This window comes from Zingiber officinale, chromosome 7A (assembly GCF_018446385.1).
Source record: "Zingiber officinale cultivar Zhangliang chromosome 7A, Zo_v1.1, whole genome shotgun sequence".
In the NCBI taxonomy this organism is placed as follows: Eukaryota; Viridiplantae; Streptophyta; class Magnoliopsida; order Zingiberales; family Zingiberaceae; genus Zingiber; species Zingiber officinale.
The window spans coordinates 55,309,596-55,381,684 of record NC_055998.1 but is presented as its reverse complement, the minus strand read 5'-3'; the positions used below and the strand labels follow the sequence as shown (position 1 = coordinate 55,381,684).

Here is a 72,089-nt window from a genome sequence, read left to right as displayed (position 1 = left end):
ATGAACTACAAAACAAAGGTGAAAGTTGACAAGTCATGGTAATTAGCAAGGGACTCAACTGAAGCTAAAGAACCTAAAGTACTTAATGTTAGGGCTGATCTTGCCCCATGATTAGAAAAAGAAAGATCTAAGCCGAATCTCTGGGGTGTTCTAAAACCAAAACCTGCTGAAACTAAACTTCTAGGGTTTCATGCATGCTCTGGCAACAAAGAAGGAAACCATTGTAACTAGTAAGGGGTTTGCTACTGGAAAACAAAACAAATACCATTCCTCATACTCAGATTTAACAAAAGAAATTCTGGAATTGGAAACTATACTACACAACCAATGGATCAAACACTGTATGCTTAAAACTAATAACAAAGAAATCTATTCCAGAATCTCTACAAGCTGAAATGCTAAACTACATGCTCATCTGATTAATTTGTTCCTTTTCCAAACCTAAACAAATCTGAACTTGAGATTCACGGCAGCAAACCTCAAGAACAACAATCCTACTGCATACTTCGGCCAAACAAGAAGAAAATAGAATCCAGAAAAAGGAAAGAAACAAGGAATAAAACCTCGGAGCTATCCTACTGCAGGTGAGTAGCAACTCACCTTCGGTTCTTGGACTTCAAACCGAGCAATACAGCTTCTAGGGCTTCGGAGAACTCACGATCTCGGCCTCTTCCTCGCGTCTTCGAGTTCTCCTTGTCGAGAGGATCGAGAGGACGAAGAACTCTCTTGGAATCGAGCCTTGGTCGGCCGTCGGAGACGTGCCCTAGGTTGGCTTCGTTTCGGCCCGAGAGGAGAACAGCGCCGCGCGCGTCGGGAGAGAAAGGGAGAGGGAAAGGATTCGGGAAAAAGAAAAACTTAATTCTTTTCTTATAACTAGGGTTTCAATCATCACATATATATATCTCGCACCCTTACCTTTTCACGAAATACTCACGAAAGAGTTGGTTGGCTGCGGTTTTGACCAAGTCAAAAGCCCCGGGTTCAATTCTCGGCTGCTACCTCTTTTCTTCCTTTTATTTCTATTAACTACTATTGCTTATATATTTTTCGCTTCCCTTCTTATTAATAAAGCCCGCTGGCCCAGTTGGTTGGCTGCATCCGATTAGAACCTGGTTCGGGTCCGGGGTCTTGGGTTCAAAACCCGACTTCAACACTCTCTTTTTTTTAAAAAAACTTCTTTCTCTTGATAAAAATACCAAACGAACTCCAAAAATTCCATAAAAATACTCTAAAAATTTCTAAAAATCTTTGGAATTTTTCTAAAGCATTTCTAGATTTTAATAAGGTCTTTTGGGACTTCAAATAGTGAAATTTTGGGATGTTACAGGAGGGTCCAGAATAACTGGCAACTCCAAAATCTATTTTACCCGACAGGGTAACCAAACTTAATCTACCCAAAATGGGTAAACAAGAGTAGATTACCCGGATGGGTAAATAAGGATAGATTAAAAAGGGTTAAATTTTAACTTGAAGCATAGTACTGGTGAAATTTTTGGATGATAGTACGTTGGGAAAACTTGGGCATCGCATGTCTAGGAAGATATGGCTTCGACCTGGTGCATTTGGCCAAGTGGAACTAACCGAAGCTACCCTTAAATGGATCCTAACTAGTTAGACCAAGGTTTAGTATTAAGCTCAATGGGTAGGACTATTTGGGAAACCTCGAAGGCATGGTTACTTTAATGAGCTCCTTGTGACTCACCATAGCCCAGAAGTTTATCCAAAGAACGCTTACTTGTTGAACCCAAAGCTAAACCCGAATCTAACATAAAGTTAAACAAAATCCTATAAATTGAACTAATTCATCTCACAGAATAATAGGAGCCCCTAATTGAAAACATAGATCGGGTGAGATGACTAAGCAAACTCAATTTTAAATCTTACTTAAGTTAAGTTAAACATTTTTCAAAATTAAATTAACTCAAAAATCTCCAAACTACTTAACTTAAACATTTGTAAAATCAAATTAGATCAAACGTTTTTATTAAACATTTTTAATAAATTTAATCAAATTAAATGTTAAATTAACTTTTAAAAAAAAACACGAACGAAACAAGGTCAAAAACCGGGGGCGGGCGCCCCCGGTATTCGGACTCAGGGTGCCCGCAGAGAACCCGGGCGCCCCGCCTCACACGACCCCGGGCGCCCGGAACAAGTCCGGGCGCCCGGACTCCCTTATATATAGGGGGCAGGAGGCGCCTCCTACCCTTGCACCCAAGTCTTCCTTAAGCTTCTTCTTAGCTTCCCTGCGAAGACTTTCAAAATTAAAATTTTTTTTCCGCGGTTGATACGAAGTCGTGACTCAACCAAGGTCGTCAGTTCTAAAATTTCAAACAATGGCTCCTCGGTAAAATTTCTATCCCCTCCTAAACTTTATTTCTTATAATTTTTTCTTAGTGTAATATTAGTTTGAAATTTAGGAAGCATACTAAATCTGGTGCTAGGCCCTCTACACCTAGCATTGACCCTAGGTTTCCCACCGACGAACTTAGGATTAAGTTTATGTCAACAAATTACATGGCCATTAGAACCAAATGTATAGATAGATCGTTCTTTCTACGCTCTTGTATTCCAGTCTCCGAGGCTATAAACCACTATAGGTTGCGAAACCTTGTTGAGTGCACCAGCCCAGTAAACATAAGTTTATGTGCCGAATTTTACAACAACCTAGTGAAAGTAGACGACTACTCCTATACCACTAGGGCAGCTGGCACGGATATCACATTATCTCCCACTATCATTCGTGAGTTTCTAGGGTTATGAGAGTCATCCTGCACCTTTTTATGCTATCCTCCTAGGGAGCTACCTTTTGGAGATCCCTACTCACATATTACCCTCGATACGATCTATTCGTACTTCTTTGAGGACCAGCGTGATCCCACTGAGACCCAGTTTAGGTCACTTAACCTTAGAATTCAGGACTACGCCCTTTATAGGGTTCTAGTGCTTTGTATTCTACCGCTGACCACTCACGACATTGCGGTGATGCGTCCATTTCACTCCTTTCTTCTCTATGCCCTGTGTCATAGGTTAGACATATACATCAGCCTACACATCTTTTCCACTATTATTTACGTAGCTGGATACGTGACCAGCAGACGAGTACATATGCCTTACTGTCACATTCTGACAGCTTACATGTCCTCATTGCACATTGATGTCACCGGAGGTGACATCCGCCACATGACCGAGTTTGACATCATAGGAGCTAGGAACTTTTCCCTAGCAAATATCCATATAGACGATGAGGGTACCATGTCCTGGCATAGGGGGGCACAGCACCAGCAGGCGGGGGAGGCAGAGCAAGATGAGTTCATGTTGGCACTATTTCCTGAGGAGGCTGCTCCTGCCCCACCACCACCTCGAGCACCACACCCAGCTCCCCGTACTCTAGCTGATCGAGTTTCCGGACTAGAGACTATGTCGAGTCTCCAGCACGAGAGCTCCGAGTTTCATCAGTCCATGCGGCGAGAGGTCTCTGATCTTCGACGAGAGGTCCGACAGGAGGTCTCCGACTTACGACGAGATGTACGGCAGGAGCTCTTTGACCTACGCCGAGATCTACGAGAGGACGATCGGGCTCATCACACTGAGCTCTTGACACTACTCCGGTCGCTGGGTTCCGGACCACCTCCCTCATCATCTCAGTAGCTCCGACTGTAGCTCTATTATGACTCTAGTACAGCATGTAGCAGCTCTATTATGACTCTTTTATCTATGTCGATTGTTTAATCTAATAGACTGTTTTACTTCAGACTTGATTGACTATACCTTAATCTAATAGATCAGTCTTTTAATAACATTTTTAAAATTCTAGGCAAAACTTGATTTTTCAAAATCCCTACTTTACTAGACGTTCAAAAGTTGGATTTAGCCTAGGATTTCCCCTAGAAATCATGTTTCCCCAGGACTCAGCCAGAGCATCTCACAAACACCTAGGTATACCTTGATTGTGTATGTAAAACATAGAACGGTGTGAGATGCATAGGGTATAGCCTGGACTCGAGAATGCTTATTTCTGTGCATCAATATGAGTCTGGGCGTTAAATACGTTAAACAAGTAATCAAATCAAGTCTTCCAGCCTTAGTCAAATCTAACTGGATCTATTGACTTGACTTGACTAACTAAGTGAACACTGTTGCCCTCTAGGCAATCAGCAAGTAGCTAAACGGTTAGACAGTTGGTGAAGGAAATAATAAGTTTAAGCATGTCTGTACTTAAAAGATCTGATACCTGATCAAAACAAATCTTGACTCATGCTTGGACTTTAGGGCTCTGATACCTTACTAAAACAAATGGCAAGCTATTACTACTTTAAATAGAAGCCTTTTTATTTTTTAAGTATTACTTCCTTTAAAACTTTTAAAAACTTTTAAGTTAAAAATTTTTAAAGCAGTATTATTTAAAACTTTGAAATTTTTTAAAATCTTTCCTTAGAAATTTTCTTTAAACACCTGAATATTTTTTTTGAAAATTTTTGAAGTTGAAAATTTTTGTTTGAAAATTTCTGAAGTTGAAGATTTTGGTTGAAAATTTTTGAAGTTAAAATTTTTTTTGTTTAAAAACTTTTCTGTGCAAATTTTGAATGCTCCTCAAAATACACTAAGTTAAAAAAAACTCCTGGTTGCTAATCTCTTCAAACAAAATCAATTGACAAAATTTTGAAAAATATTGCTATTTTAAGGTGTTGCCTTTCACTTGCTCCTTGCCTAAGTTAAAATGGTTTCTGCTAAATTTTGTCTTGAAAAATTAAGTTTTTCAAAACTAGCTCATTTTTTATATATGGCAAAGGGGGAGAGTAGAGAAATTCAAAGAAAGATTCAAAGAAAGAAATAGAAATTCAAATAGAAATTCAAAATAGTTTAAAGGGAGTTTGTATTAAGGGGGAGCTATGTTTATCTTGCTATCACGCTTATCCTGTTTTTTGTGCTTATACATAACTGCATATTTTTACTTAACATTGAATTTCAGTTGCCATTATCAAAAAGGGGGAGATTGTTGGTGCGGGAAGCATCCGACGATCGAACCTTAGTTTTGATAATGGCAAAGGATTTAAAGTTAAGTTAGTCTGTGATCTAACAGGTTTGAATGAGTGTTTCAGGAAAGTCCTAGCTGCGGTTAGGTAGGTAAAAAACCTAAGGGGTGGTAACCTTAGATCCTAGGGAGCGGTAACCCTAGGTGGAGGAAAAACCTAAGGGGCGGTAACCTTAGGTCCTAGGGGGTGGTAACCCTAGGTGGAGAAAAACCCTAGGGGCGGTAACCCTAGGTCCTAGGGGGTGGTAACCCTAGGCGGAAAGTTCAGTCGGTCTGGAGGACTGGACTGGCATCAGGTAATCTCTCCTGAGGGGAGTAGGTGAGGACGCGTTCCCCGTAGAGGGAACAGTAGGCGTCGGGTCGACCTAGGGTTTCCGATTGGGAATCCAAAGTCAGACTCGGACAGTCCGAAGACTGTCGTTTATTCCTTACTGTGCTTTATCAGATTCTAACACTATCTTGCAGGGTATTTTGCTCGGACTAACCTTTGTTTGCAGGTGAGGAACCTGCTGGAAAACGGTGGTCCGGGCGCCCGAAACAGGTCCGGGCGCCCGGGACCAAACTTTATCCCCTGCGCGACTTCACCACGTGGAGAAACCTAGTTGGCTGGCCACGTCACACTCTAGGCGCCCGGAACCTCATATAAAAAGAGGGTCGAGGGTGCAGCCAAAGAACAACGATTTGACAAGCTTTCCTTCTGCTGTGTGCTGCTCAAGAAACGACTCTAAAGTGCTATTACAGTCGCCGACGACCCGAAGCTTCAGTTATTATTTTGTTGTCGGTATTATTTCAATTCCAATTGTACTTATTTCCTTGTACTTATTCACGATATTATAGTTGTTGCCCACCGGAAGCGATCGAGGATCGCGGGCCTTCGAGTAGGAGTCGCCTTAGGCTCCGAACGAAGTAATTCCCTGTGTTGCTGTGTTTGACTGTCTTTATTCCGCTGCTTATTACTCTATTAGTTTCACGTACGATTTACATATTTCGAAAAAAGAAATAGCCACGAGCGCTATTCACCCCCCCCCCCCCTCTAGCGCTTTCGATCCATCATGTCCTTCTCAATGAGTAGTATGTCATCCACGTATAATATGAGGAAGACAATTATATCCCCTACAACCTTCTTGTAGACACACGGCTCATCTTCGTTCTTGATGAAATCAAACTATTTGATTGCATCATCGAATCGAAGATTCCAGCTCCGAGAAGCTTGCTTTAGTCCATAAATGGACCTATGCAGCTTGCATACTCTGCTAGAATGTTGTGGATCTACAAAACCCTCAGGTTGTGTCATGTACACATCCTCAAGCAGGTTTCCATTCAGAAACACGGTTTTGACATCCATCTGTCATATCTTATAGTCATGGTATACTGCAATAACAAGCATGATCTGAATGGACTTAAACATCGCTACTGGAGAAAAGGTTTCATCATAGTCAATACCATGAATCTGCTTGAAACCTTTAGCTACCAAGCGACCCTTATAGATAAGTCCATCCATGTCAGTCTTTCTCTTAAAGACCCACTTACACCCAATGGGTTTTACCCCTTCTGGTGGATCAACCAAAGTCCATACTTGGTTGGTGTACATAGATTCCATTTCAGATCTCATGGCCTCTAACCATTTCTCAGAATCTGGTCTCATCACAGCTTCATGATAGGTGGTAGGCTCATCATCTATGAGCACGACGTCATCATGGTCAGACAAGAGAAATGAGTATCTCTCAGGCTGACGATGTATCCTATCAGACCTGCGAAGAGGTATGTCTACTTGAACTGGTTGTTGTTCCTCAACTCCTTGTGGAACAACATCATCCACAACACTTTGTTGTTCCAGTTCAACTTCCATCGAGGCTTCAGTGCTATCGTTCGCATCTTGAACTTCTTCAAGATCGAACGTGCTCCCACTAGTCTTTCTAGAAACAAAGTCCCTTTCTAGAAAGACCTCAGTCTTTGCCACAACTACCTTGTGCTGACTGGGAATATAGAACTAATATCCCTTAGTTTCCTTGGGATATCCAATAAAGTAGCACTTGTCGAATTTGGGTCCTAATTTGTCTGAGACTTGACATCTAACGTAAGCCTCACAACCCCAAATCCTCATGAAAGACACCTGGGCATCTCTCCCAGTCCATATCCTATATGGTGTCTTTATCATGGCCTTTGATGGAACTCGGTTGAGTATAAAAGCTGCCGTGTCTAGAGCATAACTCCAAAGGTATGTCGAAAGATCTGTGTGACTCATCATAGATCGTACCATATCTAATAGGGTACGATTCCTCCTTTCGGATACACCATTCCACTGTGGTGTTCCAGGAGGAGTGAGTTGGGATAGAATCCCACACTCAGCTAGGTAGTCACGAAACTCATGGCTAAGTTATTCTCCACCTCGATCTGATCAAAGTACCTTAATACTCTTGCCAAGCTGGTCCTATACTTCATTCTTGAATTCTTTAAACTTTTCAAAGGATTCTGACTTATGTGTCATCAAATACACATAACCATATCTACTGAAGTCATCAGTAAATGTGATGAAGTACCTATAACTGCCTCTAGCAGCGACATTGAAAGGGCCACATACATCACTATGTATGAGTCCTAACAAATCAGTCGTTCTTTCGCTGTGCCCACTAAAAGGTCTCTTGGTCATCTTGCCTAGTAGGCATAACTCGCACGTCTCATAAGATTCAAAATCAAATGAGTCCAGCAAACCATCCTTATGGAGGTGGGATAAGCGCTTGTCATTTATATGACCTAAGCGACAGTGCCAAAGATAGGTTTGGTTCAGGTCATTTGACTTGAACCTCTTGGTATTTATGTTATAAATAGGGCTTTCAAGATCTAGAATATAGAGTCCGTTTATTAGAGGTGCACTACAATAGAACATATCATTTAAATAGACGGAACAACATTTATTCTTTATTGTAAACGAGAAACCTTTCTTGTCCAAACAAGAAACTGATATAATGTTCTTAGTTAATGCAGGCACATAACAACAATCATCTAATTCTAGTACAAGCCCAGAGGGCAGAGATAGATGATAAGTTCCTACAGCAACAGCAGCAACCCGTGCTCCATTGCCTACTCGTAAGTCTATCTCACCCTTCGTCAATGCCCTGCTATTTCTCAGCGCTTGTACATTAGTACAAATATGCGAAGCACATCCAGTATCTAATACCCACGATGAAGAAATAGAGAGGTTGACTTCTATAACATGTATACCTGAAGTAGAAATCTTATTTCTCTTCTTAAGATCTTCCAGGTATTCTTTGGAGTTTCTCTTCCAATGCCTTGCTTGTCCTTGATATAGGTGACAAAGATGTTAAACCATATCATAAGCACTCATCAACTCATGTTGCTTCTGAAGCTCAGAGTTCATGGTCACGAGCATAAGATAGGACACATCTAATGCGTCATCTTGATGTTTCTTATAAGCATCTTTGTCAGCTCGCATGGCAGTGGTAGGAGGTGCCTCCGAAATGGGCTACTCCAGAACGTACAGTTTACGTTCCTGAGTGAGAACTATTCTCAGATTCCTGTACCAGTCCAGGAAATTTGCTCCGTTGAGCTTGTCCTTCTTAAGGACAGAACGCAGAGAGAAGATGTTCATGTTTGACGTCATGGCAATTCTACAACAGAAAAATACAGAAAATAAATATCATATTCTTTTTAAATCATTTAATTAGGCCTTTAACTAAATGATGCTCCCACTGAATTCTATAATTCATGTGGGACAAGATTCACATCATACTAACCCTTGAGTTAGCTTTGGCTAATACGCCCAAGTTTTAGTATGGTCGGTAGGTAACGATTTCCAATTACATCTCTATGCAACTTTTGTTTATAGGATCAAGATCCGCATTGATATTAAAACTTGAGTTAGCTTTGGCTAATACACCCGAGAATTAATATAAACGTGATTTTGTTCTACCTTTCCGACCGTTGGAAGAATGCCTATAGTTGTACTCGATCCAACCGAGTAAACTAGGAATACTCAATCTAATTGAGTTTGTACTCGTCCATGCGTTGATAAGCGGGACCAAGATTGTCCCTCCGTACCCTACCAAGATAATATGTGTTGCTCTGCTTTGGCAAATTCAACAACACATGTGATCGAGGTAGTGATAGGTATCACGGCACGGTAGGCATTAGAGTCGACGTGATTTAGATCTAATCTAATCGATGATGCATATCATATACTTGATTTAGATCTAATCTAATCGTGGGGTGCATCATGTGCACGATTTAGATCTAATCTAATCGTTAGGCACTAATTAATTACTTAATTAACTAGCATGCATCACATACACACAAAAGCAATTAATTAAATAATTTTGTGATTATGTCATGGCCCTACTACGATCTTCTCAAGCCAATGAGAAGATCGGATGGTCATTCTAAGGTCAACAGCTTCTCAAGCGCCTTCCTTTTGACCACCTTGTGTTGCTCGCGCCTTCCTCGTAACTCCGCCTTGAGTGGACCTTCCACCGCTTCAAAATTTACATTACATTTCGAAACTCGAGTTATATTCGAGTCTAAATCTAATTTACAACCAGAATATAAATAGGGAGGCACAACGCGCAGGTCGCGTATCAAATACAGCACACACAAACATATGACGGCACGCAGGCCGTATTATAAATTACAACACAAATCCAATCATATTGGGTCTTTTTGGGCCATGACTATCACAAAAATAATATATAATTCTAAATTATATATTTTTCATAATTTTCTGTAATTTTTCATAATTTTTTACAATTTTATGAGTAAATTTTTCCCGGCGGTCCCGATTAGCGATTTCGGGCTCAATCGCGGAGCAAATCCCCTTGCGGGGTTAGGGGCAGTACCCCTACTGTTAGATAGAGCCCTAGAGCCAATCATTTGATGATTGTATTTTGGACTTATTGTATCATATTCTATATAAATAAAGGCATTTGGTTTTTGGTTATTATACTTACTTGTATTGGTGCCAAATAAACTAAGTATAATAACGTCCTTGAGTAGAAGGTTCTTACCTATATCAATCGATTGGTTGAATCGATAGTGAGATGATATAGGGAACACTACTCTAAATCATTCCTAGTCGAGTATTAACATTCAGGGACAATGTTAATACAATAAGACTAGCATGTAGGTCATCTCGATGACTTGATCTCACAAGTCATGGATATAGAGATATCAAGTTGACACATGGGTATACATTAGGGAATGTATACTGAATGACCCGCCATGAGAAAGTATCATGGATCGTTATATGAGTGTCATATACTTTCTCATGTGGCTATTAGTATAACTACTAGTCCTTAGACCTGAAGTCACCATGGATCCCTACATAAGGAGTTATGTACTTTGGTTTCGTCAAACGTCACCCGTAACTGGGTGGACTATAAAGGCGATTACTGGGTATATAACAAATTATGCAGAGGGATGTGAGTGATGTAGATGGGATCTATCCCTCCTATATGACGGGAGAGACATCGGTATTCTTGATAGAGTAAGACCACGAAGTGCATGGCCATGCCCAAATGAGTCAATATAGGATATTGAGCTCATTTGATTTAGTGTGTCTACTTGGAGTTCAAGATTTAGATTGATTAGAGGATGACACGGTCTATGCCTCATATTGATCAATCTAGATGTCTAGGATAGAAAGACACTTGTCATATTTTGTGAGGAGTCGCAATTAGTAGTCACAAGGTGATGTTAGATCTAAACATTTCTTGTAACTTGGGTAGCAATGATGTATTGCTAGATGCCGCTCATTGCTTATGTTTCTAAAGGAGTTTAGAAACATTGCCAACGTTACAAGAACCTATTGGGTCACACACAAAGAACAAGTGGATGGAGATTGGGTTCATATGATGAATCAAATTGGATTAAGAGTAATCCAAATTGGGCTAATTGAGTTGGACTCAAGTTGATTCATGTATTCAATGAGTCTAATTTAGATTATGACTCATTAAATCAACTTAATTTAATGAATTAGATTCATTATATTAAGTTGGCTTGAATCAAATGGTTAGATTAGATCAACCATGGAAGAGATTTGGTCAAGTTTGACTTGACTTGAGAGGAAGAGGAAGAGTCAAGTTTGACTTGACTAATTGTCACATCATTAGTGAGATGGCAAGATGTGGACCAATGATGATGCTCCACATCATCATGATATGCCACATCATGGAGGTTACAAGCCTCCATTCCCATTAATGTGGCCGGCCACATTAAATGAGTGGGAGTTACTCATGTGGCCGGCCACACAAGTGAATGAGGGGGAATGAATTTTCATTCATTAGTCTCATTCATTTCATCTCCTTCCTCTAGCCATTCTCTTCTCCCTCTCCTCTTTCTTGGCCAAGAGTTTCAAGCAAGGTGAAGAGGAATGTGTTGAGTTCCAAGAGAAAGGGTGAAGTGAAGGTCACAAAGGAGGGTACCTAGAGGAGTATGTGAGATTCCTTTTCTTTTCTCTCCTTTCTCCCCTTTTAAATCCTACCCGAGAGCCCTAGAAAGTGCTAGCACACTTGGGTGCTCTCTTCTCCATCCTTGTGTGTTAGAGAACACACCTTGTTCGTGTGGATACTACTAGAGGATTGTCTACGTTGACAATCTTGTGATCTGGCATACCTTGGACTTGCGGGATTACGAAAAGGGCACGCATCGAAGGTATAAAACTTATCTACTGTAGATCTGGAGTGTGAAACTCGTATTCGTAGTTTTAGAAATTTTTCTTTGCACGGATCCGTTGGCTTTGGGGCTTTCGGGGTTTTCGCGGCCCGAAAAATCCAACAGTGGTATCAAAGCCACGTGCAAAGGCGAATACGAGTTTCTTTTGTGTTTTATGAAAACTTTTCAGTTCTGTAATATTCTGTAAATTTAGGTTTTTTATAGTTTTTATGGGTAATTTTCTCGTAGAAGCGAAGTACAAGTGTTTCGGCACTTGTAGGCTTCCGCTACCGGGAAGATTTTTCCAAAACGGCTATGTTTCGCCCCAAAACTTTTTGGGACAGCGGGCTAAGGTGCTGTTAGATCGCAATGGAACCCTCGCGATGGTTAGATCGCGGGTAGGGGCGCTGCCCCTGGCCCCGCAAGGGGATTCGTTCCGCAATTGCGCCCGAAAACCGCTAAACGGAACCGCCGGGAAATTGTACTCGTAAAAATTGTAAAAATTATAGAAAAAATTACAGAAAATTATAGAAATATATAATTTTGAATTATATATTATTTTTGTGATAGTCATGGCCCAAAGACCCAATTTGATTGGATAATTCGTGTTGTAATTCATAATACGGCCTGCGTGCCGTGATGTGATGTGCGTGTTGTATGTTTTTATTTTTTCGCGACCTGCGCGTCGTGCCTTTCTCTTTTATTCTTGTTGTAAATTAGATTTAGACTCGAATGTAACTCGAGTTTCAAAATGTAATGTAAATTTTGAAGCGGTGGAAGGTCCACTCGAGACGGAGTTACGAGGAGGGCGCGAGCAACACAAGGTGGTCAAAGGAAGGAGCTTGAGAAGCTGTTGACCTTAGGTTGACCATCCAATCTTCTCATTGGCTTGAGAAGATCGTAGTAGGGGCCATGACATAATCACAAAATTATTTGATTAATTATTTAATTAATTGTTTTGTGTGTATGTGATGCATGCTAGTTAATTAAGTAATTAATTAGTGCCTTACGATTAGATTAGATCTAAGTCGTGCACATGATGCACCCTTCGATTAGATTAGATCTATCGAGTATATGATACCCATCATCATTTAGATTAGATCTAAAACGCGTCAACTCGTAATGCCTACCATGCAGTGATACCTACCACTACCTAGATCGCATGCTGTTGTTGAATCTGCCAAAGCAGAGCAATACATACTATCTTGGTAGGGTACGGAGGGACAATCTTGGTCCCGCCTATCAACGCATGGGTGAGTATAACTCAATTAGATTGAGTATTCCTAGTAAACTCGGTTGGATCGAGTATAACTATAGGCATTCTTCCAACGGTTGGAATGATAGGTCAAAATCACATTTATATTAACTCTCGGGCGTATTAGCCAAAGCTAACTCGAGTTTTAATATCAATGCGGATCTTGATCCTATAAACAAGAGTTGCATAGAGATGTAATTGGTAATCGTTACCTACCGATCATACTAAGTCTTGGGCGTATTAGCCAAAGCTAACTCAAGGGTTAGTATGATGTGGATCTTGTCCCACATGAATTATAGAATTCAGTGGGAGCATCATTTAGTTAAAGGCCTAATTAAATGATTAAGAATATGATACTTATTTCTACATTTATTTCTGTTGTAGATTACCATGACGTCGAATACGAACATTTTCTCCCTACGATCTGTCCTTAAGAAGGACAAGCTCAACGGAGCAAATTTCCTGGACTGGTACAGGAACCTGAGAATAGTTCTCACCCAAGAACGTAAACTGTACGTTCTGGAGCAGCCCATTCCGGAGGCTCCTCCTGCCACTGCCACGCGAGCAGACCGAGATGCTTACAAGAAGCATCAAGATGACGCATTAGATATGTCCTGTCTTATGCTCGCGACCATGAACTCTGAGCTTCAGAAGTAACATGAGTTGATGGGTGCTTACGATATGGTTGAACATCTTTGTCACCTATATCAAGGACAAGCAAGGCACTGGAGAGGAACTCCAAAGAATATCTGGAAGATCTTAAGAAAAAGAGAAATAAGATTTCTACTTCAGGTATACATGTTATAGAAGTCAACCTCTCTATTTCTTCATCGTGGGTATTAGATACCGGATGTGTTTCGCACATTTGTACTAATGTACAAGTGCTGAGAAATAGCAGGGCATTGATAAAGGGTGAGATAGACCTACGAGTAGGCAATGGAGCACGGGTTGCTGCTATTGCTGTAGGAACTTACCATCTATCTCTGCCCTCTAGGCTTGTACTAGAATTAGATGATTGTTGTTATGTGTCTGCTTTAACTAAGAACATTATATCTATTTCTTGTTTGGACAAGAAAGGTTTTTCGTTTATAATAAAGAACAAATGTTGTTCCGTTTATTTAAACGAAATGTTCTATTGTAGTGCACCTCTGATAAACGGACTCTATATTCTAGACCTTGAGAGCCCTATCTATAACGTAAATACCAAGAGGTTCAAGTCAAATGACATGAACCAAACTTACCTTTGGCACTGTCGCTTAGGTCATATAAATGACAAGCGCTTATCCCAGCTCCATAAGGATGGTTTGTTTGACTCATTTGATTTTGAATCATATGAGATATGCGAGTCACGCCTACGAGGCAAGATGACCAAGACTCCCTTTAGTGGGCACAGCGAAAGAGCGACTGATTTGTTAGGACTCATACATAGTGATGTATGTGGCCCTTTCAATGTCGCTGCTAGAGGCGGTTATAGGTACTTCATCACGTTTACTGATGACTTCAGTAGATATGGTTATGTGTACTTGATGACACATAAGTCAGAATCCTTTGAAAAGTTCAAAGAATTCAAGAATGAAGTACAGAACTAGCTCGGCAAGAGTATTAAGATACTTCGATCCGATCGAGGTGGAGAATACCTTAGCCATGAGTTTCGTGACTACCTAGCTGAGTGTGGGATTCTATCCCAACTCACTCCTCCTGGAACACCACAGTGGAATGGTGTATCCGAAAGGAGGAATCGTACTCTATTAGATATGGTGCGATCTATGATGAGTCACACAGATCTTCCGACATATCTATGGGGATATGCTCTAGACACGGCAGCTTTCATACTCAACCGAGTTCCATCCAAGGCCGTGATAAAGACACCATATAGGATTTGGACTGGGGGAGATGCCCAGGTGTCTTTCATGAGGATTTGGGGTTGTGAGGCTTACGTACGACGTCAAGTCTCAGACAAATTAGGACCCAAATCTGACAAGTGCTATTTCATCGGATATCCCAAGGAAACTAAGGGATATTACTTCTACATTCCCAGTCAGCACTAGGTAGTTGTGGCAAAGACTGGGGTCTTTCTAGAAAGGGACTTTGTTTCTAGAAAGACTAGTGGGAGCGCGTTCGATCTTGAAGAAGTTCAAGATGCGAACAATAGCACTGATGCCTCGATGGAAGTTGAACTGGAACTACAAAGTGTTGTGGATGATGTTGTTCCACAAAGAGTTGAGGAACAACAACCAATTCAAGTAGACATACCTCTTCGCAGGTCTGATAGGGTACGTCGTCAGCCTGAGAGATACTCATTTCTCTTGTCTGACCATAATGACATTGTGCTCATAGAGGATGAGCCTACCACCTATCAGGAAGCTGTGATGAGACCAGATTTTGAGAAATGGCTAGAGGCCATGAGATCCGAAATGGAATCCATGTACACCAACCAAGTATGGACTTTGGTTGATGCACCTGAAGGGGTAAAACCCATTGGGTGCAAGTGGGTCTTTAAGAGAAAGACTGACATGGATGGACTTATCTATAAGGGTCGCTTGGTAGCTAAAGGTTTCAAGCAGATTCATGGTATTGACTATGATGAAACCTTTTCTCCAGTAGCGATGTTTAAGTCCATTCGGATCATGCTTGCTATTGCAGCTTACCACGATTACAAGATCTGGCAGATGAACGTCAAAACCGCGTTTCTGAATGGAAACCTACTCGAGGATGTGTACATGACACAACCTGAAGGTTTTGTAGATCCACAGCATACTAGCAGAGTGTGCAAGCTGCATAGGTCCATTTATGGACTAAAGCATGCTTCTCGGAGCTGAAATCTTCGATTCGATGATGCAATCAAACAGTTTGGTTTCATCAAGAACGAAGATGAACCTTGTGTCTACAAGAAGGTTGTAGGGGACATAGTTGTCTTCCTCATATTGTATGTGGATGACATACTGCTCATTGGGAAGGGCATCCCTATGCTTCAGTCTGTCAAGACCTGGCTAGGGAGTTGCTTCTCAATGAAGGACTTAGGTGAGGCATCCCGCATTCTAGGGATACAGATCTATAGAGATAGATCTAAGAGATTGTTTGGTATAAGTCAGAGTACATACATTGACAAGGTACTCCTTCGGTTTGCCATGCAGAACTCCAAGAAGGGATTTCTGCCGATGTCACATGACGTGAGTCTTTCGAAGACTCAAGGTCCCTCTTCTAGAGAGGAGAGAGACCGCATGGATCAGATCCCTTATGCCTCAGCCATAGGATCGATCATGTACACCATGCTATGTACTCGACCTAATGTCTCGTATGCTTTGAGCATGACGAGCAGATACCAGTCAGATCCAGGTGAAAGTCACTGGATAGCAGTCAAGAATATTCTTAAGTACTTAAGAAGGACTAAAAAATATTTCTTGATATATGGAGGCAATGATGAGCTAGCTGTAAAGGGTTACAGTGATGCTAGCTTCCAGACCGACCAGGAGGACTATAGATCGTAGTCGGGGTTCGTATTTTGCATTAATGGTGGTGCTGTCAGCTGGAAGAGTTCGAAGCAAGATACAGTAGCTGATTCTACATTGCTGCATCAGAGGCAGCAAAGGAGGCAGTTTGGATCCGCAAGTTCATTACTGAACTTGGGGTGGTTCCTAGCATTGCTGACCCTATTGAGCTCTATTGTGACAACAATAGAGCTATAGCACAAGCGAAGAAACCTCGCTCACACCAGCGGACCAAACACATACTACGGCGCTTCCATCTCATTCTAGAGATCATAGAGAGAGGAGATGTGAAGATTTGCAGAGTACCTACAGAGGCTAACATCGCAGATCCCTTGACCAAGGCTTTGGCACAGAGGAAGCATGATGGTCACACTAGGTCATTTGGGCTTAGAGCCTATACTGATTGGCACTAGAGCTAGTGGGAGATTGTTAGCTAGAGCCCTAGAGCCAATCATTTGATGATTGTATTTTGAACTTATTGTATCATATTCTATATAAATAAAGGCATTTGGTTTTTGGTTATTATACTTACTTGTATTGGTGCCAAATAAACTAAGTATAATAACGTCCTTGAGTAGAAGGTTCTTACCTATATCAATTGATTGGTTGAATCGATAGTGAGATGATATAGGGAACGCTACTCTAAATCATTCCTAGTCGAGTATTAACATTCAGGGACAATGTTAATGTAATAAGACTAGCATGTAGGTCAATTCGATGACTTGATCTCACAAGTCATGGATATAGAGATATCAAGTTGACACATGGGTATACATTAGGGAATGTATACTGAATGACCTGCCATGAGAAAGTATCATGGATCGTTATATGAGTGTCATATACTTTCTCATGTGGCTATTAGTATGACTACTAGTCCTTAGACCTGAAGTCACCATGGATCCCTACATAAGGAGTTATGTACTTTGGTTTCGTCAAATGTCACCCGTAACTGGGTGGACTATAAAGGCGATTACTGGGTATATAACAAATTATGCAGAGGGATGTGAGTGATGTAGATGGGATCTATCCCTCCTATATGACGGGAGAGGCATCGGTATTCTTGATAGAGTGAGACCACAAAGTGCATGGCCATGCCCAAATGAGTCAATATAGGATATTGAGCTCATTTGATTTAGTGTGTCTACTTGGAGTTCAAGATTTAGATTGATTAGAGGATGACACGGTCTATGCCTCATATTGATCAATCTAGATGTCTAGGATAGAAGGACACTTGTCATATTTTGTGAGGAGTCACAATTAGTAGTCACAAGGTGATGTTGGATCTCAACATTTCTTGTAACTTGGGTAGCAATGATGTATTGCTAGATGCCGCTCATTGCTTATGTTTCTAAACGAGTTTAGAAACATTGCCAACGTTACAAGAACCTATTGGGTCACACACAAAGAACAAGTGGATGGAGATTGGGTTCATATGATGAACCAATTGGATTAGGTTCATATGATGAACCAAGATGATTAGATTCATTTGATGAATCAAATTGGATTAAGAGTAATCCAAATTGGGCTAATTGAGTTGGACTCAAGTTGATTCATGTATTCAATGAGTATAATTTAGATTATGACTCATTAAATCAACTTAATTTAATAAATTAGATTCATTATATTAAGTTGGCTTGAATCAAATGGTTAGATTAGATCAACCATGGAAGAGATTTGGTCAAGTTTGACTTAACTTGAGAGGAAGAGGAAGAGTCAAGTTTGACTTGACTAATTGCCACATCATTAGTGAGATGGCAAGATGTGGACCAATGATGATGCTCCACATCATCATGATATGCCACATCATGGAAGTTACAAGCCTCCATTCCCATTAATGTGGCCGGCCACATTAAATGAGTGGGAGTTACTCATGTGGCCGGCCACACAAGTGAATGAGGGGGAATGAATTTTCATTCATTAGTCTCATTCATTTCATCTCCTTCCTCTAGCCATTCTCTTCTCTCTCTCCTCTTTCTTGGCCGAGAGTTTCAAGCAAGGTGAAGAGGAATGTGTTGAGTTCCAAAAGAAAGGGTGAAGTGAAGGTTACAAAGGAGGGTACCTAGAGGAGTATGTGAGATTCCTTTTCTTTTCTCTCCTTTCTCCCCTTTTAAATCCTACCCGAGAGCCCTAGAAAGTGCTAGCACACTTGGGTGCTCTCTTCTCCATCCTTGTGTGTTAGAGAACACACCTTGTTCGTGTGGATACTACAAGAGGATTGTCTACGTTGATAATCTTGAGATCCGGCGTACCTTGGACTTGCGGGATTACGAAAAGGGCACGCATCGAAGGTATAACACTTATCTACTGTAGATCTGGAGTGTGAAACTCGTATTCGTAGTTTTAGAAATTTTTCTTTGCACGGATCCGTTGCCTTTGTGGCTTTCGGGGTTTCCGCGACGTGAAAACACGGTTTTCGCGGCCCGAAAAACCCAACACCTACCCGTGATCTAACCATCACGAGTTGCTCCTAAGCGATCCTACAGTGCCTTAGCTCGCAGTCCCAAAAAGATTTGGGTCGAAACATTGCCGTTACGGAAAAATCTTCTCGGTAGTCGAAGCCTACAAGTGTCTAAACACTTGTACTTCGCTTCTACGAGAAAAATACCCTTTAAAACTATAAAAATCATGAAATTACAGAAATTCACAGAAGCTATATTTTTCATAAAAATACAAAATTAAATCGTACATGTCTTCGCACGTGGCTCTGATACCACTGTTGGATTTTTCGGGCCGCGAAAACCGCTTTTTCGCGTCGTGGAAACCCCGAAATCCCCATGCCACCGGATCCGTGCGAAGAGTATAGAACAAAAATTTACATGTATGAGTTTACTAATTAGATCTACACTTAGATCTACATGTTTAGAAAGTTACCCTTGTTGCGTGCCCTTTGCAAATCCCGCTTATCCAAGGTACGCTGGATCTCGAGTGTGTTCAAATGTACACACCTCTAGTAGTATCCACACGAACAAGAAGTGTTCTCTAACACTCAAGGATGGAGAAGAGAACACCACAAGTGTGCTAGCACTTCTTGATGCTCTCAGATAGGATTAGAAGATGAAGAAAGGAAAAGAAGAGAACACACTCCTCTAAAAACTCTATGTGACTTTCACTAACCTTTCTTCTTGGATTAGATTCACTCTCCTTTCTTCTTCCTTGCTTGAAACCCACGACCAAGAGAAAAGAAGGAGCAAAAAGAGAGCTTGAGGAAGAAGATGATGTGAATGTGAGTGAATGAAAAATTCATTCTCATTCAAAACCAAAAAAGTAACCCCCATTCTCATTAAATGTGGCCATTAAAAAGAATAGATTTGTAACCCCCATGAGGTGGCACACTTTGATGATGTGGCACATCATCATTAGTCCTCCTAATGCCAAATCACTAATGATGTGGCAAATAGTCAAGTCAAACTTGACTCTTCCTCTTCCTCTCAAGTCAAGTCAAACTTGACTTAATCTCTCTCATGGTTGATCTAATCCAACCATTTAATTCAAGCCAATTTAATATAATGAATCTAATTCATTTAATTAAATTGATTCAATGAGTCATAATCTAAATTAGACTCATTGAACACATGAATTAACTTGAGTCTAACTCAATTAGCTCAATTAGGATTACTCTTAATCCAATTTGATTCATCACATTAATCTAATCCTCTTGGTTCATCATATGAACCTAATCTCCATCCACTTGTTCTTTGTGTGTGACCCAATAGGTTCTTGTAACGTTGGCAATGCCCCTAAACTCATTTAGGACCATAAGTAATAAGCGGTATCTAGCAATACATCATTACTACCCAAGTTACAAGAATGTTGAGATCCAACATCACCTTGTGACTACTAATTGTGACTCCTCACAATATATGACAAGTGTCCTTCAATCCAAGATATCTAGATTGATCAATGTGAGGTATAGACCGTGTCATCCTCTAATCAATCTAAATCTTGAACTCCAAGTAGACTCACTAAAACAAATGAGCTCAATATCTCATATTGACTCATTTGGGCATGGCCATGCACTTCGTGGTCTCACTCTATCAAGAATACCGATGTCTCTCCCGTTATATAGGAGGGATAGATCCCATCTACATCGCTCTGCATAATTCGTTACATACCCAGTAATCGCCTTTATAGTCCACCTAGTTACGGGTGACGTTTGACGAAACCAAAGTACATAACTCCTTATGTAGGGATCCATGGTGACTTTAGGTCCAAGGACTAGTAGTAATACTAATAGCCACATGAGAAAGTATATGACACTCATATAACGATCCATGATACTTTCTCATGGCGGGTCATTTAATATACATTCTCTAATGCATACCCATGTGTCAACTTGATATCTCTATATCCATGACTTGTGAGATCAAGTCATCAAGTTGACCTACATGCTAGTCTTATTGTATTAACATTGTCCCTGAATGTTAATACTCGACTAGGAATGATTAAGAGTAGTGTTCCCTATATCATCTCACTATCGGTTCAGCTAACCGATTGATATAGGTAAGAACCTTCTACTCAAGGACGTTATTATACTTAGTTTATTTGGCACCAATACAAGTAAGTATAATAACCAAAAACCAAATGCCTTTATTTATATAGAATATGATACAACAAGTCCATAATACAATCATTAAATGATTGGCTCTAGGGCTCTAGCTAACAATGTTGAAACTAAGTTCATCTGCAGGATTTATATGACAATCCTTATGAGCTCCTCAAGGGGGCATCATCATCCTAATAAATAGGGCACAGTTTTCTTCTATAATCAACAACACATCATATAAATATTATTATTTCCCAACTTTCGAGTCTATTGATTTAATGAATAAATCTCGCCCTTTGATAAATTAAAGAAATAAATACTAAGTACATGTACTTGTTATTATATCAGGATTAAGAGTACGCATATCCATAATAACAGAGATTCTGTTCTTTTATACAGTCAGTATAAAAGGAACAACCTCAAATAGTCCTGCTCCATACACACATAGTGTACTAGTGTAATTTTATAGTCAAGATAAACTAATACCAAATTACATTACAACCATTCCAATGGTTTGTCCCAATCCATCTTGGTTGTGAGCTTCTATTTATAATTTATAAGGAACTGATAACATGATCTTCTGTGTAACTCCGCACACCATGTTATCTATAATATAAATTAAATGGACAATTACATTTAACTAAATGCAGACATTTGACCAATGTGATTCTCATTTCAAAATAAATATGTATACAAAAAGCTAGACTTTTAGTATACATTCTAACAGTATACTATAAGCCTAGCTTTTGTATGAACATCTGTCTTGAAATATTTTGAAATGATAATCACTTTGGTCAAATATTTGCATTTTATATTTATATATATGTCAATACAGTTGCCCATTTAATTTATATTGTAGATAACATGGTGTGTGGTGTCACACAGAAGATCATGTTATCGGTTCCTTATAAATTATAAATAGTAGCTCACAACTAAGATGGATTGGGACAAACGATTAGAACGATTGTAGTGTAATTTGGTATTAATCTGTCTTGACTATAAAATTACACTAGTACACTATGTGTGTATTGAGCAGGACCGTTTGAGGTTATTTGATTTGTACTGACTACATAAAAGAACAGAACCTCTGTTATTATGGATGTGCGTTCTCTTAATCTCTATATAATAACAAGCATGTATACTTAGTATTTATTTCTTTAACTTATCAATGGGTGAGATTTATTCGTTAAATCAATATGCCCGATGAGTTGGGAAATAGTACTGTTTATATGGTGTGTTGTTAATTATAGAAGGAATCTATGTCCTAATTATTTAGGCTGATGATTCCCCCTTGAGGAGCTCATAAGAATTATCATGTAAACCCTGCAGGTGGATTTAGTCCGGCATGATAATAAAGTTGAGTGGTACTACTCTTGTAATCATATGTTAATTAATTGAGTTGTCAGTAACTCATTTAATTAACGGGCATACGATATCTTAAACATAAGGAGATTAATGCACTCATGATAAGAAGGAGTACATATTGTAATATGGGATTGGTACGGTAGTTCAATAATAACTCTTTAGTGGTATAGGTTATTATTGATGGACTTGAGTTGGGTGTTCGGGCTGAACACAGGAAGCCCAAGCCCATCAGGAGGCCTAAACCAATTCCTCCTCTAGGTCCCTATTGTAGCCTCTATAAAAAGCCTCGCATCCACCCCAACAGAATTCGGTTATAAAAGGAAGATTTTTTCTAAACAAAGTTTTGTTATTTTTCTTTCTTTGTAACGGACGGCAAGGGTTATAAAAAGGGGAGGTGACGCCCCCTAAACATAAGTTTTCCACAACTCTCTTACTTAGGGTCGATGGCACAAGGTTCTCCTTCTTTCTTGCTTAGGGCCGGCGACACAAGGTTCTCCTTCTCTCTTGCTTAGGGTCAGTGGCACAAGGTTCTCCTTCTCCACCTTAAGGCCAGCAGCACAAGGTTCTCCTTCTCCACCTTAGGGCTGGCGGCACAAATCTCTTCCAACTCCACCTTAGGGTTGGCGGCTTGGAGGAGAGGAAGAAGAGGAGAGGGCGCCCATCCTAGAGCCTCCTTTTGGTGGTCGGCGGTTTAGAAACAAAGAAGAGAAGAAGGGTGGTTTTTGTCTTGGTAGATCGTCACCCACACGACGTCTAAGAAGAAGAGAGGAATACAGCAGAAGATCAAGAGGTCTTTAGCTACAAAGGAAAGGTACAACTAATTCTTTGATTCCGCTGCGTAATTAGTTAAGTTTTCTTTGTATCGATTTTGGATACCAACACAAGAGGCCAGCAACCTTGTACTTCGATCAAGGTGTGCTTTGATCCGTCAAGAATTTGCTTGATTGATCAAACACATGTCTGATCGAACATGCGGGTTGCTAAGAAAAGCTCTGTACTTGTATAATTTTTGTACAAGGAAATTTAAACAGAACGGAATTCCAGCGCCTTCAAGAATGTGTTGTGTGGCTCAGAGATCCTGTCTACCAGTCCCACGTCGCATCCGAGAATGATTTTATGTCTTTCTTTCTTCTGCGTGACTTACATTTTGGTTTATAGATTTGGTGTTATAATAATTTGACTCGGACTTAGTATTTAGTCTCGTGGCTACCTCTTTTGTTTATGATGTTTGTTGTATTTAAGCTGAGCTGTCTCACAGTTCGTTGTTTTGGTTTGGGTGACCTGCCTGTTTGTCTTCTGTTATGTTTTTAGTACAACTATATAGACGGTTTATTATACAACTACGTGGTTATGTTCTTTTTGTTCCAGTCGTGTGGGCTGTTATTTATTACTTGTACAACCCTGTGGCCTTATATCCAGGTTTCAATTGTCACTGGTATAAGAAAGATGTCCGTTTGTCGGGTAAGGACTCCTATGGGGCGTGACATAAATGATGATATAATAGGGGTTAAAATCAAAATACTTAAAAGGATTCATATAGTCGATCTTATTTAGTGGGATAAAACTTTGTGGTAGTAATTGTTATTATTATTGTCCCTTCATGATTTAATGATTTAATAATGTTTATAATATTTAATTATAAAGCTGTAGACAATTTTGAAATTTATGATTTTAATTTTTTGCACATCTTTTATTTTTTTTATACACCATTAAAAATGATGCTACCTTGAGATTTTATTAATCATGTATTATAGTTTTTAAACATAATATACTTGATAATTTTTTTTTGTTTTGTGTTTGATAATCCAAAATGATTCGGCCAATTAATCTGGGAGGTAAGCTCTTGGTTCATCTATCAAATAAATGAGGTTAACTTCTAAAATATTCATCTCTATTGAAATTTAAACTCTTTTATTCCTCGAGACGCTTTACTACTAACACTGCACCCAAGCAATAGACTTAATAATTTAGATGGTACATGTGTTGGTACTTGGTATTCTACCAAAATTTAAGTAGTTATAATTTGTTTTCATAAAAATTTTATATCAAAAAAATATGGAACCGTCACATCAGCGGCCCCTAGAGCCGGTCCCACGGATATGGAGGGAGGTAAATGCAGGTACACAGGTGGAAAGTGCATAACGGAGACGTTAACCCCAGACAGTGACACTCCGGGGATCGACCCCTGGACCTTTTAGCCACAGAACCATGTACTCCCCATCTGTGCTACGGCCTGGGGACTAAAAAAAAAAATTAATATCAAGCTTTAATAATATATTGCTTATAGTTATTTATATTTCAATTTAATTATATAAAAAACCATTATAAATATATTTTCGTCTTTTTAAAGCTATTCCTTAAATATTCTTGCGAATCAAACATAGCAATAGTTATTCTTTATGAATTCGATTCTTGTGAATCAAACAAAAGAATGTAAAAAAATATATATATTTATATCAAGCTTTAATAATATATTGCTTATAGTTATTTATATTTCAATTTAATTATATAAAAAACCATTATAAATATATTTTCGTCTTTTTAAAGCTATTCCTTAAATATTCTTGCGAATCAAACATAGCAATAGTTATTCTTTATGAATTCGATTCTTGTGAATCAAACAAAAGAATGTATATTCCTTAGCTATTTTAGTATATTTATTTTCCTTTTTCCATTATATTTTATAGTATAAATATAGGTTGTTATAGTAGCTAACTCGAAGCGGATGCCTACCCTCAACATGAATCATGTTCGAACTTTCGGTTGAAGCTTTTAGTTGCGTAAAGGACACATGGGGAGGGGGATGACTTCCCAATTAACCAGCAGTCCTCGCGACCAATGAGGTTTGAATCCTGACTTAGTAATGTCTAGGGTCAAGGGAGTTCTCACATCCTACAAGAGGAGGGAGACCACCCTTCTCTGACCTTGTTAGTATCAATTCTTTAATTTTCAGGGGAAAATTATAACAAAAAAATACAGTAAACTGGTGCTTATAAACAATGGTGCTTGTGAACTGGCCCTCATAGAAACAAAACAAATCCAACATTAACATATGTCCATACAACTCTCATATCTCAAAAGGATACCTCTAACTAGAAAACTCCACTGGAGCAGTCGAGCTTTCGTTTGATTTCTACCGATACAACAAGGAATAACATACAAAAGAGATAATATGATTCGCATTGATGACAGTATAGGAGAATATGCGTGTGTATATATATGCTAGGCTATTTGATCATAGATATACTTGATCTAGTTAACTCCAGCTCTTCCTTCTTCCAGGTTGTAAACTGCCCTCTGTCCGTCCAGCCTTTCCATCTCAACCTGCCTCAAAGATTCATTCTCATTTTTGTTTGTTTTGGCGAGCCCATTGCCCGCCTTTCCACCCTTGCGCCTCTTTACATTTTGTGCCCAACCTAGAAGCCCCTCTTGCACATGCTCGTCGAATATAGCTCTCTTGAAGTAACTTCCCATCTTTAACCGAAATAGAAGTTTCAGTTATAGCATCAATCTACTGGATCAGAACAAGGGTATCAAGTGTATATTTGTTACCTGGGTGACAATAGCATAGAGGGGTAGTGTGCTGTAGCTGCAGAGGAGTTGAATGATGACCCTGCATAAAAAATATCTGCATTTAGAACCAAAAACGACACTCATGTATTGAGTTTCAAGTGTAAAAAACATTAGACATTTTGACCTACCCAATGACAAGTCTGGGGACTATAAAACTGACCCGATCCATGATGCATGAATTGAAGCCATATGTGGTCTACATGGGAAAATTAATCTGTTACTTTCCCTTCTTTACCATGCATGAAGTGGATTGTAAAGGCTACTTACAAAAATCCAGAAGAAAAATGCAATCTCAAAGGCATTTTGAAACAGGATAAAGTGTATCAAGTACAGGACAATGCGTGGTTGGTGGAACCAGAAGTGATCATCGGATGGTTTGACGACCAAATCTCCTTCAATCGCAGAATGTTTTTCAGCAACCTCATGAGCCAACTGGGTAATCACATGCTCCAGTTTAGTGCCAATAGCAAGCAGCAGCTGCAGAAGTACAAATAAAGTTAAAATCACTAGATACTAAGAAAAAGTTATGTGTACCAATAGTCAACTACTTGTGGCTCTCACCAAAGATCCGTTTGTTTCATGTAAAATATTGTATCTATGTAAAATATTTTCTGGGAATTTTTACAAGGAAAACTTTTACACAAGAAAAAGTTAGTGTACCAATAGTCAACTACTATATGCCGAGGGAAAAAATATTGTTCCTTCTCTGGCACAAGCTTCTTCCCCACAAAGAAGCTTACAGATGATAGATGATGGATGATGGAGGGAACTTGCAGTTGAAATGGAGAGGAAAGGGGGGCTTACAGTCTCAGTTGAGGGCAAAGGGTGGTACATAGATAATGGCAGAGATGGAGAGGGCTCGCAATTGTTGTTGACTCATGGTCAAGGGTGAAGGAGAGCTAGTGATCAATGATGAAGGGGGAGAGGCCTCACAGACTACAGGGTAAGCCTCATAAGATAAGGGTGGGGGTGGACAGTAGAGACTTCACATACCGCTGGAGGAAAACATTTTCCACTCATTTTGCACACGTCATTTTCTCTTACCATACTCATATTTTCAAGTTGACACGTCATTTTCTCTTACCATACTCATATTTTCAAGTTGGCAAGGAAAAAAATTTCCATCGATTCTCTTCTGTCATGCCAAACACTGAAAATGAGGAAAGCATTGTCCAAAAAAATATGTTCGGTGAAACAAAGGGACCTAAAGATGCCAGAAGTAGGCTATGGCAAATCTACATAAATTACAAGTTCTGTGGAAGAAGACTTACAATCAGAGGGATGAATGATATCCAAAAGTATGTGTGCCAACCTGCACAAGAAAAAACAGGTTTCTCAAGTCCTCTCAATGAGCATAAACACAGTCCAGCGGAACCCTGAATAAAGGATGGCTAACTATTTATTGGACGGATAATGTTGTTGCACAGAATATCCTAGGAGCAATGCTAAACCAGTAGTTTCATATCTTCTCACAATAATCACGAGTTGAATGTAACAGCATAAGCATAATATATGTAGAGAGTAAAAAATAAATAAAACTTTGATTCCATTGAAGTAGGATTGACTATATATTTCAAAATTGAATATGGAGTTAAGTGAGAACAAATTTTCTTACTCTGATATCAATGTTGTGATAATCTGAAATTGCATAACAGTAGAAAAGTTTATTTGAAGGCTATAATATAATGGTACAAGGACAAAAGATAACCATGATAATAACATAAATTGGAACGCAGTAGCAATCTGATGATCCACTAATATGAATGAATTTTTGTCGAGATCTATCCAAGGCAATGCTTGTATCCTCTTGTTTTTTTTACTTCTCAGCAAATCTTCCATACATTTTTTTTCTCTTCTTTTATTTTTCAATTAAATTTCCCTCTTTTTGTCTTCCTATGTAGAGATAGCAAATGGTCCCCACGGGCTGCCCAGTTAACTAGAGGGAGGCAGATTTGCTACAATAGGACAGGGATCAATTTCTTGCGGCACATGCCCTCGGGGAAAAACTCCTCCCACCCCTTAGCCACTTAGCGATCATCGGCCCGTGATTTACCTTCCTTCACATAACCTAAGGACACACTATGAGGAGCGTCTAAGATGAGCGTAATCATCTTTTGCTACAATGCTACAATGTTACAATGTAGAGATAGTAAATGAGACCCTGATGTTAGCTTCTGCATGAGCTCACTTCTGTCTAGCTAGATGAAGCAACCTAGTGGAGGGGAGAGCATGGGTGGAAATGTCATTCCTTTTCCTTTGGCACGGATGAAACATATTGTTCTACTTGTCGAAATAGGGTCATTGGATCAACATGGACAAAGCATGATCCACATGAAATAGTTCTCTTGGAACCTGTCTCCTAATTGGTGTTAGCACCACGTGCCAGGACACCTGCATGGTTCTAACACAATTGTTCTGGTCAGGTACCAATTTCCCACAACAGATAGACATTGCTAAATCTTGGGTGAGAGGACATACAGATATCATCTTGTTTGTTATTTTGTGTCAACTTTAATAGTCAGAGGTCATACAAATACTAACTCACCTTCAAACCTAAATCTTATTTAACACTCTTTGGACTTGATTAACCATTATAATCTCCATCAGTTCCTCAGATCATATTATTAAGTGGATGGTCTTGAGGGTAGTTTTGAAGTCACGCTCATAGAAGGTGATGTGCAATAGTAGATCAATGGGGTCCAGAAACTGATGTATTAATGTAGGGGGAAAAAAGGCAACAGCTACCCTAAATCAATCATCACTAACTGAGCCTGCCAGATATTGAGCATTTTCTCCTTCACAATGAATGACTTTATCAGAGATTGGTGAGTTATCTTGTTTTCAGCCTACAACCTAAAGCCCCAAAGGGTCATTTGGAAACCATAAGATAAACTTAAAAACATCATTAGGAAATAATATCCAAAAATAAATTAGTTGTGACAGAAATATCATTACTGATCATCATATGACGAGTTCAATTTCAAGTTTACATCACAGTGTCCTGCTACAGATTGATCATCCCTCCAAAGTAATTGTTCTTCCATACACGACTACCATTCACTTGCTGGAGACAGTCTTTTTTCTTCTCCTACAAGATAAGGATGAAGTTTGTCTTGGCTTGGAGACCGTTTTTATTGTCTCCAAGAAGCTATTCATCTCAGAGGATGTAGTTTGTTTTGGCTTGGATGATGAAACCATCTCACAATTTGGCAAAAATTACTTTACAAGAAATGGTCCTAACAAAGCATGTTTACATCAAAATCAGCGAATAAATTTCACTAGCTTGGTCTCACATATCGATTCCAAGCCAAGAGAAGTTAAAGTTTGAGCTCCAAACAAGGTCTCATGTGCCTATATATAGGCACGACCATTATCGCAATGAAGAAAACAAGAATAGATAGTAAAAAATATCGGAAAGTGAGATAATAATAATAGAAAAGAGAAGGAACAGCTTCAAAAAAAAAATCACAAGAAAGTACAAGAGATTCCTCTTCCCTTCACAGAGACAAATACAAGACTAGGACCTCAAACAGATCCATAGAGATTCATGTTACTGAATAAAAAAATAGACGCAGATGAGACTGTCCACTTTGTAAAAATTTAGGCCAATTTTTATTCCACCTTATGTGTACCTCTGGATATTTGCAGCACAAAAGTTTTGGTATTTTAAAAAGAACCTAAACAAAATTCCTACATAAATCTGCACAATCTTGAAATTTGTGTGTAAACATAAAAAAAATACAAAAGAAAATTTCCCTTAAAAAATGAAAACTCTGGATGGTATCTTACCATTAACATTCAGCAACAAGAAAATGAAGACAAACACCCAGAGATACCAACTGAAAAGAAAGAGAAATATAAGGGCCATATAATAAAAGCATTTTAACACGTTATTGTTTAAGATGATAAGTTTCATGAATTAGAAAAATCTTATCATTATAACAGGGTTAAGTGTCAAAAATTGCTTTATGATTTAAATTACCTTATACCAACAACTTTCTTGAAATCAGCTTCAAGTGCCCGAATCATATACTTGTGGAAGTCAAACTTTGGATTGGCTTTGCAATGAGTCTAGAAATGGAAGAGGATTCAAATATTAATAGAAAACATGTGTAGTTCCAAAATCAGCTAGGCACAACCATACAGATTTAGATTAGTGATTGACACTTTTAAAGTGAACACTATGCAACAAAAATGAACTATTAACTTTGGGTCTCAGAATATTGTTTACCATGATGAAACCCAGCCTCATGGTGGTGTAATCAGATTTTGTGACTGACCCGTAGAATTGTTTGACAAATGAATGCTGCAAAATCCAAAAGGAGTATTATTTCACATATCTTCTAATCCGCTGATTAATGAATGCTTGAGCTTCAAGACACAAGATATCATCATATTCATAGTTAAACGAGAAGCAAGAGAAAGAAGATTGTGACTGCAATAACATCCCAGATAAATGGAGTCATACTGCCATTCTCAAAGGTGTGTTAGGAGTATCTTCCAAAGAAACTGATAGTAACTTAAAGTGACAAATCCTCATATATATAATATACAAAGAAAATTATAATAAGTTTAGATCTTATTATAATTCATAGAAAAATTGGGTGGCACAGTTAAAAGTTAATGCTAATTTCTTAGATGAATCATAGAATTATGGTTTAAAATCTCGTATCATGCCAGGTGGCACAGTTACAACATCTCATTCTACCCGTTGACTGACTGGCACAACGGCAACACCGGCATGCCCCATACAAGGCCACCCGGCCGCACAGAGGCCACCCGGCCGCACAAAGGCCACCGGATCGTACAAAGGCCACCCCGGCTGCAAGGGGCCACCCGGTCGCACAAAGGCCACCCGACCGCACAGAGGCCACTCGGTCGCACAGAGGCCACGCGACCTCTCTAGGCCTCATGCAAAACCTTGTGGCCTTGCTAATGCCTCGCGCAAGACCCCATAGCCTCACAGATGCCTCGCTCAAGGCCCTGCAGCCACACAAATGACTTACGATGCTCGAACAAGGCCCCGCGACTGCGCAAGGATGAATTTTATTTTCAATTTAATTTTTTTATTTTTATGCAATTTTTTTCAATTTTAATTTTTTAACTATTAATTTTTTTTAATAGTTAATTCTTTCTATTAAAATATATATAGTTAATTCTTAATAATATAAAATTTATTTAAATATAAATGATGATATAGTAGGGGAAAAGTTCAATGGCGTAGAAGGATTTATATAGCCGACCTCACCTAGTGCGATAAAGCTTGGTTATTATTGTAGTAGTTGTAATAGTTAATTCTTTCCCCCCTTAATTCTTTCTTTTTCTTCCCCATATTTTTTCATCCTTAAACTCACGAAAAAAATTATTTTTTATTTTGTTTTATTCCTTTTCTCCTTAAATATACAACAACAACAAAAACCAAGTCTTTTCCACTAGGTGAGGTTTATGAATCCTTTTACGCCATCAAACTCTATCTCTACTATATCATCATCTATATTTAAATAAATTTTATCTTCTTAATCTAATTAAAATAAATTAAATACAATTTAATTTAAACCTTTTGATCCTAATCATCATGTCTAGATTTTAGTTAATCCTAAATTAATTTTTACTTAATACTATTTTTTAAATTATTAGTTTAACATAATAGTAAATATTTATAGTAATCAAATATTATAATAATATTTTTTTAATTAACATATTTTACATTTAAAAAAGTACACTGTATCGACGCAGCACAATATGATACTGAAACCATATCTTCTGGTCATAAACCAAAACTCGGATATGGCTCAAAATTTTAAACCATGCATAGAATCACCATCAAGTTTATTACAAGATTGATGCTAGTTTCTTGATGAATCATAAGATCACCTTCAAGTTTGTTCGGATAGTCTGACTTCCAATTGTAGGTAGAAGATATTAAAATTCCAAGCACTTAAAAGAGAGTAAATTTTAATTTAAAGAAAAAGTGAACTTCAACGCTTGAAGAAATTTAAAGGATTGGCATATTTGAAGAAGGTTTTACACCTCCGTGACAGTGCTCTGGAAGAATCTTACATATGATACCATGTAACGCAACTACAGAAGAGTGGTTGAGAACATTGAATCAAATGGAGCAAATCCAAGTCCAAGAATGTGTACTTAACATGAGTAGATTTTTGTGCTCAAAGAAGACAAAAAAAAGATTGATACCAGTCACAGTAGAGAGTCCAGAGTTGCAGCTTAAAGAAATATAGATGGCTGTGTTTACATTTTAGTTACTGAATGCATTGTTGGAGACCTAAGATAAAACCCACACTGAGTTTTCAGAAGAAAAGAAAGTGTCATTTCAGATTTGCAGCTTCAATGTCCCAAGTTCAACAAAATACAGCTAAAGTAAGGAATACATGACAAATACACAATTTAATGTCAAGTATATTCCAAGGTATGATCAAAACTTACCAACCAACTCATGATCACTGAGTTTGCACCAATACCCTTGAAGCGGTCTCTGATAAATTGAATTTGATTCACATGCCTTACCCTTTTTGGAGCTACACCTAAAGATGAGAGGATCAGTAACTAGTATGCTTTGACAAACAGACAAAGTGAAGTCTTGCATCTGACTACCACATTAAGCCAATATCAAGCTGAAGGCCCAAAGCATACCATTTTCTTTGGTTTCTTGCTGGATAGATTCCTCCCATTGCTTCCATTGACGAATCTGATTCAAAAAAACAAAATGGGTGGTTACAGCTAAAGATTCTTAAAAATAAGTTCTTTTGTGAATATCTATTAAACAGCCAACAAGCAAATTAATGAAAGTTTATACCTTTGCTCCTCCTAAAAGCATAGTTAGGGCACTAAAAGCAACATGAGTGACTGCCAGTACAAAGATAAAGATATGAAGTTGATGTATTGCCTCAAGCGACAACAATGGAACTTTTCCCTGCATAGAAAGAACCAGTAAAATCATAAATATATTATTAGTGCATAAACAGACAAGGATAAGAAATAAGGATATACATAGAAAATGTGCTATATATAATTTGCTATTACACAATAACATTGAAGGTAGGAATTATCATCTTCAAATATCATTTGTCCCAACAATTTGGGGGTTAGCTAAGGGGATGTCAACTATTAACTGTCATTAGCATATTTCACTAGAAAGAATTAATTGAAAAAAATGATATGAAAAGTTTTCCTTTTTTCTGAGAAGAAAGACTGCTAATAACATCATTCCAAAAGGATATATAATACTAGAGAAGTTCACTGGAAGGAAAAAAAAATTAATAAGATGATAAAACAGGAAAAGAGTGAAACAGTGCATAAATATGATGTGGCCCAATGTGCTATAGTAAACAAGAAATGAATGATGCAAGACTGACAGGAGAGAAATGGTTTCCCTTTTACTCTATTATTACCAAAGAAGTGACTCATTCTTCTCTTTTAGCTTATGAATTGAAAAAATAAAAACTTTTGAAAATCACTGACTCAAATGGACTTATGGACCTACTTAAAATGCTTCGCAAAACAATATACAAAACTGTCATAAGTGACTAAACTCGAATTGTGTCTAGCGTTCATTCTTATAAGGAAAACAGTGTAGGATAGGATCATAGCATAAGTCTAAACATCATTATTTACGCCATTCATCTCAAGTATTAGAGGATTATTCGATGAGACAAAGATCAGCAGATAATTAGTTACACATCTTCCCTTATCAACTTTAACCAAGATAACTAAGTTCAACATTATATATAAAAGACATTTCTCGACTCGTTCCAGAAGTATTTTGCATATAATCTAAGTATGACATATTAGGGACCTCTAAATGCTACTATAGCTCACAAAACTCATAAAAAAATATTGATTAATCTTTCATGAAAGGGTAGAACCTGGAATGAGGAGATTTGGTGGCATGCCACAGAAACTATAGTACATCTGGAAGACCATACTCAAAATTTACTTGTTAACTCGAAGAAAACTAAATAAAAACTCAGATAGAAACATAAGTTACATAAATAAACATGGTGTGGCACCGAACAAACCTTGTTCAAGCAATGAGATGCCTCCGATCCACCCCCTGAGAGCAGCCTTCGATGGCCTCCATAGATGCCAGCAGAAAACACAGACTGGAAGTGGGAAGTACCATGGTTGTCAGTGGAATCCTCCCTCTTGCAGGGAAGCATGTGGTGGGTCCATCCTTGAGGGATGCAGATCTTTTGGATCGCACCCTGGAGCACCGTGAGCAGCAGCGAAATGAACCCCAGGAGCATTAACTCTGCCCCCCAAAACCCCAACTTCCCGTTTTTAGAAAATATGACACACAAACCAACCGATCTAGGGAGAAAAGGAAGAAATGGCAGCGAAAGGTACCTTCTTTCACCTTCTGGAGGGCGTCGAAGAGAGGCTTCTGGTTCTTCCTCTTGAGGACCTGAAAGATTGCCAAATTTCACAATGTAGAGTACGCAAGAAGAAGAAAGGGAGAGAGAGAGAAAAGAAACGACCTTTCCGAGGCGGTGGAGGAGGCGCTCGACGAACAGCGAAACGAAGATGATGATGAAGCAAACAGAGGCGACAATCCACGTGGGAGTGAACTCAAGCTTCATGTCACCGGACGCGGCTTCTCCAGCTCCGCCGCCCTCCGCCATTCCTACTCCGCCAGAATCAGAGGTCTCTCTCACTCAATCGAGGTCCAGAGAGACGGAAGAAAAAATCAAAACTAGTTCTTTGAACTCTTTGATCGGAAAGTCTAGCCAAAATCTCCGCTTTTTTTTCAACCCCTGCGCAACAACCGGAAAAGTGGCGAACGGGTCGGTGGGGGATGCATTTTCTTTTTTAAAATAGGGTGAATTACATTTTACCCCTTGAGATTTGGTTAAAGTACGAAACAACCCTCGTGATTTCAAAAGCAACAAAAAAAGTCCTTGAAGTTTGACTAAATTAAGAAAAAGCCTCTTGACTGGTCGGTGATAGTAGTCAACCGGCAAAGATAAGAAAAAGACATATATACCCTTGCGTTTCAGCGGGGAAAAAAGTAAAAAATTACCTTAAACAGCTGAAAATTAACTAAAGTAAAAAATTATTGCAGCTTGAGAGAGTCATTCCATTGATCTATTGTGTAACCCTAAACCCATAAAGCCAGAATATCTTTGATTACAAATTTCTTACCGAAATGTATCTATTGTAAAAATTTGTTCTCCTCGTCTTATGCTCCAAACCATAACCAGTCATTCTCCTCGTCTTATGCTCCCAACCAGACTCCTCTTTCTCACGTTTTGTTTCTTTCACGGTAAAGAGTAATCAATTATATTTCGGTAAGGAATTTGTAATCAAAGATATTCTGGCTTTGTGGGTTTAGGGTTTATACAATCGATTAGTAGAATGACTCTCTTAAGTTGCAGTAATTTTTTACTTTAGTTAATTTTCAGTTACTGCAGGTAATTATTTACTTTTTTCCCCACTGAAACGTAAGAGTATATATGTCTTTTTCTTATCTTTGTCAGTTGACTACTATCGCTGATCAATCAAGGGGCTTTTTTATTACTTTAGTCAAATCTTAGGGGTTTTTTTGTTACTTTTGAAATCACGATGGTCGTTTCATATTTTAAGTAAACTTCGGGGGATAAAATATAATTCGCCCTTTAAAATATGGACAATTGCCTAAACTTATAAAATAATATTATATCTTATTTAATACTTATATAATTTTTTTTTTAGGAAACAATGAAAAAAAACACTTATTATGGCTTATGAAACGATGCTCCTTTTTAAAAAATATTAAAATAGCAACTCAATATATTTTATATTCAAATAGAGTTTAATTCTAATATTATTTGTTTTTATTTTGAAAATAACTACCTATTAAAATAAATTGATTTGCAAAATTAATTAAATAAATATAGTAATGTTATATCAAAAATATATGACTACAGTCGTTATAAGGCTTTAAAGTATTTTGAACCGATTTTGATAATTTTGAGAATTTTAATAAATCAATAAAAAATATTATAATATAATACTATTTCATAGATAATATTATTTATTAATTTTAAACAATTTTGCCTTAGAGTAATTATCTTAACTGTTATAATAATTTTGAAATAAATATATTTTAAAAATAACAAATATATTAATTAAGGTATTATTTTGATAATTTTGAAACAAAAATATTATTATGGTGAAAATGTGCCTTTTTTATTTATTTATTTCTTCCCATTTTTTATATACATTTTACTATATGATCCTGTCCGAAAGTTGAATCAACGGACGCTAGGCACGTGGCGCTCTCCGGGTCGCTGACGTAGATCGTCAACTGATCGTATGCACCTCCGACGAACCTGCACAGAAGTCGGGCCGGGAAGGGGTTCCCGGCGGCGACCATCCGACGCTCAAGTCAGGCAAGCTAACAGTGAAGAAGTGGCTGCAAAAATTGTATCATGCGTACCTCCGGCGAAGGATGAGGGCTTTTATATACGGCAGTGGAGAAGCGAATGCACACATACAGAGGTGTACACGTGTCTTCAGCCCATGCCCCAGTAAGGGCCTGTCAGTGAGCTTATCTGACCCCATACTGCTACAGTCCAAGCATGTCTTCGATGGGACAGCGGAACCCCCTGTCGTAAAATTTGGAGTATGGCCTAAACGTAGAACATGCCCGCTGTCAGAAAAAGATGTCCCTTGTCCTTTTCCCCTTACTTCCGGCCGGGTGTCCTGTAAAATACCGAAAATAGGCGAATATTAATAAGGGAATTTTCCGGAATTTTTAGAAATTTTTCGGGAATTTTTCGGAGCTCGTATGGACGAGTTAACGGGGATGAAAACGGGGTTCGGAAAATCCTGTTTAGGCTACCCTGTTTTAATGAGGAAAAGTTTTAATTTTTCCTTTTCCTTTTCTTTTTTTTTTCTTCTTTTTCTCCGGTTTTCTCCGACGCTGAACCCGCGTGCCGACTTCTTCCTCTTCGCGCGCCCGACGCCTCCGAGCCCTAACCGCTCGAGGCGATTCTTCATCCCCTCTCCTCTCCCGAGCCGATCTTCACTTCTTCCCTCTTCTCATCTTTCTCTCCTTCTCTGCCGAGCCGGTCGAGCCACCACCCGATTCTCCTCCTCTTTCGAGCGCCGGCAGCCGACCTTCCCCACTGCTCTCAGCCGACACCGTCCAGCAACGCCAGTGCTGATTGGGTTGTGCCCTAGCACCGTGGGCGGCTACCCCTCCGACGAGACACCGCCGACCTCCCTCCTGCCCTAGCCTCTGCCCTGATTTCTTTCTTCCCGCACGAAGCAGTCCAGCGACGTCGCCTCTTTGCCCAGCCTCAGCCGCAACACCCATCTCACGGTGCCACCTTTTCTGTGCCCTAGCGACGGTGGCCGGGTTTCATTTGTGCCCTAGTTCCGAGCCTTGGCTTCTCCTCAAAATCTGTGGTGATCGGTTTTCTTTTTCCCTCCCGCGGCTTAGCTTCCACTGTCGATCTGTTGTTCTTCTTTCTCCGCTCACAGATTCAAGCAGTGACACCAGAACCTGATGAGTCTTGGCCGGCAAGTGTTGATTTGGGGCTCAGATTACAGAGGTATGGATGCTGCCCTAATTGGTTGTGTAGGGTATTTAATTGTTGCTGTGGGTTTTTATTGTGATCCTGTCAGTGTAGAGGATTTTCAGCAGCAATTACTTCGTTTGGCAGCACGTTGTCTTACGGTGGAACAACCGCTGAGGTTTCAGATTAAGGTAAGGATTGGGTGATTGAATATATATGTGATGAAGTATGAGTTGACACATAATTTATTTATAATTATTTGATCATTAGGTTTGTGTAGATTTATTTGGTTATCTGGATTTGGATCTTATAATTGTTTATGGATAATGGATCCCTGATGTAGATTGGTTTGGTTTAAAATGGAACGAGGGTTAAGATAATTAACCTTAGACAATTGTTATATTTAATTTAGGTAGGCAGATGGTTATGTGGATTAGGGTTTTCCCTAATTTAGTTTCGTGGATTTTATTTAGCTATTTAAATTCTTATGAATTTAGCTAAATAAAAAAAAATATGTACATTGATTGGTACAGGACTTTGATTCGAGACGGTGACTCGACGAGGGATCTATTTCGGAGTGGACCTTTTCTTATTGGAGGCGGGTACTTTTGACTTATTGTCTTTGATATGCTTAGTAATGAAAATAATATGTTACATTAATTGTGTTTCCTATTTGTTTCGGTTAATCACTGCCCAATACATGTTGCCTGTTTGATTGATTGTTTGTTTGCATCTCGTATTGATCTTGTACCCGATCTATCATGCTCATGGGTAGTGATATAACCATGTTTCACATGTTCAGGACCTAGGTTTGATACCTTTTTGATCAGTATGTCTTGGTGAGATTTATTCGTTAAATCTATAGGCCCAATGAGTTGGGAAATAATACTATTTATATGGTGTGTTGTTGATTATAAAAGGAATTTGTGTCCTCATTATTTATGTTGATGATGTCCCTTTGAGGAGCTCATAAGGATTATCATGTAAACCCTGTAGGTGGACTTAGTCCGGCATGATAATAAAGTTGAGTGGTACTACTCTTGGAATCAGATGTTAATTAATTGAGTTGTCAATAACTCATTTAATTCACAGACATACGATATCTTAAACATAGGGAGATTAACACATTCATGATAAGAAGGAGCCCATAGTGTAATATGGGATTGGTGCGATAGTTCAATAATAACCCTTTAGTGGTATGCGTTATTATTGATGGACTTAGGTTGGGTGTTCGGGCCGAACACAAGAAGCCCAAGCCCATTAGGAAACCTAAACCAATTCCTCCTCTAGGTCTCTGTTGTAGCCTCTATATAAAGCCTCGCATGCACCCATCCATAATTTGGGTTGGTTTAACTTAACTTGGTTTGATTTAACTTAACTTGGTTTGATTTAACTTAACTTGGTTTGGTTTAACTTAACTTGGTTTGGTTTAACTTAACTTGGTTTGGTTTAACTTGGTTTGGTTTAACATAGTTTGGTTTGATTTTTTCTAAACAAAATTCTGTTATTTTTCTTTCTTTGTAACCAACGACAAGCCTATAAAAAGGAGTAGGTGGTGGGCCCTAAAACCTAATTTTCTAATTCCACAATCTTCTCTCCTCCTAGGGCTGACACACACATCCTCCTCCTTGTGGTCGCCGCCCCTCCCCTCCTCCCTCCTTGTGGCCAGCGCCCCTCCCCTTCTCCTTGCTTAGGGTTGGCGCCCCCCTTCCCCTCCTAGCTAGGGCTGGAAACCCTTCCTAGCAATCCATTGGTGATCGACGGAAAGAAGAAGAGGAAGAAGATTAGAAGGTGCCCCATCCTAGAGCCTTCTTTTATAACCGACAGTTTGGAAATCGAGAAGAGAAGGATGGTGTTGTCATCTTGGTAGATCATCACCCACACGATATCCAAGAAGAGGAGAGGAATACGGCAGAAGATCAAAAGGTCTTTAGCTATAAAGAAAAGGTACAACTAGTTCTTTAATTCCGCTGTGTAACTATTTTTGTTTTCTTCGTATCGATTTTGAATATCAACACAAGAGGTCAGCAATCATGCACTTTGATCAAGGTGTGTTTTGATCTGTCAAGAACTTGCTTAATTGATCAAACACATGTCTAATCTGTTGGATCGAAAGCGCTAGAGGGGGGGTGAATAGCACTCGTGGCTATTTCGTTCGTTTCGGAATCGTAAAACAATCGAGTAAATAAATGCAGCGAAAAAATAAAAGAGCACACGCTAACACAAGTTGGTTACTTGGTACGGAGCCTGTAGCGACACCTACTCCAAGGCCTGCGATCGTTGATCACTTCCGGTGGACAACAACTATAAGCTCGAAGGTTGTTATTACAAACTAAGTACAATGTAAAAGCAGTAAACAAACTTTATACCGACAACGAAATACTGAAAGCTGAAGCTCCGGATCATCGGGATCTCGTTGCAGCACTTTGGGATCGTCTCGTAAGCAGCTTGTAGCAGAAAGATTGCTTGGAAGAAGTTGTTCTGAGCTGATGTTCAAAGTCCCCTTATAAATAGTGTTAGAGGCGCCTCCAAGGTTGTCCGAGGCACCTCCAATGAGCCGATTCAGCCGCGTAGATCTGCGCAGACTCCTTCTGCGCTTATCTTCCTCTAGGCGCCTTAAAGGCCAGTCCAAGGCACCTTGAACCCCAGCTCCAAGGCGCCTTCAAGTCCATATAGGGCGCCTCCAACATTTTTGGACAGCTGGCTTCGGCTAGTACCCGAGGCGCCTCCAAGCCCTATGGAGGCGCCTCGGACATTGTTCATCCGAGGTCTGAGTTGCTCCTTTGTTCCTGCAAATTGTGTTAGTCCCAAACACAAACCCTGCAAAACAAAGTTAGCACAGAACTAATATGATAGATAAACTTAACAGTCGTCGAACTGTCCGAGTCTGACTTCAGATTTCCAACCGGAAACTCTAGGTCGACCCAATGCCTACTGTTCCCTCTACGGGGATCACGCCGTCACCTACTCCACTCAGGAGATTTACCTGTTGCCAGTGTGATCCTTCAAATCGACTGGACTTTTGCTCAGCGTTCGAAGCTTCCGGACTTTCTGCTGGACTTCCGCTTCCAGGCTGGTCCAGTCTTTCACCTGGTTCGCGACACTAGGACTTTCCACCTAGGGTTACCCCCTAGGACTTTTTCCTTAAGCTCTCGACCCGCCAAGACTTTCCGCATAGGGTTACCACCCCCTATGTCCTAGGGTTACCACCCCCTAGGATTTTCCACCTGCCTAACCGCAGCTAGGACTTTCCTGAAACACTCAATTAAGTACGTTAGATCACAAGACAACTTAACTTTGAATTCCTTTACCATTATCAAAACAACGGTCGATCGTTGGATGCTTCCTGCACCAACAATCTCCCCCTTTTTGATATGGCAACTGAAATTCAAAGCTATGTAAAATAGATACATTAAGTTTAAGTAAGCAAGCTTAATAGATTTTAAATGCATTCATGTTTAAGCTAAAACTTAAACTTTGTTAGGCTCCCCCTTAATAAAGGCATTCTTTAAACTTTCTCTTTATAATAAATTTTTGCTTTTGAATTCTAAATTTCTCTACTCTCCCCCTTTGCCATTTATCAAAAAGAATGAACATGTTTGAAAAAAATCTTTAAAAAAATTTTAGACCAAAGGTAAGAGGAAAATGACTAAGTAAAGAAGCTTTGAGACACTTTGCTAGAGAAAGATATTTCTTTTGTAGCATAGCAACTTAGTCAAAATTTTGAAACCTTAGGGTTTTAAAGGGAAAGAATATTTTGGTAACATTTAGCTTTTTATAAATAATATTCTTAGCTAATTTAAACCAAGGTCTAAAGAGCAATTTTTCTTTAAAAAAAGTAAAACGTTGACTTTGAAAAGTACTTAGTTAAATTTTCAAAATACTTTAGCTTTTTTTAAAATGGCCAGAATTTTGAAAGCTTAGTCTAAAAACACTTAGCCAGAATTTTCAAAAAGTACACAAAAAGCTTTTGAGGGCAAGGGAGTAGCTTTAATCCTAAATATTCAAGCATGAGTTGAGTTAGATTGATTGTAAATTAGTTAATTTCGCTTTAAGTAAGGTATCAGAGCCCTAATGTTCATGCCTAAAAAAAGTTTTAAAAATCAAGCACTTATTTTGCGGCCATATGTCTAACCAGTTAGCTACTAGCTGATTACCTAGAGGGCAATAGCTTTCACTTAGTTAGTCAAGTTAAGTCAATAGATCCAGTTAGATTTGACTAGTGCTGGAAGACTTGACTTGATTACTGTTGACTAGGTGTTTAACGCCCAGACTCATATTGATGCACAGATATAAGCATTCTTGAGTCCAGGCTGTACCCTATGCATCTCACATCGTTATTGATGGATCGAAAGCGCTAGAGGGGGGTGAATAGCGCTCGTGGCTATTTCGTTTTTCGAAATATCGGAATCTTAAAATTAAGTAACGCAGCGGAAAAAGTAATGCAAGCACAGAACGACACAGGGAGTTTACTTCGTTCGGAGCATGGGACGACTCCTACTCGAAGGCTCGTGATCCTTGATCACTTTCCGTGGGCAACAACTATAAGCTTGTAAAATATTACAACTGGAATACAGTAGAGATTGCAATTATGTAAAGCAAAAACTAATACTGACAACGAAAGATCGAAGAGTCTGAGCTTCGGGTCGTCGGCGTCGAGTCGTAGCACTTCAAGGTCGTCTCGATGGCTGCACTTCACAGAAGAAAGCTTAGAAATATCTTGTCTTTTAGCTGCTCCCTCGACCCTCTTTTTATATGACATTCCGGGCGCCTGGATCCCTTCCGGGCGCCTGGAATGTGACGTGGCCAACCAACCAGGATGCTCCACATTGCGAAGTCACGGCAGGGATAAAACTTGGTCCCGGGCGCCCGGACCTGTTCCGGGCGCCTGGACCTCCGGGCGCCCGGATCCATCCCGGGCGCCCGGACCACCTTTTTCCAGCAGGTTCCTCTCTTGCAAAACAAGGTTAGTCCGAGCAAATACCCTGCAAGACAGTGTTAGAATCTAATAAATCATAGTAAAGAAGAACTGACAGTCTTCGGACTGTCCGAGTCTGACTTCGGATTTCCAACCGGAAACCCTAGGTCGACCCGACGCCTACTGTTCCCTCTGCGGGGAATGCGTCCTCACCTACTCCCCTCAGGAGAGATTACCTGATGCCAGTCCGGTCCTCCAAACCGACTGGACTTTCTGCCTAGGGTTACCACCCCCTAGGGTTTTTCTCCACCTAGGGTTGCCACCCCCTAGGACGTAAGGTTGCCGCCCCTTAGGGTTTTCCTTCACCTAGGGTTACCGCCCCCTAGGACCTAAGGTTGCCGCCCCTTAGGGTTTTCCCTCACCTAGGGTTACCGTCCCCTAGGACCTAAGGTTACCACCCCTTAGGATTTTCCCTCACCTAGGGTTACCGCCCCCTAGGACCTAAGGTTACCACCCCTTAGGATTTTCCCTTTGCCTAACCGCAGCTAGGACTTTCCTGAAACATTTATTCAACATGTTAGATCACCACAAACCTTAACTTTGAATCCTTTGCCATTATCAAAACTCAGGTTCGATCGTCGGATGCTTCCCGCACCAACAATCTCCCCCTTTTTGATTATGGCAACCGAAATTCAAAGTTAAGTAATAATATGCAGTAAGGTTTAAGTACAAGGAATAAAGAAAAAAATGGCATTACAAACTCCCCCTTAATATAACCTCCCCTTTGGATTTTTGTTCTCTTTGAATTTCTCTACTTGGATTTTTGTTCTCTTTGAATTTCTCTACTCTCCCCCTTTGCCATATATCAAAAATAAGCTAGTTTTGAAAAAACTTAACTTTTCAAGACAAAACTTAGCAGAATTTGTTTTAAAATCTTAACTTAGGCAAGAGGGAAAAAAAAAAGTAAGTGAAAAGCAACATCCTAGAATTGGTTTTAATAGCAACATTTTTGAAAGAAAATTTGGCTAAGGAAAATAGTTTAAGTGCAAAAAGAACTTTAAACCATTGATTTTGCTAGAGGATATTTTTCTTTGTGATATATTCAGCTCTTTTTAACTTAGTGAATTTTCTAACAAAATTAAAAAAAAAAATTAAATAGAAGAGACTTGAAAGTCGTAAATTTGAAAAAGTTTTTGAAAAGCTATTTAAGATAAATGAATTTCAAAGATACTTAAGGTAAAGGAGAAGCGTTAACCTTAGTGTTTAATAGTTTACAAATTTTGTTTTAGTAAGGTATCAGAGCCCTAAGGTCCAAGCATGAGTTAAGATTTGTTTTGATCAAGTATCAGATCCCTTAGGTACAAGCATGCTTGAACTTATTATTTCCTTCACCAACTGTCTAACCTTTAACTACTTGCTGATTGCCTAGACAACAACAGTATTCACTTGGTTAGTCAAGTCAAGTCAATTGATCCAGTTAGATTTGACTAGGGCTGGAAGACTTGATTTGATTATTGTTAATAAAGTCTTTAACGCCCAGACTCATATTGATGCACAGAAATAAGCATTTTTGAGTCCAGGCTGTACCCTATGCATCTCACACCGTTCTATGTTTTACAGACACAATCAAGGTAAACCTAGGTGTTTGTGAGATGCTCTGGCTGAGTCCTGGGGGAACATGATTTCTAGGGAAAAAAGCCTAGACTAAATCCAAATTTAGAAAGTCTAGTAAAGTAGAGATTTTGAAAAATCAAAATTTTTCCTAGAATTTTAGAAATGTAATTTTAAACCAAAAAGCATTAAGAGGACTGATTTGAAGATACCTATTCTAGCCAACACATTCCTATTTGTCTTTTGAGTGTACTGAACTCAAGTTCAGGTAAAGGTTTTGTAAAGATGTCAGCTAGGTTTGATTTGGACTCAACGTAGTTGAGTACAATATCACCCTTAGCTACATGATCCCTTACAAAGTGGTGCTTCACTTCTATATGTTTAGTCCTTGAGTGATGAATCGGGTTTTTTGTTAGATTTATTGAACTGATGTTATCAATTGAGATTTTTGTTTTTTGATATTCAAGTTGATAGTCTTTAAGGGTATGTATCATCCATAATAATTGAGATGTGCATTCACCTAGTGCTATATATTCAGCTTCAGTGGTAGATAAGGCAACACAGTGTTGCTTTCTACTTGACCAACTTACTAGGCAGTGCCCTAAAAATTGACAACTGCCACTTGTGCTTTTTCTATCTAGCTTGCATCCGACATAGTCAGAGTCAGAGTAGCCAGTTAGATCAAGGGTGCAAGATCTAGGGTACCAAAGTCCTACGTTTAGGGTTTCCTTAACATACCTAAGGATTCTTTTTACTAGGGTTAAGTGAGACTCTTTTGCACAAGATTGGTATCTTGCACACATACCTATTGCAAAGATGAAGTCTGGTCGACTTGCAGTTAGGTACAGTAGACTTCCTATCGCACTTCGATAGTATTTCAAGTCTACTGGTTTACCTTCTAAGTCTGAGTCAATTTTAACATTAGTAGCCATTGGTGTATTAATGATTTTTGAGTTTTCCATTCCAAATTTACTAATTACTTCCTTAGCATATTTGGTTTGATAAATATAAATTCCATCTTTGGTTTGCTTAATTTGTAACCCTAAAAAGAAGTTAAGTTCACCTACTAGACTCATTTCAAATTCATTTTCCATTAGTTTGGTAAATTCTTTTAGAAATTTTGAGTTGGTTGATCCAAAAATAATATCATCGACGTAAATTTGGGCGATAAAGATGTCGTTTTCAAAGGTTTTTACTAAAAGTGTTGGGTCTATTTGACCTTGGTTGAACCCTTTTGATATTAGATAGTTGGACAGTCATTCATACCAAGCCCTAGGTGCTTGTTTTAGTCCATACTGGGCCTTTTTTAATCTAAAGACATAATTTGGATGTTCTATGTCCTCAAATCCTGGGGCTTGACCTACGTATACTTCTTCTTTAATAAATCCGTTTAAGAATGCGGATTTTACATCCATTTGGAATAGCTTGAATCCTTTGTGTGCTGCATAGGCCAACAGCATCCTAATGGATTCAAGTCTTGCTACAGGAGCATAGGTCTCATCATAGTCTAGCCCTTCTATTTGATTGAATCCTTTGGCTACTAACCTGGCTTTATTTCTGACTATTTCCCCTTGATCACTTAATTTGTTTCTAAAAACCCATTTAGTGTCAATTATGGTTTTGTTAATGGGTTTAGGCACTAATTCCCATACCTGATTTCTTTCAAATTGGGCCAATTCTTCTTGCATTGCTATAGTCCAATCTGGGTCTGGTAGGGCTTCTTCTATAGTTTTGGGTTCAAATTTTGAAATTAGGGCTATTTGACTCTGGTTTCTATAGGATGACCTAGTTCTGACTCCTACAGTTAGATCACCCAAGATTTGGTAAGACGGGTGATTTGTACTTGTTCTGGTTGGTCGTGTGTCATTTGAATTAGTGATTTGTTCTTCAGATTCAATAGGTTCAAGTTGAATTTCGTCATCTTCTTTGTTTATTGGATTAGCATTTTCTGTATTTTCAGTTTCATTTATAGTGTCTTCATCAAATTTTATATTTGTTGTTTCTTCTACTTTTAGGGTATTTTTGTTATATTCTCTATATGCTCTACTAGTGGTTGAGTACCCTAAAAATATTCCCGGGGTTGTTTTTGATGTAAATTTTCCTAAGTAGTGTTTAGTGTTTAAAATGAAAATTTTACACCCAAATACCTTTAAATAGTTTAAGTTAGGAATTTTATTATAATAAATTTCATAGGGTGTTTTATTTTGAAATTTGTTAATTAAAATCCTATTTTGAATGTAGCATGCTATACTAACTGCTTCAGCTCAGAATTAATTAGATAGTTTATATTCATTTAACATGGTTCTAGCAGCTTCTTGTAGGGTTCTATTTTTACGTTCTACTAAACCATTTTGTTGGGGGGTTCTAGGGCAGCAGTATTCATGTTTGTACCCATTTATCTCACAAAATTTAGTGAAGTTGTGATTCACAAATTCTCCTCCATGGTCACTCCTTATTCTTTTGATTTTGGTATCTTTTTCATTTTCTGTTAATTTGCAAAAATTGCTAAATATTTCAAAGGTTTCATCTTTTGTTTTTAGAAACTTTACCCAGGTGAACCTGGAGTAGTCATCGATTATGACTAAGCAATACTGGTTCTTGCTTAGTGACTTAGCTCCAAGTGAATCAAATAGATCTAGTTGAAGGAGCTCAAGTAGATAGCTAGTTCTAACTGAATTGGTTGACTTGTGGGTGGACTTGGTTTGTTTTCCTTGTTGACATGCATTACAGATTGAGTTTTCAATAACTTTTAATTTGGGCAACCCTCTAACTAGTCCATTTTGACTCATTTTTTAAATGAGTTTTGTGTGAGTGTGATCGAGTCTTCTGTGCCACAGCTCAGTTTCCTCTTGTTGTGTTAAAAAACACTTTATTGAGGATGTTGGTAGATAAACGGTGTAGACATTATCTTTCCTAGTACCCTTAAGTACGATTTTTGGATTATCAACATGTTTGACTATACATTTGGACTTGGTAAAATTGACAGAGTAACCAGTATCGCATAATTGACTTATACTTAATAAATTGAAATTAAAATCTTCAACTAATAATACTTTTTGAATAATGAAATCAGAGTTAAGTTCGATATTACCTTTTCCGATTACTTTCAGTTTTCCATCGTTGCCGAATGCAACTGATCCTAGGTTCTTTAGTTTTAGCATAGTGAACTTCAACATATCTCCAGTCATATGTCTGGAGCATCCACTGTCCAATATCCATTGATCCAATTCCTACACATAAAGCAGTTGATGGATCAAAAGACAGTTTATTGAAGTAAGTCCCTAATTTTGCATCTTACCGTATCTGAGTTAATTCTATTGGTGTTTGTATGGTGATTTGATGTTTAATTGAGAGATATTTAAGTTTGATTTTGATTTTGAAAATATTTAAGTTAAATTAATTTTGAAAATATTTAAATCTTAATTTGCTTAGTCATCTCACCTGATCTATGTTTTTAATCAGGGAATCCTATCATTTTGTGAGATGAATTAGTTCAATTTTTATGGTTTAGTTTAACTTCATGTTAGATTTGAGTTTAGCTTTGGGTTCAACAAGTAAGCATTCTTTGGATAAACTTCTGGGCTATGGTGAGTCACAAGGAGCTCATTAAAGTAACCATGCCTTTGAGGTTTTCCAAATAGTCCTACCCATTGAACTTAATACTGAACCTTGGTCTAACTAGTTATGATCCATTTAAGGGTAGCTTCGGTTAGTTCCACTTGGCCAAATGCACCAGGTCGAAGCTATATCTTCCTAGACATGCGATGCCCAAGCTTCCCCAACATACTATCATCCAAAAACTTCACCAGTACTGTGTTTCAAGTTAAATCTAACCCTTTTAATCTATCCTTACTTACCCTGTCGGGTAATCTACTCTTGTTTACCCATTTCGGGTAGATTAAGTTCGGTTACCCAGTCGGGTAAATAGATTTCGGAGTTGCCAGCTATTCTGGACGCTCCCTCTATTTTGATTTTTGAATTTTTGAATTAATTTCAAATTTTTGAAATTGAATTTTAATAATTGATTTCGAATTTGAATTTTGAATAATTAATTTTGAATTTGAATTTTGAATTTTGAATTTTAATAATTGATTTTGAATTTGAATTTTGAATTTTAATAATTAATAATTAATTTCAAATTTTGAATTTTGAATTTTAATAATTATTTTCAAATTCGAATTTTGAATTTTAATAATTAATAATTAATTTCGAATTTGAAATTTAAATTTTAATAATTAATAATTAATTTTGAATTTGAATTTTGAATTTTAATAATTAATAATTAATTTCAAATTTTTATCGTTTTAGCTCCCCCTGGATCATAGCCTCGATAAGGTCTATTGAGGTAATGTATTTGATCCTTAGGGATCCAATACTGTCCAAGTCCAACTTGATTGATCAGATTGGACTTGGCAACCCATGCTTGGACCATTTTTCTATTTGTTCTTTGTATGAGAGATAGGTATGACCTATATTTGTTTTTCGTTTTGTATCCTAGTCCAGTTCGATTGTAGATTACCCTTTGTGTTCCAAGAATCAAGTTAAGATTCTTGGATCCCAAGGAAAATCGTTCTAAGGTTGTCTTCAAATCCTTGACTTGACTTTTCAGGTTGGAATTCTCTTCCTCAAGTTTTTGAACTTGAGTTGAGGTTCCAGTCTGAACTGGATCAGTCAAGGATTCGTTATTAGTTGTCTCTTTAAGGAGTGTTACCTCCTTTAGAAGCGACTTGATTCGAATTTTGGACTTAGCTACTTTATGCATTAAATAATTAATTATGCAATATAACCTATTTTGACTTACAGAGGGGTTTGGCCCTTCGGAAACGGATGCGGATCCGTGGCTTCTCTCGGACTCGGCTTCCGATTCGTCCTCGCTTCCGGATTCGTTGGTGTAGTCCCGGGCTGTCAATGCGAGAAAGTTAGTCTGCTCTAGTTCTTCGTCGTCGGATTCCTCGGAAGAAGACTCGTCCCATGATGCCTTCAATGCCTTCTTTCTTTTTGGTTTCTTTGGATCCTTCTGGTTCGGGCAGTTTGCCTTGATGTGCCCCTTTTGATTGCACCCGTAGCAGGTCACTTAGAATTTAACCTTTGAGCTTGGTTGGGCTTCTTTAGACTTGATGGCCTTTCTGACATCCTTTTTGTTGAAGCCCTTCTTTTTGCAGAGCTTCTTTACCAAGTTGACTATTTCGGTTGTAAGTTCATCGTCGTCTTCCGAATCTGGTTCATCTTCTTACTCAGGTTCGGTTCTGCGCTTGATTTTTGATTCGCGCATTCTCCCTGTTCCTGCAACCAAAGCCCACCCTTTCTCAGTCGGGCGTGCATTAGTCTGTTTGTGAAGTTCAAATTCTGTAAAAAGTTCATCTAACTTAATGGTAGATAAGTCCTTGGAGACCTTGTAGGCATCTACCATGGATGCCCACAAGGTGTTCCTTGGAAAAGCATTTAAAGAATACCTTATGATGTCCCGGTTGTCTACCTTCTGTTCAATTGCATGAAGACCATTGAGCAGATCTTGAATCCGAGCATGGAGTTGGGCAGCTGATTCTCCTTCCTACAATTTGATGTTAAATAATTTATTGAAAATTAAGTCTTTTTTACTTACTTTGGTGTCGGATGTCCCTTCGTGAAGTTCAATGAGCTTCTCCCACAACTCTTTGGCACTGTTGAAGGGGCTGACGCGGTTGAGTTCTTCTTTTGATAGGCCACACTGGAGGGTGCAGGTTGCCTTGGCATTAGCATCCACCTTCTTAATCAAAGATGCGTCCCAATCCTCGTATGGTAGTGGTTTGCCGGCGCTATCAGTTGGTAGTTGGAGTCCAGTTTTGACAATCATCCAGACTTCAAAGTGAGTCTGGAGATATGCCTTCATCCGACCCTTCCAGTACTCGAAGTCGTCTCCGGTGAATAGCGGAGGGCGGGCTGTACTGTAGCCTTCTTGAAGGGCCATTTCAGATCAACCTAAAAAGAAAACAACTGACAAGATGTTCCAGGACTTGGTCCTGGCTTAGTAGTGCGGAACGAAGAAAATGGATCACGAACTCGGGTGGTGCTGCACCAACTCCGAGCAGAAAACAGATTCGAGAAAAAGAATTAGAATATAGCTATGAAGCTAAATTCTAATCGACTCCGAAAAATCTGAAAATACCACGAAAAATATTTTGAATGGTGGTTGCACCGATTCAAAATGACCCCGCTCTGATACCAATTGATGGATCGAAAGCGCTAGAGGGGGGGGTGAATAGCGCTCGTGGCTATTTTAACGATTTTAAAACACAGAGTAGAAACATAGCGGAAAGTAAAAGCAAATACAACAGACGCAGATGTTTTACTTCGTTCGGAGCCTATGGTCGATCGTTGGATGCTTCCTGCACCAACAATCTCCTCCTTTTTGATTATGGCAACTGAAATTCAAAGCTATGTAAAATAGATACATTAAGTTTAAGTAAGCAAGCTTAATAGATTTTAAATGCATTCATGTTTAAGCTAAAACTTAAACTTTGTTAGGCTCCCCCTTAATAAAGGCATTCTTTAAACTTTCTCTTTATAATAAATTTTTGCTTTTGAATTCTAAATTTCTCTACTCTCCCCCTTTGCCATTTATCAAAAAGAATGAACATGTTTGAAAAAAATCTTTAAAAAAATTTTAGACCAAAGGTAAGAGGAAAATGACTAAGTAAAGAAGCTTTGAGACACTTTGCTAGAGAAAGATATTTCTTTTGTAGCATAGCAACTTAGTCAAAATTTTGAAACCTTAGGGTTTTAAAGGGAAAGAATATTTTGGTAACATTTAGCTTTTTATAAATAATATTCTTAGCTAATTTAAACCAAGGTCTAAAGAGCAATTTTTCTTAAAAAAAACTAAAACGTTGACTTTGAAAAGTACTTAGTTAAATTTTTAAAATACTTTAGCTTTTTTTAAAATGGCCAGAATTTTGAAAGCTTAGTCTAAAAACACTTAGCCAGAATTTTCAAAAAGTACACAAAAAGCTTTTGAGGGCAAGGGAGTAGCTTTAATCCTAAATATCCAAGCATGAGTTGAGTTAGATTGATTGTAAATTAGTTAATTTCGCTTTAAGTAAGGTATCAGAGCCCTAATGTTCATGCCTAAAAAAAGTTTTAAAAATCAAGCACTTATTTTGTGGCCACATGTCTAACCAGTTAGCTACTAGCTGATTACCTAGAGGGCAATAGCTTTCACTTAGTTAGTCAAGTTAAGTCAATAGATCCAGTTAGATTTGACTAGTGCTGGAAGACTTGACTTGATTACTGTTGACTAGGTGTTTAACGCCCAGACTCATATTGATGCACAGATATAAGCATTCTTGAGTCCAGGCTGTACCCTATGCATCTCACATCGTTATTGATGGATCGAAAGCGCTAGAGGGGGGGTGAATAGCGCTCGTGGCTATTTCGTTTTTCGAAATATCGGAATCTTAAAATTAAGTAACGCAGCGGAAAAAGTAAAGCAAGCACAGAACGACACAGGGAGTTTACTTCGTTCGGAGCATGGGACGACTCCTACTCGAAGGCTCGCGATCCTTGATCACTTTCCGTGGGCAACAACTATAAGCTTGTAAAATATTACAACTGGAATACAGTAGAGATTGTAATTATGTAAAGCAAAAACTAATACCAACAACGAAAGATCGAAGAGTCTGAGCTTCGGGTCGTCGGCGTCGAGTCGTAGCACTTCAAGGTCGTCTCGATGGCAGCACTTCACAGAAGAAAGCTTAGAAATATCTTGTCTTTTAGCTGCTCCCTCGACCCTCTTTTTATATGACATTCCAGGCGCCTGGAGTGTGACGTGGCCAACCAACCAGGATGCTCCATGTGGCGAAGTCATGGCAGGGATAAAACTTGGTCCCGGGCGCCCGGACCTGTTCCGGGCGCCTGGACCTCCGGGCGCCCGAATCCATCCCGGGCGCCCGGAACACCTTTTTCCAGTAGGTTCCTCTCCTCCAAAACAAGGTTAGTCCGAGCAAATACCCTGCAAGACAGTGTTAGAATCTGATAAAACATAATAAAGAAGAACTGACAGTCTTCGGACTGTCCGAGTCTGACTTCGGATTTCCACCGGAAACCCTAGGCCGACCCGACGCCTACTGTTCCCTCTACGGGGAACGCGTCCTCACCTACTCCCTTCAGGAGAGATTACCTGATGCCAATCCGGTCCTCCAGACCGACTGGACTTTCTGCCTAGGGTTACCACCTCCAAGGACCTAGGGTTACCGCCCCCTAGGGTTTTTCTCCACCTAGGGTTGCCACCCCCTAGGACCTAAGATTGCCGCCCCTTAGGGTTTTCCTTCACCTAGGGTTACCGCCCCCTAGGACCTAAGGTTGCCGCCCCTTAGGGTTTTCCCTCACGTAGGGTTACCGCCCCCTAGGACCTAAGGTTACCACCCCTTAGGATTTTCCCTCACCTTACCGCCCCCTAGGACCTAAGGTTACCACCCCTTAGGATTTTCCCTTTGCCTAACCGCAGCTAGGACTTTCCTGAAACACTTATTCAACATGTTAGATCACCACAAACCTTAACTTTGAATCCTTTGCCATTATCAAAACTCAGGTTCGATCGTCGGATGCTTCCCGCACCAACAGTTCTATGTTTTTCAAACACAAGCAATGTAAGCCTAGGTATTTGTGAGATGCTCTGGCTGAATTCTAGGGGAGCAAGATTTCTAGGGTAGAGCCTAAGCTAATTCCATATTTTTGAAAGTCTAGTAAAATTAGAATTTTTAAAAACAATATTTTCCTAGAATTTTTAAAACATACGATGATTTAGAAAACTGTACGAAACTGTTTTGTAAATCAAAAACTATTCTACCCAGCACATACGTATTTCAGTGAACACCTGAAAACTAATAAACATGAGTAAGTAGAAGTCAACCAAATACTAATACAATCAGAGAAGACAAATAGGTGTGTCACGCCCCCAAAGGAGTCCCTGCCAGACAAAAATCCGGCAGCATCTCCCCTATACCGGTGACAATATGAAGCATCACTACAAACAAAATATACATCAGCCACATGCAGCTGGAATATATACACAACCACGCAGTTAATAATCTCAGCCTACACGGCTGGACAAATATAAAAACAACCACGCAGTTATATATATACAACGAACAACCCACTCGGCTGCAATAAAAACCAACACAGTGGAAAAATGATAATGGAAAGCCCAATACAACACAATCAACACACTACTAGCCGGCTAGGCTTAATACAAAAACCACAACTACAAATACAACAACACACAAATACAACAATTACCAAATACAAGTAAAACATATACAAAACCCAAAACGGTCTTCGGATGTGACGTAGGACCCGACAGATAGGATACTCCAAGCGACACCAACCATCTACAAGCTACCTAAAAACATAAATGTATACATGCGGTGGTGAGTATAGGTAACTCAGCGGGTAATAGACAAGATAGTGCATAGTCTATAAACAAACATGGAGATCACAAGTATACAGTCTCAGTAGGGAAATAAAGAACATGATCATACTATCATAATCAATGCATCTAAACATACCTGACGTAATAACAAGACATAATCATAACTGACATACAAACTGCACAAACCACTACTATCAAAATGATAGATACATACCCAATCTGGAAATCGACGCAAGGTACAAAGATTAGTAAACTAAATGGATCTGCAATAGATATACCCGTGACACCTGTGCAATATAAATACGACTGCATATACATGTAAAATAAATGACATATATGCAGCATGACAACCAAATGCAACAACCATATCTCAATCAAGTGCAACAACGACAATCACATGCAACTAGTATCTACTAGGCATGTATGCAAATGTAGATGCACCGCGCATCAAATGCAAAAATAATAACTGCGTATGCATGCTCCATGGTCACCCCCGACACCTCTCCAGACACCACGACCCCAGTATGGTCGAGAGGCTTGGGTCCATGACAACCGTACAAGCCTCATACTCCAAACTGCTATAAAGCAGCTGAGGCAGACGGAATGCTAAGTAGTTATCTAACTACATAGCATCAGGGTCCCTGGCTGCTCACAACGCCGGATCTCACTAAACCTCGTGACCGGGTGGCACGACAGGACGAGCGGCAACTGCTCCAGCTACCACTACCCATGAGTGGCCGAGTGTGCGGCGCTAAACCAAACCGATGACTCTCTCAACCACAAGGGAGACAATGGTCATCAGATACAATGAATGATGAACATGATATATATATATATATATATATATATAATCATCATCCATGCAACACCCCAAACCTCATAAATACCTCCAACATGAGTATAATCGTCATGATACCTCCACGTATCCCACCAAACATATGTACACACTATACATGTATAATCAACCAAAAATCTCCAATAATTCCACCAGACACATGTACACAAAATATAAGTACAATAAACATGTATCCTCCAATAAAAAACACAACAGACATGTGTATATACCCCAAACATACAATCGTCACAACTCCTCCAAAAGAACATGACAAATACATATGTACACACCACATGTAAATGCACGGTCAACAAGATGACTCCTATAACACATACCCACCTATGTACAGTCCACATCATATACTCAATCAACATGGGAATACCAACAACCCGACAATCCCTACAAGACATACTCTACACGTGTAATCACAATAGAGTAGATATCAAGAGTGGAGACTGTATATGAATTAAATAGATCATCACCAGGGTCAAGCATAAGTATCATGCAGGAAAAACAGCAACCGATCATGATATAAGATAAAGCAGCCTAATTCATCCAATAATAACCATGTACTAAGTACAAGAAAAAATCTACATAGAGGCCAAGGAAGAAATACCCGCTTTAATACGTAGATCGTGTCCGGAAATCCCACGTCGAGACGCTCGTCCCAAATCCAAGTCTTGTGATCACATAATATTAATATTTAGCTACTCACATAATCAACAACAAAATAAACTCAAAACCTAATCCTACATCGATTAGGCAACCCTGTTTAGTTTCCACCCAATGATCCAAACCAAAGTAGATGATAGGCCCATCCTTAAATTCAACTCTTTCTATATCCAAACATAATCCACAATCATCACACTAATCAAATCTCCTCATGAATTAATCCAATTTAATTCACGTAATTCATCATCAATCAAACTCTAATCCAAACTCATCATAAATCCTTCTAAATCCACTAATCAGTCCAATACAACTTACTTTAAATTCCTACAATCCATCACATAAAGATATCAACCACAATAACCTATCATAAAATCAATTCTCCATCACCACAATACTACTATTCACCTCCCTTTCCTCTGCCAATTCACATTCACAATGACTACTATCACAATCAATCCAATGATCCTTAATAACAATCATGAACTCATCAAATGCAACCAACCCCTAATTAATCCAACACATACCAATAACGATCATGTATCCATTTACATAAATCATTCACCAAATAACTATCAGAAATCAACTTATCACAACCAAGTATAGACATGAGATAAACTTCAAAACTCACCTAAAATCGGATGAATTGCTGTTGACCCACAATTGAAGAACTGATGTCGTATCCAGCTGGAAACTCATAGCCAAAACCATAGTAAATCCACTGCACCTTTCAATTCAAATATCCCAATTCAATATCCATATAACCACAACCAAGAATTTAACTTTAATTCATGATTCATAACATTTAACTAATAACTTACCTCCAATATTAGCCATCTCTCTTCCCACTGAATCCCCTACTATAGGATGCATCAAAGGAATCAACATTCGGTTCACCAAGAATCTGAGTAACCAGCCTTATTGATGTTCTATATCCATCCCGATCCCAAACTAGGGCATAGTAGGCCTAGCTGCTAGCAAGATCAGAGAAAGCAAAACCTTAAATCTCTATGGTCACAACCACACGAAACAACACCAACTCCAAAGGAAATCAAGAATGGAAGCACTAACCAAAGCATAGATCGACTGGAGAGATTCAGGTGGTCATCCCTCATATCCACGACAGAATCCAATCAAGAAGAAGGTTGCATCAATTGAACCGAAACTAGGGCTTGGGAAGTGGTGGCGATGCCCAAAGCTAGGGCATGAGATTCCCCTGGCGCGAGGCGTAGAGCACGGTGTTGATGATTGATCAACAATGGTGGAGGATCGGGAAGACTCCCACTCGAAGAAATCGCCTATGTGATCGGGCTTTGTGGCATCGAGATGTGTCGGCCGGAGATGGTAGAGGACAAACGATCGCCAGACGAGCTTGATCGATGGAGGAGATAGAGTGCTCAACAGAAGGAGGATCGACCATGGTTGCGCCGGTGGACGGTGGCGTGCTATGCGTCGCTCGAAGAGAAATCACCGGAGAGGAGGGGTTTCGGGCAGAAGAAATCAGGGAAAAGAATCGGTGAGTTCGTGGAGAGAAGAGCTCGGGAGAGAAGAAGAGGAAAAAGAATTTAAAACTTAGGTTTTAAATTAATTAAACCTAAGTTAAATCCTCAATCAATTCCCATTTAAATGGGTATCCCAAACAGGGTTTCTCCGTCCAATAATCTTATCCCCAGAAAACGAGTCATACGAACTCCGTTTAAATCCCGAAAAATTCCTGAAAAATCCAATAAGATTTTTCATCCAATAATATTTATTATTTAATTTTGCGGTATCTTACAAGGTGTCTGTCTAAGATACATAAAGTGATAGTCTCAAAAGGCAGGATCATCTAGAGCAGGATCATCAACTGGAGGGTCGTCAGCTGGAGGTGGTGCAAGAGGCTGCTCGAGTGCCGACTGAGGCTGCCCCTAGCGCCGTATCTCACCTCGGAGAGATGTGAACCCTACAGCTATCTCGGATCGGAGAGATCAGAGGAAGCGATGGCTATCTAGCATAGCCCGTCGGGTCTGAATGGAATGGATCTCGAGCCGAGCAAGTCTGTCCTCGATGGAAGGAGGAGCCGAAGTCGAAGGCCCGGCTGATGTGGAGGGTCCGGCAGAGGTGGAAGGATATGCGAAAAACTCCTCTGCCAGGAAGTCGGGCCACTCCTCACCCTCACCTGGTACGTCCTCGGCCTCTGGAGCGCCAGGAGCAACAACTGGCGGTGGTCGGCCCTTCTAGGCTAGAATCCCCTCGGCAGTGACCTCTACATCGGCTAATCTAAGACTACGCTGACCTAACTCATCATATATAGTAAGTGGTATGAGAGTCCCTCTAGTAGTGTCTATCCTAGAGGAGGAGAAAATCTGGGTCAGGATATGGCAGTAGGGCATATGGATCACTCCAGTCGTGACTGTACTAGATGCCTGAATGATGTTATGAAACATATGCTGTGTAATGTCTATATCTAGGTGCTGGCTAAGAGAGTACAAAAAGAATGAGTGGGATGGTCGTATCTTCGAGACGTCTCGAGATGTGATGGGTAGAATGCATGCTGTTAGGACTCTATACATAACATAGTCCTGAACTCGAAGAAGAGTGGACCTGAGCTCAGTCAGGCCAAAGGGTCTCTCCTCCCCAAAAAAATGCATGTAGATGTCATCTAAGGTAATTTGGGAATAGGGATCACCGAAAGGTAGCTCCCTACTCGGGTAACATAAAAATGTACACTGAGACTCCCTAAGCTCTAAGCTAGTGCGAAGCAGAGAGGGAGTAAACTGAATGTCAGTGCCACCAACTCTGGTGGAATAGGTGCTATCATCAACCTTTTCAAGGTTGTGATAGAACTGGGCACACAAGTCTTGATTTACTGTAGTGGTGCAGTCAATCAGTTTATCTAGGTGATAGTAGTCTATCATCTGGACTGCGGGGAGACAATATTGGGCAAAATATTCCCTACCCATATACCTAGGTTTGATGGATTCAAAGGCAAACCTAGCAAAATCTATCCTATGTTGCTCCGAGGGGAATCAAGGGGCCGTGTAAGGGGCCCTAGCCGGTGTAGGATCCACAATGCGACGCTTCCTATTTTTGACAATATATGAAAAAAATGTAGAATAATTACAAATAAAAATAATAGGGAGGTGTAAGATATACCTAGGAGGCATTGTAGGGGGGTGAGGGAGTTGCAAAGGGTTGAACGCGCCTTAGGGGAGGAATTCACACGAGAATCGTGTGCCTCGTCTTCGGTAGAAAACGAACAGGAAGCGTTCTGTTCGTGGTCATATTTTGTGTTGAAGGCGCCTTAAGTCCTGTTTAAGGCACCTTGAAGGTTCGGTTAGAGGCACCTTGGGGGTGGGCCGAGGCGCCTTATGCTAAGTCGGCGGGAATTTTCCTGCCTCTGTTTAAGGCGCCTCCCTTGTGTGGGAGGTGCCTTCTGAGAGGCGCCATGTGTTTTTTTTTTAATGTTAAGAAAATTTTAAGTTAATTTAAATAATAATTTTAAGTTAATTAATTTTGAAAATAATTTTAAGTTAATTAATTTTGAGAATAATTTTTAAGTTAATTAATTTTTTTTTTTAAAAATAAGTTAATTAAATTTAAAAATAATTTCAAGTTAATTAAATTTATGAAAAATAATTTTAAGTTAATTAAATTTTAAAAAAATAATTTTAAGTTAATTAATTTTTGAAAAAAAAACTTTTTGGTTAATTAAATTTTTCAAAAATAATTTTAAATTAAAATTTTTGAAAAATAATTTTAAGTTAATTAAAATTTTTGAAAAATAATTTTAAGTTAATTAAAATTTTTGAAACATAAGTTTAAGTTCATTAAGTTTTAAAAAAATAAGTTTAAGTTAATTAAATTTTGAAAATTAATTTTAAGTTAATTAATTTTTGAAAAATAAATTAAGTTAATTAAATTTTTGAAAGATAAGTTAAGTTAATTAATTTTGAAAAACTAATTTAAGTTCATTAATTTTGAAAAAATAATTTAAGTTAATTAATTTTGAAAAATAATTTAAGTGAATTAATTTTGAAAAATAATTTAAGTTAATTAATTTTGAAAAATAATTTAAGTTAATTAATTTTTGAAAAATAATTTTAGTTAATTAAGTTTTGAAAAATAATTTTAGGTTAATTAAATTTTGAAAGATAATTTTAAGTTAATTAAATTTTGAAAAATAATTTTAAGTTAATTAATTTTTGAAAAATAATTTTAAGTTAATTAAGTTTTGAAAAATAATTTTATGTTAATTAAATTTTGAAAAATAATTTTAAGTTAATTATGTTTTGAAAGATAATTTTAAGTTAATTAAGTTTTGAAAAATAATTTTAAGTTAATTAAGTTTTGAAAAATAATTTTAGGTTAATTAAATTTTGAAAAATAATTTTAAGTTAATTAAGTTTTGAAAGATAATTTTAAGTTAATTAAGTTTTGAAAAATAATTTTAAGTTAATTAAGTTTTGAAAAATAATTTTAGGTTAATTAAGTTTTGAAAAATAATTTTTAAATAATTTTAAGTTAATTAAGTTTTTGAAAAATTAGTTAAGTTAATTGAAAATAATTTAAGTTAATTAAATATTGAAAAATAAGTTTAAGTTAATTAAAATTTTGAAAAATAAGTTTAAGTTAATTAATTTTTGAAGAATAATTTTTGAAAAATAAGTTTAAGTTAATTAAATTTTGAAAAATAAGTTTAAGGTAATTAAATTTTTGAAAGATAGGTTTAAGTTATTTAAATTTTGAAAAATAATTTTAACTTAATTAAATTTTTGAAAATTACGAATTTAATTTTGAATTAACTTTAATTATGAATTTAATTTTTAATTAATTGTAATTACATATTTAATTTTGAATTAACTTTAATTACGAATTTAATTTTTAATTAATTTTAATTACGAATTTAATTTTGAATTAATTTTAATTATGAATTTAATTTTGATTATGAATTTAATTTTGAATTAAATTTAATTTTGAATTAAATTTAATTATGAATTTAATTAATTTTAATTTCTTAGTCATCTCACCCGATCTAAATTTTCAATCAGGGAATCTTATAATTGTTGTGAGATGAATTATGGTTCAGTTTTAGGGTTTAGTTTAACTTTGTGTTAGATTCAGGTTTAGCTTTTTGGTTCAACAAGTAGACATTCTTTGGATAAACTTCTGGGCTATGGTGAGTCGCAAGGACATCATTAAAGTAACCATGCTTTCGAAGTTTTTCAAATAGTCCTACCCATTGAACTTAATACAAAACCTTGGTCTAACTGGTTAGGATCCATAAAGGGTAGCTTCTGTCAGTTCTACTTAGCCAAATGCACCAAGTCGAGGCTATATCTTCCTAGACATGCGATGAATAAGTTTTCCTAACGTACTATCATCCAATACTTCACCAGTACTGTGGGTAAAGTTAAACCTAGCCCATTTTAATCTAACCTTAATTTCCCGGCAGGGAAGTCTACTCTTGTTTACCCTTATCGGGTAGATTAATTTCGGAGGTGCAAGCTATTCTGGAGCCTTCCTTTCTATTTTGATTTAGTTTGAATTTAATTTGATTCTATTTGAATTTAATTTAAATTTAATTTGAATTTAATTTAATTTTAATTTAGTTTTATTTTTATTGTTTTTCTTCTAGCTCCCCCTGGATCATAGCCTCGATATGGTTTATCGAGGTAATGTATTTGATCCTTAGGGACCCAATATTGTCCAAGTCCAACTTGATTGATCAGGTTGGACTTGGGGAGCCATGCTTGGACCATTTTTCTATTTGTTCTTTGTATAAGTGATAAATATGATTTATATTTCATTTTTGATTCGAATCCTAGTCCAGTTCTATTGTAGATTGCCCTTTGTGTTCCAAGAATTAGGTCAAGGTTCTTGGAACCCAAAGAGAATCATTCTAATGTTTTCTCTAGATCCTTGACCTGAGTTTTTAGGCTGGAATTCTCTTCCTCAAGTTTTTGGACTTGAGTCGAGTTTCCAGTCTGAACTGGTTTAGTCAAAGATTCGGAGTTAGTCACTTCTTTATGGATAGCTACTTCCTTTAGAAGTGACTTAATTCTAAGATTAGACTTAGCTAATTTTCGTAACAAGTAATTAACTAGGTTGTTAAGTCGAGGGATATTTACAGAGGGATCGGGCCCTTCGAAAACAGATACGAATCCGTGGCTTCTTTCCGATTCTGCTTCCGACTCGCTCTTACTCTCGGACACATCGATCTAGTCTCGGGCCATCAGGGCAAGAAGGCTCGTCTGTTCGAGCTCGTCGTCGGTATCCTCTTCTGAAGATTCTTCAAAGGTTGCTTTTAGTACCTTCTTCTTTCTTTTCTTCTTTGCATCCTTCTGATTGGGGCAGTTGGTCTTGATATGCCCCTTCTGGTTGCATCCGTAGCAGGTCACCTCAAACTTGACCTTTGAGCTCGGTTGACCCTCCTTGGATTGGACTGCCTTCTTTAGGTCTTTCTTGTTAAAGCCCTTCTTTTTCTTGTAGAGCTTCTTTACCAAGTTCATGAGTTCAGTTGTTAGTTCATCATCTTCATCGTCTGAGTCTGGTTCTGGTTCCGATTTTGGTTCGGTTCTTCATCGTGATCTTGGTTCGCGTGTTCTACTGGTACCTGCAAGCAAGGCTACACCTTTCTCGGGTGGCTGTGTATTAGTCTGCTCATGAAGTTCAAATTCAGAGAATAATTCATCTAATCTAATGGAAGATAAATCCTTGGAGACTTTGTAGGCATCTACCATTGATGCCCACAATGTGCTCCTCGGAAAAGCATTAAGTGCGTACCTTATGATGTCCCTATTCTCGACCTTTTGCCCGATCACGTGGAGGGAGTTTAGGATGTCTTGTATACGAGCGTGAAGTTGGCTAGCCGTCTCATCTTCCTGCATTTTCAAATTATATAATTTATAGAACAAGAGATCTCTCTTGCTTACCTTAGTGTCGGAGGTGCCCTCGTGGAGTTCGATCAGCTTCTCCCAAAGCTCTTTTGCATTGGAGAATGGTCCAACTCTGTTGAGTTCCTCCTTGGTCAGTTAGCACTGGAGGGTGCAGGTCGCTCTGACATCAGCTTCCACCTTCTTGATTAGGGTCGGTTCCCATTTTTTGCAGGGTGTTGGCTTGCCGTCTTCGTCGGATGGCAGTTGTAGTCCAGTCTTGATAATCATCCACGTGTCGAACTGTGTCTTGAGAAAGGTTTCCATTCGCCCCTTCTAATATCCGAAGTCTTCTCCGGAGAAAAGTGTGGGGCGAATGCCGAACGGTGCTAAAACCTTTTTGTTGGGCCATTAGCGATATGCAACAAAAAAAAAAAAAGAAATATCTCAAGACTAGGTCTTGGATTAGTAGTGCGGGAAATAAAGTTAAGAATTTACGAACTCGAGTGGTGTTACACCAGTCTCGAGCAAAACCAATTCGAAAAATTAATTAGAATATAGCTATTAAGCTAATTCTAATTGACTCCGTGAAATTGAAAATACCACGTAAAAAAATTGTGTGATTGGTGGTTGCACCAGATCAACGCGACCCCGCTCTGATACCAATTGTTGGATCGAAAGCGCTAGAGGGGGGGGTGAATAGCGCTCGTGGCTATTTTGTTAATTTCAGAATCATAAAACAATCGAGTAAATAAACGCAGCGAAAAAATAAAAGAGCACACGCTAACACAAGTTGGTTACTTGGTTCAGAGCTTGTAGCGACTCCTACTCCAAGGCCCGTGATCGCTGATCGCTTCCGGTGGGCAACAACTATAAGCTCGAACGTTGTTATTACAAACTAAGTACAATGTAAAAGCAGTAAACAAACTTTATACTGACAACAAAATACTGAAAGCTGAAGCCCTGGGTCATCGGGATCTCGTTGCAGCACTTCGGGATCATCTCGTAAGCAGCTTGTAGCAGAAAGATCGCTTGGAAGAAGTTGTTCTGAGCTGCTGTTCAAATTCCCCTTATAAACAGTGCTGGAGGCGCCCTAAGGCTGTCCGAGGCGCCTCCAACGAGCCGATTCAATCGCGTAGATCAGCGCAGACTCCTTCTGCGCTTATCTTCCTCAAGGCACCTTAAAGGCCAGTCCAAGGCACCTAGAACCCCAGCTCCAAGGCGCCTTCAAGTCCATATAGGGCGCCTCCAGTGTTTCTGGATAGCTGGCTTCGGCTAGCACCCGAGGCGCCTCCAAGCCCCATGGAGGTGCCTTGAACACTGTTCATCCGAGGTCTGAGTTGCTCCTTTGTTCCTGCAAATTGTGTTAGTCCCAAACACAAACCCTGCAATACAAAGTTAACACAGAACTAATATGATATATAAACATGACAGTCGTCGGACTGTCCGGGTCTGACTTCGGATTTCCAATCGGAAACCCTAGGTCGACCCGACGCATACTGTTCCCTCTACGGGGAACGCGTCCTCACCTACTCCACTCAAGAGATTTACCTTTTGCTAGTGAGATCCTCTAAATCGACTGGACTTTTGCTCAGCGTTCGAAGCTTCTAGACTTTCTGCTGGACTTCCGCTTCCCGGCTGGTCCAATCTTTCACCTGGTTCGCGACACCAGGACTTTCCACCTAGGGTTACCCTCCTAGGACTTTTGTCTGAAGCACTCGACCCGCCAAGACTTTCTGCATAGGGTTACCATCCCCTATGACCTAGGGTTACCACCCCTAGGTTTTCCACCTGCCTAACCGCAGCTAGGACTTTCCTGAAACACTCGATTAAGTATGTTAAATCACAAGCCAACTTAACTTTTGAATTCCTCTGCCATTATCAAAACAACAGTAAATCATCGGATTCTTCCTGAACCAACATAATCGAACATGCGGGTTGTTAGGAAAAGTTCTGTACATGTATAATTTTTTGTACAGGGAATTTAAACAGAACGGAATTCTAGCGCATTCAGAGTCAATATGTATTAATGAAATGGTGATTCATTATATTTGAAATTGCATGAGATGAATTGAGTAAGACTCGATTGAATTGGACTTGAGTTAGACTCAAGTGGATTAGGCTTGAGTTAGACTCAAGTGGATTCATTCACTAAGAGGATTATTGGAGATTAATTTATTGAATTTCAAAATTCAATGAATCATTCAATTTTTGAAATTGAATTAAAAATGAAGAGGTTCAAATGAAGTCCTTAATGGAGTGTAAATATTCATTAATACTCTTTAATTCAATTAATGCTCATTAAGTATTTTCATTGGATGAAAATACTTAAGCATTTTTTTTCTCTCATTTTGGTGTACTTCTTCATTCTCCTTCCTCTTCTCTTCTCCTCTAGTCCGAGACCTCCTATCAAGGTTGCTAGCACAACCTTAGGTGGTTGCCTTCTCCACTTTGCGAGTTTGTGAGACAAACGAACACTTGTTCGTGTGGGTACCATAAAGGCGCGAACATATGATCGTGCTGAGATTCAAGCTGTATGGAGTTTGTGTACATGCATCAAAGGTATAGTATCATGATATAAACTTAGTATAGATTATAACATGTCTTTCCCTTCACATGGATCTTCTAGAGGAACTAGAAGTTTTTTGTTGCGTTTAAGCATGTTTAATGCCCTAGTTCCTTACATGTAATCCATAATTTTGAAATTCAGGAGCTAGAATAATGCAGAATTAGTATTGATTTTGGAATTTTGTGCTTAGTAAGCTGATTTTGATGGAATGCTTCTGGTAATTGAATGGTGAGTACTATTCAAGAAGTACTCCCTAATTTTAATTTAAGTCTTGAAAAGGAGTGAAGAAGATAATGGAAGAAACTTAGAGCAGAAATAGTGAGGGTAATAATAGAAATGCAAAAATTTCAAAAAGCTAAAAATTGTCCGAATCACTGAAGTTGTACCAAACTTTTAAAATAATCTATCTGAGTTAAACAAAATGGAAATCAAGTTTTTATGGATTGAATGTTAAATGTGATGCTTTACAGAATTAAATGTTAAAACTTGATATGAGAAAATAGTAAGGTTAGAATTGAGCTAATTTCAGAATCCAGAATTCCAGTTTGGTAAACTAATTTCAGAACCCAAATAAATTAAAGTCAAGCCTTTATTTGAACAATTATAAGCTGTTGAAGGTGCCTTCAACCTCCTTGAAGGTGCCTCCAGCTCAAATCTTATCCCCAACTCCTCAGTGTCGATAAGCTCCATAGCTTGTGCTGTTTATCCATCTGAAGGAGCCTTCAAGGCATGGAAGGCACCTTCCATCCTAGCTCCAAGGCACCTTCAGGAACATGGAAGGGGCCTCCCCGCCTCTCTATGCGAACATGGAAGGAGCCTGTTTATTTTTTGCTTTTCACTCCCTACAAGGCATGTTAGTCTAAAATATAAAACATACCTTGCAAGATAAAGTTAGTACAATAAATTATGAATAATAAATTATTTGACAGTCTTCGAACTATCTGGTTCTGACTTTCAAATTTTTTGAAAATACTAGGTCGAACCGACGCCTACTGTTTCCTCAATAGGGAACGCGTCCTCACTTACTCCTCTCAAGAGAAATTACCTTTTTCCAGATCGGTCCTCCATACCATCTAGAATTTTTCTCAGCATTCGAGACATCAGGAGTTCATGCTGAATGCCCGATCTTGACCTGTCCAGTCTTCCACCCGGTGTCTGCTACCCCTGGGATTTTCACCTAGTGTCCTCGACTCTAGGATTTCGCCCAATGTCCTCGACTCACCAAGGCTTTACCTAGTCTCTCAAACCAAGACTTCATTTCCTAGCTGCAACTAGGACTTTTATAACTTAGGGTTACCTCCTCCTAGGGTTTTTCACTTGCCTATAATCCGCTAGGACTTTTTCCTAAGAGCACTAGAACTTCCTGCAAGCTCAATCACATTGTTAGATAACAAGACATCTTAACTTTTGACCCCTTTTCCATAATCAAAACTCAGGTTTGATCGTTTGGTGCTCCCTATACCAACACCTTCCCTAGCCGTTAGTCATAAACGTTTATCTTCGGCGGATAGAGTTTTACACCTAAAGGTGCATTGGATCCATTTGAAGGTGTCTTTAAACTCTAGATAAGATTTTTCAGGAGCTATAAAAAATCCTTGATGTGCATAGATTATATACACTTTTATGTATACTTTAACACACATCTACTTATATTTCATGAGTATAATCTATGTTTATTGCACCATATTTCATTATAATATCATACTTCTATTATATTCTATTTGGAGATATGCTCTTTGTTTGTGTTTATTGATAGGACGTGATTTGGAGTGAAAATAGAGCAAAAGACTCACAGTAGAGCAACTAGAGAAGGTCAAGCTCAGGTCGTGTGGAACCACATGGCTATGTGGTCTTGCCAATGACAAAGTAATCTTTGACCATGTGAACTCACACGACCATGCCACACATCAAAGAGAAGAATACCTCGATCTTGTGAATCCATATGGCTGTGTGGACTTTCTAGAGTAGAAGCAAACAATGGTCATGTGAAGCCACACGACCGTGTGGCATCACGAGAAAAGAAGCAAGGCACAACCATGTGATCCCACATAGCCATGTCACCTATCCAGAAAGCAAGCAAAGCATGGCCGTGTGATCCCACATGGCCTTTCAACTCTTCCAAGATAAAGCAGGACACGATTGTGTAAAACCACATAGCCATGTCACCCAAACAGAGACCAAGAAGGTGTTGGTCCCTTGATGACCAGCTAGAGGGGGTGAATAGCTTGCACAATAAAAGCAAACCCTTCTTGACTTTATAGCTATATTAATATAAACACTTATACAAAAGAAAACTAATCAAAGATAGAAGAGGCTCAGAAATTTTATTTGGTTACAACTGGGGAGGATGTTAATTCAAGGAAGATGAAAAGCTCACTAAATAATCTCCTTCAGGTGGAGAAGACTCTTACAACAGTTGAAGTACTCAATTACAAAATAAAAAATAATCAATTACAAGTGTTGTTCTAACCTTCTGAGATCAGGGTTGTATTTAGAGTCTTGGTCAGGGTGCCTGGAAGGGTTCTAGGTGCATGGAGGGGGATAAACTTTTATCCTTGTAGCAATGAGATGTGAAATGTCGTGAAATGATAATTTTTCTGGTCCTGGTGCCTGGACCAGTTCCGGGTGCCTGGACCATTTTGAACCCATATCAACAACTGTGCCGAAATAAGGTGCCCCAGGCTATCCCGGGGTCTGGGTGCCACACCAAAAAGTGAACCTAGTGTTGACTTTTTAGTCCCGATCTTCTTCTCCAGTTTCTCTTGCATTGGTCCAGATCTTCTGCTCTGGTTCCACTTGCTTGGGTGATTTTGGCCATCTGAAATAGGGCTCACCCAAACCCAACTTTCGACCTTCTCGAGCAAACTTCCTCTTCGGCTTCTTATCCCTCAAAAATGTCGCACGCCTCCTCGTCTGCCTGCTTACTCTTCCGCAGCACCTCATCCCTCAAACGCACCGTGCTTGTCAACTTTCCCGTGCCATTCTTCTGCTAGCTGGGTCTTTCGCTGGACATCCTATACTCTTAAGTTTCTACACACTTAGACACAGGGGTTAAATACCAACAGGACCTAACTTGATTGGGTTGATCATATCAAAACTGCCACGGGGTATTTACAATCTCCTCCTTTTTGATGTGAATAATCCCAAGTTAAGTTAGGGTTAATTATAAACAAATAAATATTTGCAAGTATAAAAATTATAAAAAAAATTGTACTATCCTCCCCCTAGACTTAATCTTAACTACTCCCTATTTGATCACGTTAAAAAATGGGGTACTTTAAAGTGCTAATTGGAATGTCTAAACTAAAAGTCAAAGGGAAAACTCTAGAAAAATATTAAAGTTTAAGCTTAAAAAAACTGGATCTATAAAGTTTAAAAAAACTTTGAAAAATTTATTTTTAATAAAAATGGATAGAGAGAAATGGCTCTGGAGTTAATCTCTAAATTCAAAAGTATAAAAAAACATAGAGTAACATTGTTGTTAAATTTTTTTGAAAAATTTTCTTTAATAGAGAATATGATTTACTTTCAAGGAAAAATAAATTTTCCTGAATAATAAAAAAATTAACATTTAGACAAATTTAAAATTTTTCCTACAAAAATTATCTTTCTCTAAAAAATTAAATTTTAATTAATTTCTAACAAAAATTTTAAAAGCATTAATTAACAATTAAATGTTTCACAGTTAGTAATTAAATATTTATTTCAATAATTGACTTCCAGGCTGTGGTGAGACACTAGACCTTCTTAATTATTGGAACAACAACCACTTCTAGATATAGCCTTTTAATGAAAGTAAATATTTAATTTTCTATTTGAAAGCCCAAAAAATAATTATTGTTAATATAATTTTTGAAATCAAAATAGATTCCTTCTTACAAGATTAATCAAAAATTTCTTAAGAATATATTTTTGTAATATTTTCCTAATTTATCCCTTATGGTATTTAAAATGCTAATTTAAACTATTATATCTTCTAACATTTTGAATATGTGATCAAGCACGATCTTTCAAATATTCTATTTCTATTTTTAATTTTCCATTTTTCATTTTTATTCTGTCAAGATCTTCTAATTGACAAGATATAGCTATGACTGATTTTAACTCTTTATTTTTTTCTAAATTACAATAATTTTTTGATAATATTTTTACAAATTGTAATAGTTTATCAGGAGGTAGAGATCATACTTGACTTACCTTGTCGATCTCAGAATCTGATGCTCTCCCTGTAGAGCTGCTTTCATCTAATGTTCCTCCCCCTTCATCGATGCTTTTGTCCAAAGACTCTTCCTCTTCATTGATGTTCATCTCAAACTAACTTTCATTATCATCAGGTAGGTACTCGGCTATATGAGCTGTTTCGATAATTTCCTCGATCTTGGAGTCTTCTGATGTTGACTTGATGTCCATCGAGGAGTTGGATTCGACTTCTTTAGGTTCTTTATAGAGTTTCAAGAACTTTTCTCAAAGTTCCTTTGCACTCTTGTATTTGCTAATTCTGGCGAGATCTTGAGTAGGCAGAATGCACGGAAGGTGGAACTTAGCTTTACCATTAGCCATGAAGTTGTTACGCTGCTCTTCAGTCCATCAATGCTCCTCAAATTTTTTTCCTTCTTTGCTTTTGGGCATATCAAAACTATCACGCCCCGAGGGTAAGGTTGTTCGACAAAAATCAGACAACACCTCCCTTGTAGCAGTGCCAAATGAAACCAATATACATTGCCACAAGGCTACTCACAAGCAAACTATAGCCAACACAACTAGATATAAACACAACCACACAGTTATTAAACAACCCACATGACTGAAACAAAAAGACAGCGGAAGTCACAAAATAATGACCACAAAATCATAATACAACTAACTGCGAGCCAGCTCGGCTTAACACGATAACAACATCAACCCAAAATACAATAAACCATAAAGTTAAACTCCATACAAAAGATATCTATACACAACAAGTACAAAGCCAAAAAATGTGAATGAAATCAATAACAGATGAAGTCACTCGATGTGACATGGGACTGGAGGACAGGATCTCCAGGTGTCTCTATAAATCCTTTACATGCTACCTGGTGAAATAAACAAGTTCACGGGGTGTTGAGTGCTGGGACTCAACGGGTAATAGACAGATATTGCATGTATATAATAGAAAAACAAGAGATACAAGGTATACAGTCTTGTAGGAAAAATTGCAGATACTAGAGTGATATCATTGTAAATGTTCATACCTGAAATTATATCCTAGGATAGCAATAGTAGGTCAAGGATAATGAGGATCTGTTATAGTACTGCTTATAACTACAAGGGTAACATGTGAGCTATATACATACTGCTAACAAGTAAGCCAATGTCTAAGCACATGCAACTAGTATATAACTCAACATATGTAAGCATATCGCAAGGATATAATAAAACAACTACATAAATAAGCAATCAACAGCATCAACAGGTATAATAATAATAGCGTATGTATGGATGGTCACCCCGCCCACCCCTTTACACCGTGACCGCTGTATGGTTGAGAGGTCGGATCGATGGCAACTGTATTCACTCAAAGGCCGCCACTGCTCTCGAGTGACCGAGTGGACAAGTGTTAAGTAGCTATCTAGCTATATAGCGAAGGGGGTTCCTACTACTCACAACTCTAGCTATCACTACCCATGAGTGGTCGAGTATGGCACGATAGGATAAGCGACATCTGCTCCAGCTACCACTACCCATGTAACACCCCTAGAAAGCCTAGATAAGAAAGTAAGGATAATGAGAGTATGAAGGTAGTGAAAAGAAGGTGTAAATATTATAAGTTGAATATTAAGATGGGAAGGATTTAGATGATTAAAACTTTATGAAAGAAAATAAAGTTGAGAATATAAATCATCTATATTTATAATACATGGAATTAATGTAAACAAAAGGAAGGAATATGAGATAATATATGTGTATGAAATATTTATGCATAATGCATAATATGGTGATATATGAATTATTATGTACAAAAGAATATCAATAATATGTTAGAAGAGAAATAGGATTGAACCTTGGACCTCTAGTAAGGAACATGTATAGGATATCAAAGGGGATAGGAGAATTATTGATAAGGAGAGAAAGGACTAAGTAGTTAAGAATAAGAAAGGATTCTTTTTACTTAAAAGGAAAAGGAAGTAAAAAGAAGTAAAAATATACATAACCAAGTTTTGATCCTTGGTTCTCTTGTGGATGCATGCATATGTTAACCAAGTGTGATAGGAGAGGATATTGTAAGAGGAGAGATAGGAATTTTAATTAAAGGAAAGAAAAGAGAGAAATTAAAGGAAAGAAAAGAGAGAACTCAAGAAGCATTTCTCTAGAATATTCTTATCATTAAAGAGGAGAAATAAATAAGGAGGATGAATCAAGTCAAGTTTTCCTCCCCTCATTTTAGTATAAATAGACATGGAGGGGTGGCTTCATCCTCAACTCACTCTCCTCCTCTTCTCCTAGAGGTGCCGAGACACTCCTCTTCTTTTTTTTTTTTTCGAGCAACACAAGAGGAAGAAGCCTCCTCTTCTTCCTCCTCCTCTCCACCAAAAGACCTAGCCACTTCTTCCTCCATTGGTGCCGAGCAAAGCAAGCAAGGAAGAAAGGTCCACAAGCAAGTTCTCAACTCTAGGAAACTTAAGCAAAGAAGGTAAGCTTCCCCTCACCTGTGGTACAAGGCTTTTATGTGATTTTCGGAATTATAAGGATTAGAAAACCTAGGAAAGAATTTAAGAAAAATTCGGCTAAAGAAAAGGTTTTCAAATCTAGGATGATTTAAACAAGACCTCATTTCATGATAAGATTTTCTATGCTATGTAGAAGGATTCTTTTCCATGATTTTATACTAATATGATGTATGATCAGAGGAGTATCTAACCCTAGGATTTCAACCAAAAATATTTTAAAGAGGTTAGGAAGATTATTGTCTAACCAAACTAGTGCAAGGTTCCTTCTATGAAATGCTAAGGACCTTTCTATGGATTTCTTGCTTGGAAATTAATTGGAACCAAAAGAAAACTCACTTGTATGTTTCGGACTAGAAAGGTTAAGGGTTAGGAAGACCTTCAAAATTTAAATAAACATGCTCATATGATAGGATATAAAGTTTCTCAAAGAATTTCCTATTGCTAGAAACTCATGAACTCTTTTTAGGGTTTTTCGGCCATGATAAAAGGGATAGCTTAGATTAGCCTAAACAAAAATATTAATATGCTCAAGACCTCTGTGATATTATGATATGAAAGTTGATTAATGCTCTCATGTTTAATTGGAATGTAGAAAATTGGTTACATGATATAAGACATGTAAGATCACAAGAGTCCTAGCTTGTTTATGATCCAATTTTGTGTATGATGTTCTTAGTAACTTTTGCCATGATATTTACTTAGGCTTTCCATGCTTTAGGCCACTTAAGAAACCTAGCTTAAGGACTGGTAGGTTTCGGCCATGAAGGAAAATAAAAGAAAAAAAAAGAAAGAAACCTAGGAAATGCTATACATAATGAGAAGAAATGAAATTATGTTATGTAACATGCCATGATATGTTATAGCATAGGAAATGCTATACATAATGAGAAGAAATAAAATTATGTTACGTAATATGCCATGATATGTTATAGCATAGGAAATGCTATACATAATGAGAAGAAATGAAATTATGTTATGTAATATGCTATGATAGGAAATGCTATACATAATGAGAAGAAATGAAATTATGTTATGTAACATGCCATGATATGTTATAGCATAGGAAATGCTATACATAA

At 38.4% G+C, this 72,089-nt stretch overlaps 1 protein-coding gene across 1 annotated transcript; it reads right to left on the bottom strand.

The window, feature by feature from the left end:
- Positions 1-25,355: 25,355 nt before the first annotated feature.
- Positions 25,356-34,715, bottom strand: LOC122001411 (MLO-like protein 1). The gene is made up of 14 exons (XM_042556130.1): positions 34,418-34,715; positions 34,287-34,344; positions 33,959-34,191; positions 32,737-32,853; positions 32,574-32,628; positions 32,367-32,464; positions 30,154-30,228; positions 29,905-29,993; positions 29,712-29,761; positions 27,194-27,234; positions 26,190-26,399; positions 26,051-26,118; positions 25,902-25,962; positions 25,356-25,823 (listed from the first exon to the last, which is right to left on the bottom strand). Exons 1-14 carry the CDS (start codon positions 34,559-34,561, stop codon positions 25,602-25,604), a joined length of 1,521 nt encoding a protein of 506 aa, XP_042412064.1. The 5' UTR covers positions 34,562-34,715; the 3' UTR covers positions 25,356-25,601.
- Between the last annotated feature and the right edge of the window lie 37,374 nt (positions 34,716-72,089).

What these genes read in the sequence shown, in the direction of transcription:
- LOC122001411 (XM_042556130.1), bottom strand. Translation starts at nt 34,561, where the DNA reads ATGGCGGAGGGCGGCGGAGCTGGAGAAGCCGCGTCCGGTGACATGAAG. An exon ending in TCCTCCACCGCCTCGGAAAG is followed by an intron (nt 34,345 to 34,417) that starts GTCGTTTCTTTT and finishes GCAATCTTTCAG; the next exon opens with GTCCTCAAGAGGAAGAACCA. An exon ending in TCTATGCTATTGTCACCCAG is followed by an intron (nt 25,824 to 25,901) that starts GTAACAAATATA and finishes TTTCGGTTAAAG; the next exon opens with ATGGGAAGTTACTTCAAGAG.